The following is a 71,084-nucleotide window of genomic DNA, read 5'->3' as shown; positions in this document are numbered from 1 at the left end:
ACTATTATCAAGCCCGGCCACAACTGTGTACAAGACGCATCGCCGTATTCCCAGAAATAAATCAGAAACGTGCCGCATCATCCAGGGGCGTGCTGGTCGAGCATTTTCCCTCTCCCGCGATCGTTGTGCCACCGCTAAGATCTGAGCTGGGTTACTCGCGTGTGCAGGGAGCGCCACGGTAGCTAGGAGATGTTAACTCCCTCGCCTGGTATACATACGGTCGTGGGTTCGATTACGACCCTGATGCCTGTTATATATTTGGAGTTTGCGTGTCTCTCTCCCCGTGGCCGCGTGGATTTTTTTCTCCGGGTCCTCCGGTCCTTTCCCTCCACATTTAGAATCAACGTGCATTTAAAGTATTTTCTGCTACAAATTTCCACGTTATGATAAGCCGCTTCGTTGAGCTATCATTAGAGATTGCTAGTTCGCTTCTGCAAAAGAGGTCAGTGCGGCCTTACCTGGTAAAATACAAATAGTTTATAGTTCAGTTTATTAGTATTTCCCACCGTCACCGTGCATTGGCGACGCTGTGATTTTAACCGAAGGCTGCGGGAAATCCCAGCGGTGCTCACAAGTCAAATATCGTGCAGGATTCTCCTGAAAAATGCAAAAAAATACACACACTCCGGCTTAATCATTTACCACGGCCGAAGCATGGGTGGTTACATTTTAATGACTCAAACGTCCCCGCATACGCCACCTGCTCAGGATTTTCATTCTCGTGGCACGCGACCTCCTTTAACCCTTCACGTTCAAACCCTTGCCCCTTGCCCCCCCCCCCTGCTGCCACGGGCAGCGATGAATCTCTCCCGCCTTCGCGCTCCGAGGGAGCAGATAACGTGAAATGCATCGCGCGAAATAGAAATGCATACGTTCGGCAGACATCGCCACAATTCGTTTAATTTTTTTGCGTGCTTCTCATTTTCTTTGGTAAAGCCGCGATAAAAGTCTAGAGGCTGTAATTGGCAAAGGCTGCGATGGTAAAGAGAGCTGCCTGAAGCGATTTCAAGATAGGCCACTGCAGCGGTGGTAAATTCCAGTCCTCTGTGGTTGACACTGGAAATTTCATATGCATTGTTTGAGGTAAGTCATTCTATAAATCCAATTTTTGGCTCGCCACGTTTAATGTGCTAAATTAATATAAAAAAAATTACCACGGGATGTTGGAAGGGATATTACAAAATAAAAAAACAAATGCCAGAAAAAAGAAAAATTGACATATAAATCTCCACATTCTGGATTGGGTACGAGGGTTTGTTTTTATTCAATTTGCATTAAGCGGCGATTTAACACTCCTGAAATATAATTAGCACTAATATTAACAATGCCATCGTTAACACTGAACTAAATCAAACTTTTTATTTTACCAGGTAAGGCCCACTGAGCTATGTAAAGCGGGGTATCGCCGTACCACGAACCGTGGACATTTTTAGCAGCCAAATACTTTAAACGAGTGATGTTGATTCTAAACATGGAGGGAAAAAACCGAAGAAAAATCCACCCGGCCACAGGGAGAGAGACACGCAGACTCAGGTTTCGAACGCAAGACCTCCTGCATGCCAGGCGAGACGGTTAACATCTCGCCACCGCGGCTGAACCCACTGGGCTGCAAGGGGTTGTCAGGATTCCGGAAGACAGGAGGGGGGAGGGTCGCAAAATGTCAGCATCCATCTGTGGGGACCTCTTCCGAGTGGGGTCCCCTCACATGCACGGAATGTCTCCAGGAACCCACAGGTTGCCGAGCGCCCAGCCAAACATTCCAATTCTTCGAGATGCTTTTGTGGACAAACAACATTATTATTTCTGCGGAACAAGAGTTAAATAAATACACAGCTATTCCTTGTTGACCTGCAGATAAGTGGTTTTCATCTCTAATTATTATTACGACGTGAAATGATTGGCCCACTTTGTGGGAGGCAAAGGTAGCCAATGAATGCCACATGGCTTGTTACTTTGATTTCCTGACCTAATTAACCAGAACGTGATTACGTGATCTTATTCAACGGACTAACACTAATCAGCTTTGGCTGTCACCACTCTTGGGTCCAACACCAGGCTGGCTGCGTGCTGCCGTGGAATTCTAACGTGGCGTTTGTTCTCACGTCAACAATGCTATTTTTAAGATCCGGGGCTTAACTTACAGATGTTGTAGTTTTGTAACGCCCACGAGGCTGACGAAGTATGCTACAGAGAGTAGTAAAACTAAACATAATAATCAGAGTTTACAGCGCTTTGTCTTTTCACTGCTGGATTAAGGCCTCCCCATGCCGTATCAGTCATGGGAGTTGTTTGACCATACTTCACCGTGCTGGTCGGTGTGGATTAGTCGAGGGCTGAACAGGACCGGCTCAGATATAAACTATTACAACTATTTTTTTTAGTTTATTTTACCAGGTAAGGCCCACCATTGAGCTATGTAGCTCTTTTTCAGAAGCCCCCTGCCCACAAATGACAGCTTAACGAAGTGGCTGATCATCATCACGTGGAAATGTAGAGCAGCCACATACTCTAAACGCGTGATTCTGATTCTAAATGTATAAGGAAAAAAAAATGGAGGACCCGGAGAGAAATCCACACGACTACGTGGAGGACGAAACACGCAAACTCCAAATACACAGCAGCAGCAGGCGTCAGGGTTGGGATCAAACCCACGACCTCCTGAATACCTGGCGAGGGAGATAGGAACCTCACCCATGACGTAAGCCATGGCTGGGAATCAAACTCCGGTTGATAGTACCGTACAGTACACCATCCCCTGCGCCCCTACTCCAGCCCATTCCGGCCACGTACGGCTCGAAGGAAGTTCAACGTTCATACAGAGAGCGGGGGGGGGGGTTCTACAGTCACAGAGGTCTCAGCTGACCAAATGGGGCGTCGCGCTCCGATGGGCCAATTGTTCCACTCCACCAATCTGCCACCGTAGAACGACACAAACATTTTGCTTGAAGGGCTGGGAAAGTTAAGGCGATTCACAAGCGAGCGAACCGGCAGGTCGCGTGCGGTGGGGTAGCGTGTGGGCACTCCGACCTGCACGGGGTGAGAGGAGGGCGCTCTCTGCGCGTGTCGCGGGTAGGGGCTCGTCCGCCAGCGGCAAGGCGAGTTAAGAAATTGCGGCCTTTACCATTGGACACCTTCACCTGTGGTCACGAGCTTTGGGTAAGGAGCGGAAGGATGAGATCGCGGGTACGAGGGGCCGAAAGAGGTTTCTCCGCAGGGTTGCCGGGCTCACCACTCGCCGTGATCGGGCGAGGAGCTCGGTAACCCGGTAGAGCCTCAGAGTCGAGCCGCTGCTCCTCCGGATCGAGAGGAGAAGTTGAGGCGGTTTGGGCACCCCCCCCCCGTAGACTCCCCCTGGAACTCTGCCGGGCAGCAGCAGCAGCAGCACGTCCCACTGGGCCAAGACCCCGGGGCCGGCGCAGGACACGCTGCTGCTGGCAGGACGATGTCGCTCGGCTGGCCTGGGAACGCCTGGGAATTCCCCCCAGGCAGAGCTAGAGTCTGAGTATAGTAGTGGATAGTCGTGTAGTGTATAGTGTAGTAGTGCATAGTAGTGTAGTTTATAGTTGTGTATAGTAGTGTAGTGTATAGTAGTGTATAGTGTAGTGTATTGTGTAGTAGTGTACTGGTGAATTCTGTCGCCAGGGAAAGGGAGGTGTGGACCGCCACTACTCAACACGCTGCTGCTGCTGCTGCTGCTGCGACCCTCACCAGGACAAGGGGACTGAGAAACGAACGAACCTTTGGACACCTTCCCCTTTGGACGCCGGCGAGAATGCTGGACGTCTGTGGAAAAGAGGTTCGTAGCTGATCGGATTCCTCTGGGGATCAATAACGACGATTGAATCCGACTTTTAGGAGAGCAATTAAAAAAAAATGTCACGATCCTAAACCCCACCCTCGCATCCCCCCGCCCCCCACGGAATCTATCGCCCGTCACGTATATAGCGCACGAGCGCAGCAATTTATTTTAAAATATATATTCTTCTTTTATGGTGTCATTTAAAACGAAAAAACCTGATTTATTTTGGAGATGACTTGCAAATGCAAAAAAACTTTTTTTTAAGTCTGCAAAAGCAACTCTAATCGATGACAGACACATCGATAAAAATCCAGCAGAGGGTAAAGCGGACGTCGTGATACTTTCTCCCGCTCTCTCCCAGCGCGTGGGCTTCATTTCTTTACGCTCCGACTGGCAAGCGAGACGCTGCGCATCCCGGCGCAAAAACATCCTCCTTGATTCCGTGTAAACAGCGGCCCCTGCGACGCCTCCGTGCCCAACATTTATTTTCGGCACAGCTCCAAGGAGTCACTTATCTGGCCCTCCTACAGGCAGGGGGCGACCACGCGGAATGACACCAGCCCCGCGCCTCTCTCTCGTCTCCCGAGGCAGCTCGCTGGAGCTGACACGGTCACGTAAAGTACGTATGTGTGTCATGCACGTTGAACTTCTTTCGCACTGTGTGTAGCCAAGCGTGCTAATCGGAGGTGCTGGGGGGAGGACAACAAGCTAAACACGAAAAGCAGGTGTCAAGAAATTCATTCTCAATGTCGATTATTTAAAAGTGCACAGCTCCAGCGGCCTCCTAATATCGGAAGAGCGTTCCAGACGGCCGCAGAAGAGCATCCGAAAGTGCCGTGCGACGTGGTGACCGTCTTTGTTTCGACGGGCAGCCAAAAGCCGCTGCTGCTGCTGCTGCTGCAGGAATGAGCGGAGTTCGCGCGATGATGGTTTATGCTCCTTGACGAGATCTGCAGCAAGGGATTACGATGGCTCATTTGTGGCGAGCACTTTGTGTGTGACGAGCCTGAAATGGCCAATACGCAGACGCGTCGTCTGTACGTGCTCACTAGACCCCTCCTATTTTGCCGTCTCTCATTTGTCAGAGGTATCTAAATTTAACCCCCGTAAATGATCCCCGTACCACCGGTTGCACGCCTTGTCCAATTAGTGGGTAGGCGTCATGCATTCGCACGCCAAAATGTCAAGCGCGATGGGAAGGATTTTTTAAAATGTATATTTATACATGAATCTTTGGTGCCGGATTCGTGGTAGGGCGATACCCGGGTTTACGTAGGGAGGGGAAGCGTTCCTGAAAGGTGCGACGAGGAATACCGAGAAGACGCAAATCGAAGTGGTTTGCGGGGTAAGTGGTGGAGGCGAAGGAGGCTGAGGGGCAGCAGATAACGAGAAAGGACGGACGACGCTGTCAGCGACGTGTGTGGGGGTCGAGGCGACGCAAATCATCGCGTAGTGGTGTTAAAAATAAAGTGACGGACTTTCTATTCCTGAATTTGCAAAGCAAAATTGTGAGCACATACATACTTTTTTGTTTTATAAATATGTATATACTTCTGACCTATGGTTGAAAGCGTTCACGCGTCGGCTCCGTGCGTCCGCGTGTAATCGTCAGCGCGGCAAAGTCTCGTAACGATGAATCCAGGACGATGGCAACTTAAGCGGCGAAACGTTGTGCCGCTGTTACGGATGCACGAGATTGAACACCCGGCCAAATTGTCCCGTGGGTTCCGAAAACACTTTTCAGACCACAAAAAACGAGGTAAAAGGAAATCACAAATATGCAAAAACATTAATTCACCCAGACAACCGCTGCAATTAAATACTCCCGAAGACACGCAATGTAACGGTTGGAAGCTCCAAGTGACGCGCACGGTGAAGCTTTTGCGAGAGCAGTCGTATTTGTTGCATAAACAGCCTGAATAGAACGCGCGACTGTGGGGGTATTGAGGCTCAATTATAACGCAGGTGACTGCCAAACACAGAACAAATTGGCCAACTGTGATACTTACAAAGACATTGTTCAGCAGCAGCAGCTGGCAACGTTTCTGTGAGCTGACAATCAAGTTCTCGGCAAAGCGGAAATACCTCCGTTCTTGTATGACATTAAAGCAGAGCTTCAATAATATTAAAATCTTGCCCTCGACAATGCGGCATTCATATCGCGGGGAAACCCAGAGACTCAGCTTTCATTGTCTATTCTATCTCAGATTTATATCGCAACAGATCAATGCGGCTCTGCGTGCCGGCAGGCCCCCCGTCTCGTTAATGTAACAAGCGTAGAAGTCAAGGTGTTCTTGTGGGAAAATTGCGGCTTTCCTTTCATCAAGCCCCGTGTGAGACGAAGCCAATTTAAACCATGCTGTTGTACAAATCTGCGACCCCGCTTTTGAAATTAGCATTTTGTTTGAAAGCGCACGCGTCAAGGATGGTTTCGGAGTGTGAAGCCGCCGCCCCCAGGGTTGAACAGAATGGGTTCTCAGCTATAGTGCTCTTTTTCAGAAGCGACCTGACTTATCAAAAATGATAGCTCAACGAAGTGGCTCATCTTCATCACGTGGAAATTTATAGCGGCAGCCAAACACTCGAAACGCATGTTTCTAAATGAGAGAGACACTCAAGCTCCAAATATACAGCAGGCGTTCAGGTTCGGGATCAAACCCACGACCTCCTGTATACGAGGCGAGGTAGTTAACAACTCCTAGCCACCGTGGCACCGTAAACAAGTCATGCGCGCAGGATGCGATGTGCGAAGTCATTGTGGGAGGATGGATCCCACGGTTACAATTGCACCGTGAGTTGTCGAGGCATCACAACCGCTAATTTATTATTACCATGACGCAAGCTGCTACCAACGAATATGCATAATTAAAGACGTCGTATATGTGATATGTTGCATTATATAATATGTATTCATCCTTATAAAGGGCACACTTTCGTGCAAGCATGCTCAGTATGCTTAGGTATTAATAGTCCAAATAATACACAGAGGGCCTGGCTTTGGGAGAACAGTATTATACAATCATATACATACCTGTCAACCCACACGGTTTATCATCACAAAGTGTTTCCGCCAATCCTCGCCTCCAAAGTTGCTGGATTCATCTCCGGCTGTACATTATTAAACATTCTGTATGTAAAAAATAATTCTGTCTATAACTTATCACTCTGATGTTGTTGCTTTCTGACCAGCCGCCTACTGGACATTCGTGAAGAAGAGCTTCATATTCTTGGTTCTTTCGGTAAAGTCACGTAGAAGGGAAGTAATAAAATAATAAAAAAAAAACATAATAAAATAAAATAATTCTCACGACGTTTCGGCTACAACGCAAGCAGCCGTCTTCAGGTGAAGAATGAGACACTGCCAAGCTAGGAGCTTGGCGGCTCTGCTCCTAGCTTGGCAGTGTCGCATTCTTCACCTGAAGACGGCTGCTTGCGTTGTAGCCGAAACGTCGTTAGAATTATTTTATTTTACTATGTTTTATTTTTATTATTTTATTACTTCCCTTCAACGTGACTTTACCGAAAGAACCAAGAAGATGAATCTCTGCAGTCACGAAAGCTTTAAATCGAAATTTAAAGAGCTTCATAGTTCATCGGATTTCTCCAGGATAAATAAACATTCTGATTATAAACAGATTTGAAGTTTTCGTGACTGCAAGGATCCATACTCTTTGGTTCTTTCGGTAAAGTCACGTAGATGAAAAAAATAAATAAATACATTTTTATTTTATAATAACTACATTTTTATTTCTTATTTTCACCTACGTGACTTTACCGAAAGAACCAAAGAGTATGATTATAAACAAACAAGGAATTAAAAACCATGTAATCGGTATCCCTAGATTTATTGGTGGGACCTCTTTCAATTCACAAATCCTAGCTTTCATGAGACAGAAAATATATTGACCAGAAATAAAGAGTTTGTAGGGAGATAAGAGAAATGTGAAGATAGAGAGAAATAAATCGAGATAGAGAGTAAGATGAGAGAAGAGAGATGCAAACAATATGAAGATAAGAGGCACAGTCATATCAGTTTTCACGAGAATCATCTGTCAGAATTTGAAACGGAGATAATTTTTTGTATTCTCACGAATGATAGAGCCCCTTGAGCTCCACGGGAAATGCGGCTTTCGCTTGGTTTGTTTGCTAATGAATGCGTGTCCTCGCCACTGACACCAAAGATAAAGATTCCCCGTAAAGCCTTCACAGACTATTGGGGCAAGTGCTGTTAGCGAGTAGCACCTGTGAAGGCCGGCACGGCACACGAGGTGGTGGGTGGCCAGCACCACGCCCGGCCGCCTTTGTCTCTCCAGTGGCGATGTTTTAGCCAAATCGCACCGGGGTATTCATTTGAGATCGAATCGAGCTGGCTGACACCCACATAGCAGACAACCCACACGTCTCACCCCGTATTCTTGTGGGGGAAACCAAGTTTTCAGATCCATACGGCGTGCGGCCGTTTCAACACAGGCATGAAAATAATAATTTTAGTAACAATATCTCGTATATTTGTTTGCATTTCTCCATTGCGATGGGACTCTTTGCAGGATGAACGTTGAGATGTACAAGGGGTTCATACTCTTAGGTTTTTTTCGGTAAAGTCACGTAGGTAAAAAATAAATAGAAATAAAATAATAAATCACGACGTTTCGGAGGCAACACAAGTCTCCGTCTTCAGGTGGGACCGTCACAGCTAAATTTACTGTATCAAGTGAGTAAATTTAGCTGTGACGGTCCCACCTGAAGACGGAGACTTGTGTTGCCTCCGAAACGTCGTGATTTAATTGTTACTCTTAGTTCTTTCGGTAAAGTCACGTAGGTAAAAAATGAAATTAAATTAATAAAAATAAAATAAAAATCACGACGTTTCTGAGGCTTTATATTTTATTTTTTATAAATTTTAATTTCATTTTTTACCTACGTGACTTTACCGAAAGAACTAAGAGTATGAATCCTTGCAGTCACGAAAGCTTCAAATCCAGAATGAAGTGATTTAATTGATTTATTTTCATTTATTATAATTTTATTTCTATTATCATTTTTTATTTTTATTTTATCTTTTATTTTTTACCTACGTGACTTTACCGAAAAAAAAAAAGAGTATGAATCCTTGCAGTCACGAAAGCTTCAAATCTAGAATGACAAGGGGCACGCGTCTGTAATACGGCAGGGGGGGGGGGTGGTCCCGACTGACGCGGGGCTGAGAGGGCGATGCACCCACCTCACCTGGGGTGGTGCCCGTGTTGATCCAGTCGGGGTTGACGAGGCTCACGACGGCGAAGACGTCGGCGGCGACGAAGAGACAGCCCGCCACGGCCGTCAGTCGATCCATGGGCGGCGGCGGCGGAGAGCCGAGGCCGCCACGGCGCCCGTGCCCCCGCGACAACCCGCAGGCGGCCCCATGCGCGGCGGCACTCGCGGACGCGCCGATACTTCCTGCTGCTGCTGATGCTTCCTCCTCCTCCTGCTGCTGCTCTTCCTCTTGCGCGCTGCTGCTCCTACTGCTTCCTGCTGCTGCTTCCTCCTCCTCCTGCTGTTCCTCCGCCTGCTGCTGATTCCTCCTCCTGCTGCTGATTCCTCCTGCTGCTGCTGCTGCTTCCTCCTCCTCCCTCTACTTCCTCCTGCTGCTGCTATCTCCTGCTGCTATCTCCTCCTGCTTCTATCTTCTTGTTGCTATCTTCTTCCTCTCTTCCGCTTTCGACGTCTGTCGGTCGGTCAGCCCAGATTCTTCAGCGGCCCACGGCGGCAGCAGCAGCAGCAGGAGGAGGATGGAGGCATCTGGTAGAGGCAACCTCAACCCCCCAGCCACCCCCGGGGTAGCGGGCAGGCGATATTGTGGGTCTGTGTGTGTCAGTGTGTCTGTGTGTACCTGTGCGTGTGTGTCTGTCTGTCTGTGTGTGTCAGTGTGTCTGTGTGTACCTGTGCGTGTGTCTGTCTGTGTGTGTACCTGTGTGTGTGTACCTGTGTGTGTCTGCCTGTGTGTGTGTCTGTGTGTCTGCGTGTCTGTGTGTACCTGTGTGTGTACCTGTGTGTGTCTGCCTGTGTGTCTGTGTGTGTCTGCCTGTGTTGGCCGTGGGGAGCGGTAGTGTAACGGTTAGCGCGCTGAGCTATGAACCTGGCGACCCGGGTTCGATTATCTAAACCGGTCCTGGGCCTCCCCTAGGTCGACTCGGCCTGAAATGAGTACCTCGTGCGGTGTAAACATCGCTACTGGGGAGACAAAGACGGTCGGGCGTGGTGCTGGCCACCCACCACCTCGTGTACCATTCCGGCCTTTATAGGTGCTCGCTAACAGCACTTGCCCCTACAGTCTGTTATGGCTATACGGGGGATCTTTGTCTTTATCTGTGTGTGTCTGTGTGTGTGTCTGTCTGTGTGTGGAGGGTTTGTTGGCTGGTGGTGGTTGTGAAGAGGGTGGTGGTGGTGATGAACAAGGACAACAACTATCCTCCCGTGCTACGAAGGCCGGCACGGCACACGAGGGGGTGGTTGGCCAGCACCACGCCCGGCCGCCTTTGTCTCCCCTAGTGGTGGACACACACAGACAGACGTCTCAGGCTCGCGTCACCCACTGCTCTACAGCACAACGTCATCCAAATACCGGGAGCCTCCCCGGTCCACCGCCAGACCTGAGCCTCCGCAGCTCCACCCCGCAAGCACCACCGACACCCACCACCCCGGCCGGCTGGCGTCACATCACGGCGGGACGGTGTCCCGCGATGGCTGCTGTCTCGCCGCGTCTCCCTCTCTCACAGACGTCTGGGATGCCCCCCGGTGGCGGTGGTGGTGCGAGGCGGGGGAGGGAGGAGCACGCGGGTGGGGGGGGGTCACCAGACGCTGTCACCCTCCCAGCACCTACGGGAGGAAGCTGCGTGCACAACCACGAGTGGTGCACAACCACCACGAGTGGTGCACAACCAACAACCACCACGAGGGGCGCGCACGTGGCGCAAAGAGCGACGCCTCTGCCGGGAGCTGCGTGTGCGCGCTGACGTCACGACGAGGCCCCTCCCCCTCCCTCCCTCCCTCCTGGTCTACCACCCCCACCCCACCCCCCAACCGAGGCGACGGCCGAGGCGTGAGAATGTCGCCCTTGTAAACAACAACAACAACGACGCCGCAGACGAAACGCGTTGCGTCTCCCGCGGTGTCAACTTGACTGCTCGCTGCCCGGTGAAGCCCAATTAAACTCTACGACAAAGCACTTCTTGTCGTTGAGCTTTCAATCGAGACGATTTTAAAGTGCATCAGCTGCCAGTGGCTTCCTTAATACTGGTAGGAACCTCCTAGTTACACCAGCCCACAGGGGATTATTGTGTCCGTCCGTCGTGCAGGGAGGGGCTGGGTGGGGAGTGAGGGGCAGGGTGGGGAGGGGCTGGGTGGGGAGGGTGGGGAGGGGCTGGTCACCCCGTGGTGCCCTTATAAAACTCAACGTTTAACCTACTCACGCCGGCTTGTGCCCGCCCTCACAGTCGGGCATATTTTTTCGGAATACACCACGCCGCCGTTGACCCTGGCCATTGACCGAGCAACCCGACGTTCCTACCAGCTCCCTCCGCAGGAATGTGTTATCGGAAGGAAGAACGGTGCACACTTGAGGGCGGATATTGGCACGTAAACTAAAGATCGATCGATTCTTCTTCTCCGTTGGTGCGGCTGCTGCTGCTGATGTAGGCGCAGAGCGACGGCTGCAATGCCACGTGCAGCTGGTCAAGCCCAGGCAGCCGCGTCAGGAGCAGAGTCGTGAATCATCGCTGTGGTGTCCCCTTCGGATTTGCGGATCTGGGCGTTGCGTCGTTACACGTTGCACGGTCTCTGTTCTGGATGACCACGGTCGCACGCTTCTACTGCTGGAGGGTTTTTAATTTCCCATTTGTGCATCATCAGGCAACCCGCATCTACTGCCATGGTTTGTGCAGTGGATGCGGTTAAGGGTTGACCACGAGCTTCGGAGAAGATCAAACGCAGGAATATCCTGCGCTGGGTCTTTCACCAGCAGTGATTGTTCGTGACTTCTTGTGAACTCCATTCAGCTCTTACAAGCTTCATCGGGGGTTGAACTCGCATGGTTGAATCGATCGATTGATTAATCGATCGATCTTGATGACACGCATGGCTTCTTGGCTCGCCCATGTCCCGAGATCGTCAACCCAAGTGAAGAGAAGAGACGTTCTTTTAGTTTTGAATTCGGTCAAACGGAAACAGCTCGCGATATCAAGAGCCGCAATGCAAGCGATGAATACGAGACGGAGTCCTCAATCAATAATAATTCATAACAATGTATCTGTTAAATTATTAATAATCAATACGTCATTATTGATACTAATTCATAATTGACGTCGCGGAGCGGTTCCTTAAAGGAGCCGCAGTTTTCCCGAACCCTTCATCCAGTCCGACTCCAAAGGGAGTCAAAGTGAGTGGACCAAATTGTTTTAGACAGCAGGAGCAGCAGCAGAACAGTTGAGACGTCTTGTCGCACTGGTTTCATCCTCTTTAGGAATCATCGGTGGCATTGGCCAGTGGCCACTACTGTCTGCGTGCCGTCGGGGCTGAGGTTGCTATTGTCCCGGGTGAAACCCCCCCATGATGATGATCATAATCACCGTGGGGAGAACCCCAACAATACCCGCCACGAAGTGACTGCGAGGTCACCACGGCATCTGTGCCAGGCTAGGTGCACAGGGAGTCACGCCACAGACCCAGCAGGTGCCATGGTTTGGCCGACTGACCGATGCACCAGCTGCGCTCCCCACTGTGCCAGGCTAGGTGCACAGGGAGTCACGCCACAGACCCAGCAGGCGCCATGGGTTGGCCGACTGACCGATGCACCAGCTGAGCTCCCCACTGTGCCATCTAGGTGCACAGGGGGTCACGGCTCAGACCCAGCAGGTGCCATGGGTTGGCCGACTGACTGATGCACCAGCGAGCAGTGCCCCCTGTCGTCGCTGTCACGAAGACCTCGCACCGCCCCCCCGAGCGAGGCATGTCGAGTCGGCTACGCACCACAACCCCCACCACTCATCCCACCACTCACCCCCCCACCACCACTCACACCTCACCCCCACCACTCACCCACCACCACTCACCCCATCACTCACCCCCCACCACTAATCCCACCACTCACACCACCACCACTCACCGCCACCACCACTCACATCCCACCACCACCCCACTACTCACTCACCACCACCACCCACACCCCACCACCGCGTGTTGTAGGCGGCCGCGGCGTGAGCGGCCTTCGAGACCCCCCCCCCCCCCAGAGGGAGGGAGGCGCGGGGCCGCTCGGGGCCGCCGAGGAAGTTGGCGACGCAGGGCCGGGAGGGACCCTCACTGAGCGATGGCCTCCGCAAGCATCGCCGCCGTCTTCTCGTACGACAACCTCGTCCATGCGCTGGCGGGGGCGTCGGTGAGTAGTGGGGACAGCAGCTCCAACCTGCCGCTGCTTCCTCCTCCTCCTCGTGCTCGCAAACAATCCACTGCTGGATCGAAGACTCGGGCCCGCGCGCTGTCGTGATGATGGGGGGGGGGTGACCGCTCTGGTTCGACTGCGCGGTCTGGTTAGTGAGTGTGTGTATGTGTGTGCTGTATGTGTGTATGTGTGTTGTATGTGTCTTGTATGTGTGTTGTATGCGTGTGTATGTATGTATGTATATGTATGTGTCTATGTATGTATGGATGTTTATGTATGTGTGTTGTATGTGTGTGTATGTGTGTGTATGTATGTGTTATATGTGTGTCTGTGTATGTGTTGTATGTGTGCGTGTTGTATGTGTCTTTGTATGTGTGAATGAGTAAGTATGTATGTGTGTTGTATATATGTGTATGAGTGTGTATGTATGTACGTGTATGTGTGTGTATGTATGTGTCTATGTATGTATGGATGTTTATGTATGTGTGTTGTATGGGTGTGTGTATGTGTGTGTATGTATGTGTATGAGTGTGTATGTGTGTGTGTTGCTGTATATTTGGAGTCTGCGTGTCTCTCTCATCATCATCACGGTGGCTAGGAGATGTTAACTACCTCGCCTGGTATACAGGTCGTGGGCTCGATCCCGACCCTGACGCCTGCTGTATATTTGGAGTCTGTGTGTCTCTCTCATCATCATCACGGTGGCTAGGAGATGTTAACTACCTCGCCTGGTATACAGGAGGTCGTGGGCTCGACGCTGACACCTGCCGCTGTACATTTGGAGTTTGTGTATCTTTCTCTCTCATCACCATCACGGTGGCTAGGAGATGTTAACTACCTCGCCTGGTATGCAGGAGGTCGTGGGCTCGATCCCGACCCTGACGCCTGCTGCTGCTGTATATTGGGAGTTTGCGTGTCTCTCTCTCCCCGTGGTCGCGTGGACTTTTCTCCGGGTCCTCCGCTTTTTTTCAGAGTCAACGTCACGCGTTTAGAGTATTTGGCTGCTATAATTTTTTGTCCACGATAAGCCACTTCATGGGGCTCTCATTTGTGAGAGCCAGGTCGCTTCTAGAAAAGATCTACGTGCCTCAGTGGTTGGCCTTACCTGGTAAAATCAAAAAATAGTTTCACAATTTAACTTCTCAGTTTAACACGCAGGCTTTAGCGACCAATATCCATAACACAGGTTTTTTTTGGGGTTATATCGCGTAAATATAAATGTGTCATTAAACCCGCCACCACCCGTCAGAGCCAATTAGTAAGGTTTGTCACGTAAACAGAACATGCCAATTCGTTACTAGTGAAGAGGAGCCTTGAGATGGTTAGGCAGGATCTTTATTTACAAGGCAACTCACACCGTTACTTCCTCATCATCGAAAACCAACCTACAAATCCTCCAAATCATCTCCCTTTATACAGCCCGTCTCACCCCCTTCTTCGGGTTCTTTCCCCCTTGGCAATCCTTCGCGAATGTTCCCCACTCTGTTGGATTTTCTGTTTGCACATAGTCACTTTAAGATGTTTTCTTGTTCATGTTTTTGTTTGTTGCGGTTGCACCCGATTCAAGAGCCGAATGGCTCACAGGGCTGTACCTAATAAATGAACTTTGAACTCTGTTAATCCTCCTGGGGACAATCCAATCGGAGTGTCCTCCACCCAACAATCGGATAGCGCGTTGTACGCGGCAGCGCTCCCGTGACCCTTAACCCTGGGTTGTGTGGTGTTTGTGTGCGAGGATGTCCCGAACATCCCCTACATTGGTACAGCGCACCGGTGTGTTAGAGCAAATCCAGATTGTAAATGTTGTGGATTTGCTCGCCAACACACCAGTGTGCTGTACTATGGAGTTGAACTTGTGCTGTGCTAATCAGATTCAATGTGACCCCCCCCCCACCGCTTTCCGCTCGCAGGGCAGTGTCACAGCAATGACCGTGTTCTTTCCACTGGACACGGCCAGACTTCGCCTGCAGGGTCAGTTCTTTCGCACGGTGGCAACCTGAAAATAAAAACCCCGCCAGGTCTGCTCGCTCGCTCACGCTACGATCGGCGGCTTCGCTGGGCGCCGTCTCTCACAGCGGTGTCGGACTTTGTGCGTCGCGAACAAAAAAAAATGTCATCACGCCGCCCAAGCTCTTGTTTGCGTGCCCAACGCGTGGCTGTTCGGCCATTGTTTGTTTATTGTTTTCAGTTGACGAGAAGAGAAAATCAAGGTCCACCCCAACTATCCTGAAAGAGATAGTGCGGGAGGAGGGCTTGTGAGTACATGCGCTCACAGATGTATTCAGATCGTCCTTAAACATTGCCACTTTAGCTTGCTCGGTTGGCGCGTAGAATTACGTTAAGGTTTTGTTTTCATCGCTTCTCAAAATGTGAATTAATGTCCCTAATTACAGCCCACATTACAGAGTACATCGTCGTCATGTTCGGAGCTGACGTGGCAAGAATTTCTGTTGGTTTATCTTGCCCTTAACCTTCATGGAGATTATTAACAACAACCTTGTTTGCAGTAGACAATTCTGGTTTCTTAATTGGAATTATCACCCAATTAGCACCAATACCAGGGTGTTACAGATGCAGGCAAAAATATAATTTGCGTGATATATTGTGTGAAGTTAAAAATACAAACTGACTGCTGGTATTGTGATTATGTTGTCCCTGTGGTCTGAAATTGTTGTCGTTCTTGTTGTTGTTGTTGTTTTGTATCTGTATTAGACAAGCCGTGTACCGGGGGTGGTTTCCTGTCATCAGCAGTCTCTGCTGCTCAAACTTCGTTTACTTCTACACCTTCAACAGCCTCAAGACCTTGTGGCTTGACCAGAGAAACAATTCCAGCCCAGGAAAGGACATGCTCATGGGATTCCTCTCTGGTGGGTAGAGGTGCTTTGAACCTCTTTCTGTCTTCATCATCGTGGTTGTCAATCCGCGGCTGGTTGAATTCCCCCACACCTCACGGTTCTACGATGTAACGATCGCCACATTGTACCCGCACGAAAGCGGATTTCATCTCTTCGGCAGATGCCCTCTTGGAATTGTTCAATTCTTGCCGATAGGCCGTCACGCCTTCGAGCGATGTGTCCTGCCAAAGCCCAGTTATGTTTCTTAACCATTTACACCTCGCGGTGGCGAGATGTTAACTGCCTTGCCTGGTATACAGGAGGTCGTGGGTTCAATCCCAACCCTGATGCCTGCTGTATATTTAGAGTTGCACGTTCTCCCCATGGTCGCGTGGATTTTTCTCCAGGTCCTCCGGTTTTTCCCTCCACAGAAACGTGCGTTTTAGAGTATTTGGCTGCTATAAGCCACTTCGTTGAGCTATCATTTGTGGCCAAGTCACTTCTCAAAAATAGCTTTATAGCTCAGTGGGCCTCATCTGGAAAAAAAATAGTTAACGAGTTAAATGATGTCTTTAATCTGCATACGTTCTCTAATCCATGCATTAGGGGACATCCATTTAGTACGTACGCAAAAATCTGTCAACTTGACCCCTCCACCCCTCCCTGTACGCACGCATACTTTTTACACCCCCCCCCTGACCTGCGTACGCTTGACGCACCCCTCCCCCCCCGAATCCTATAGAACAGCCGATATTTAATCCACGCAGAAACGATCAAGGATGAATAATATTGACGTGTTTAAGCAAACAGACTATCTAACTCATTTGAAGGCCAATGCAGACAAATTATTATCGATGCTTCACCCCCCCCCCCCCGTTTCCTATGCGTACATTGTCAGTAGACCCCCCATACGCAAGCGTACGGATTTGGGTGAAAGACCACCTCCATGCGTACGTACTAAATGGATGGCCCCTCATTGTTTTTACGTGTCAATGTAATTCCCAGTACACAAATTTCTCCGTACGTCCATTGCACACTTTTCAAGATTCCGTGTCTTTCACCAATGACCAAATTCATTAACCATATGTCGAAACAAAGTTTCTGTAATAATCATTATTTGTGTTCGCTTACTGAACTTGAACTCGTGCTGTAGAAAATTTCTATGACATGTACCCCCAAGCGTGTACGCCGAATGCCCTGTACACATCAAGGAAACATCAACGGGGGTTCTTTATACAGCCGGTCTCTCTGGTTTATTATGGTCTGATTTACCACGATCCACATTCACCACGTTTATATAACTTGATTTACGACGCAACTTCGGGCACGACTCCCGAATGCATTTGTAACGGAGTCGGTCTGGTTTCCAGACGTGACTTGGCTTGGAGCTTTTGTAATTCTCGAGTGACTTTGTGGATCGTTGACCTACGAAACCCGGTTAAATACGGCCGATAAAAGGAAAAACACATCGGCAAGTGATGTTTCTACCATTTGCACATATGTATGTTGAACTTCTTTCTCGCCGTACGTAGCCCGCCGTGTTAATTACGACGATCCGATTTGCAACGACAGGGTTTCCAGCAATGCGTTGTGACGTCGTTAAAGCGATCGTGGATCACCGCCTGTATTTGGCGATGAAGAATCTCTGTGTGTGCGTGTGCCTTTTCTATCGTGCAGGCGCTGTGAACGTGTTGCTGACGACACCCATGTGGGTGGTGAACACCAGGTTAAAGCTGCAGGGAGCAAAATTCCGGAACGAGCGCATTGAGCAGACCAATTACAAGGGAATGTTTGGTAAGAAATCACGATTTGTCTACATTGAAAACTTACTTCTTTAGAACTGATATTTTGTGTTTAGTTTGGTGTCCTTCCCCCGCACCTCCGATTAGCACGGTTGGCTACGTAGGGTGTGAAAGAAGCTCAACATACATACATTAGAAAAATGTTCCTTGATGATAACTTCACAGAACTACTTCTGAGGTCGATTGAATGAGGCTACTTATTGAAAATACAATCGCACCTCAGAGCTGGTACTGTACTGAGGTTTAATTTTGGCTCGTGTCCTGCTTTTGCCTAAAAAGAAACCCAACGTTTGCCAGGGCACTTCCTGCATTCGTAAACGATTGAGTAAAAAATAAAAATAGATTCAACACAGGCTTAAGAATATATTTAACAAGTAATTCCCCCCCCCCTTAAACGTGGCTCTGTAGTGCAATGAAGTCCAGTGGCATGAACATTGCCGGTCCTTACAATGTGCCGGGGAATACTGCCGCGGCGTCATGGTTAGCACATCGGCCTTCAACTAAATTAAAAGTTTTTTTATTTTCCCAATTAAGGCCTCGCTGAGCTATATCGCTATTTTTCAGAAGCGACCTGGCTGTCACAAATGAGAGCCCAACCAAGTGGCTTATCACGTGGAAAGTTATAGCAGGCAAATACACGTGTTGATTATAAATGCGGAGGGAAAAACCGTAGAGAAATCCACGCGACCATGGGGAGAGAGAGAGAGACGCGCAAACTCCAAATACACAGCAGGCGTCATGGTCGGCATCGAAACCACGACCTCCTGCAAACCAGACGAGGGAGTTAACATCTCCTAGCCACCGCGGCGCCCCTATTGGTGGGATGATGGAGGGAGCTCAACCGGCCGGATTGGCAGCAGCGTCTGCTCCGGTGCATCGCTTTTAGTAAGCATCTCCTAGCCACCGCGGACCCTGCAATTCGGAGGGCCGCCGGTTCGTTGTCGTCATTGTGTGGCTGGCGTAAAAAAAGAGCAATTGCAGGGCTGCGCCTTTACTTGGACCGCGTGCTGTGGCGCTTCCTTTTCAGATGCCTTCAGGCAGATCATAGAGAAGGAGGGCGTGAGGGCCCTGTGGAACGGCACGCTGCCCTCCCTGGTCCTCGCCTTCAACCCTGCCATCCAGTTCATGGTTTACGAAGGCCTCAAGAGGCAAGCCGCCTCTGGCAAAATGAAGGTCACTGCATGCAATGATAATAACGACGTAGTAACTGCAAACCAAAAGTAACCTTTTTGTTGTTTAGCGCATACGTTTTTATTTAAAACCGCGGTTCTACAATGCGTTTTCAGGTCATACCGCGCGTTCGGCGCGGTGTCCGACGTTTCGCTGCACGTGCCGAAAGCTTCCTCAGGAACTGAACTGTTGGACATCGTGCCGAACAATCCGCGGTGCGACACAGAGAGCCGTGCGGCAAAACCGCGAAAAACTACGCAGCAGCAACATTACCCGTTTCACAATGCGCGGTGTCATGTATCGTCACGCTCACACTCGCTGTCCTGCGTGGGTTACGACTGCAGACATTTGCAATGTTGTCTCCGACCTTAAGCTGCCCCTTTGGTTGCAGCTGAATGCAATGGACATCTTCATCATCGGAGCCATCGCCAAGGCGATCGCCACCACCGCAACGTTCCCGCTTCAGACGGTGCAGTCCATACTCCGGGTACGGCAGCTCTGTGGCAAACCCTCTGCACCATGTGGTCATCACGTAGAGCAAGACTCGTGTAGACTTGCGTTCAGTTGAGATATAACGTGCGTACATACGCACAAGGAAAGTCCTCGCTTAACGCGTGGTGTTCACACGAGAACTCGTTTTTTCTATAACGTGGTTCTTCCATGAGGGAACACTTTTCACACAACGCGAAACGTGCACCGTTATAACGCAATTTCTGAGTGGTCAATGGCGAACTACTTTCTAGAGTTGCGTGGCTTAGCGGTGCGATACAGTAAGCGGAATCATACAGTAACGCGGCGGCGTGCCCTCGGTTATTTGTTCCGCTACCTCATTGCATGCGCGTAGCAGTACATCGTATCTCGCCAAAATTTACCATTACAATGTTAAATTTCGATTTAAAGCTTTCGTGACTGCAGGGATTCATCTTCTTGGTTCTTTCGGTAAAGTCACGTAGAAGGGAAGTAATAAAATAATAAAAATAAAACATAATAAAATAATTCTCACGACGTTTCGGCCACAACGCAAGCAGCCGTCCTCAGGTGAAACCAGGTCTGTCGAGGCGACAGACCTGTCGAGGCGACAGACCTGGTTTCACCTGAGGACGGCTGCTTGCGTTGTGGCCGAAACGTCGTGAGAATTATTTTATGTTTTATTTTTATTATTTTATTACTTCCCTTCTACGTGACTTTACCGAAAGAACCAAGAAGACATTACAATGTTTTTTGGGGAAATCGTTTTCGCTTTATGCGTTTTTCACTTCACGCGGCATTTTTCAGGAACGCACCTACTACCCCGTTAGACGAAGACTACTGTACGTTAATCCCACCTCCGATTAGCACGGCTGGCTACGTACGGTGCATAAGAAGTTCTACACACATAAATTAAACTACAATTATTTTACACGTTGGGAATACAAATATCAACGTTTCATCTCACAGCCAGCTGGACTTAAGGAAAACTTCCTGTGTGGAATTCATAACGTGCATTGTGCGGGCTCTTCAAATACCGAGTTGTTTTTTTTTACCGAATTACAAAAAATCTGGCCCTTTTTGTCACCTTGCTTGTCGACCCCCATGAGCTTGACAAACCGTGGGAAAGGAACGGAAGTGGAGTTGGGAAAAACCTGACTCTTGAGTAAGAGATGTCGGGCATGATTGAGACTTGACTGACTTGAACGTGCCTGACTTGATGTCTCAGTTTGGACAGTATGAAAGTGGGAGCAGTTCGGGGGTGTTGGGAAGCCTGAAGAACATCCTGCTTCTCATCAGCCAGAGGGTCAGGTGAGGTGTCCACCACACAAAGTGTTCAAAACATGAGTAATCGCAACCATGTAAATACTCGTATGAAGGTGCTTATTCCACAACTGCCTATTGTTTTGTATCTACTAGCTTGCAAAAGCTAGTTTGCAAACAACAACAAAAACTCATTGTATATCGCAATGTCTTTTGCTCCAGTGTCTTAGTCCAATGGTGCAATCCATTTATATGACCGTGTTTGCCTTCCCACAATCTAGAAAGCAAGGTGTGGCTGGCCTCTACAAAGGATTGGAAGCCAAGCTGCTGCAAACTGTGCTGACCGCAGCACTGATGTTTGTCCTTTACGAGAAGATTGCTGCCCTGACCTTCCGCATTATGGGCCTCAATTCACAAGCCACACGCTGACATTCCTTCGACCTGTGCCCTCCTCCTGTCGTCGTCGTCATCATCATCATCATCGTCACGCACATCGAGGGAAACAGCAGCAGCATGTTAACTACCTCGCCTGGTATACAGGGTTCGATCCCAACCATGGCGTCTGCTGTATAATTGGAGTTTGCACGTTCTCCATGTGGTCGTGTGGATTCTCCTCTCCACATTTATAATCAACATCACCCTTTTAGAGTATTTGGCTGCCATAAATTTTCACGTGATGATAAGCCACTTCGTTGAGCTGTCATTTGTGGCTAGGATGCGTCTAAAACAGAGCTACGTAGCTCAGTGGGCCTCTAGTTTCAGTAAAATAACGGCATACATTCCTATTGACTTGTGAATGTTCACAACTTCAGTAGTAGACTTGATTATCCACGTGCGGTTAATCTGATTTGCGGATTAATCGCGCGCCTGAGATTTTAACAAATTAATAACTCGTGGATTTTCCCTTCCGCCCGTATTAATAATAAAAAAATAGTTATTGTTATTCTTTGAAATGTTTATGACAAGTTAGGTGCTTAAACCAAACAAATATGCACTCTGGTTAATCAGAAATCCACGTGATCGCCTCAACAGTACAGTAGTTGCAATATCTTTACAATGGTGGGCGGAGTTTGATGTTGATTGGCGTGGCGCTGCTGCTGTCCACTTAGTGGGCCGAGTCTTCTGCGCCGGGAGCAGGAAAGTGTTGTCACTGCACACTCATCGATCGGTCGATTCTACATTGAAAGAGCAAGCATCAAAATCTGTCAATTGTGCTTCATCTTGAGTGATTTATCTGATCATTTATTTTGTGAGTTTTAATTTATACCTATATCAGTGGTTTTTTGGCATAGACATCCGCTGCAAATGGTTATATGTTTGGATTATCCGTGATTTTGAATTATCCGCGGCCGTCCTCCCCATCATTAGCGCGGATAATCGAGTCAACCGCACTTAAATATACTTCTAAATCGCTGTTACTGAGCACAGTTGCCCGAAGGCCCAACACACCAAGTGGCCATAAACAAAGAGCACTATTGAAGGTATAGATAAAGAGTGAATACATTTCTTGAATTTGCTTGGGTTATAAGAACTTGAGGGGCGGGGGGGGGGGGAAGACAATGGGTTAGAATTCCAAACTGGATCGGTGCAAAGAACGAATCAAGAACAGAAGTGGTTTCACCGGTGTGCTGGCTGGACAAGGTGTGTTCTCAGCGTGGGTGGAAACAAATCAAAGAGTGAATTTCACGGGAACGCCAACAATGGTACTAGCCATAGAAGACTGACCACCAGTCAAACTAATTGCTTGAAAATAAATCTTAACGGCTTCGATCAACCTGACCCAAACGGTTTTACCGTATAGGTGTACATGATATTGTCCTACATTGATATATAGCAGACTGTAACATTTATCAAGCTTAGTGAAGGGTTTTTTGGCGTTGCTGATCTGTAACCTAAAACTTGGAGACTAAAACAAAAATCTAGATGCTTACAAAGGAGGTAGCTGCACACCAGTCTACAGCATAATGCTATTTGAACACTGGACATACGTTAGTGTGGATGAAGTTGTTAGTAAAAGTTTGAATAGCCTAGCGGTTAGCACATTTGCCTTTGGGCCAGTGTGTACAAAGTCTGGAGTGAAGTTCCTTTGCCCTCCTAATCCCTGTGGGGAGTCGTGAAAGCACGCTCGTGCATAAACCATTCCTGCGGAGGGAGCTGGTAGGAACGTTGGGTTGCTCGGTCAATGGCCAGGGTCAACGGCGGCGTAGTGTATTCTGCAAATATGGCCGACTGTGAGGGCGGGCACAAGGCGGCGTGAGTAGGTTAAACGTTGAGTTTTATAAGGGCTCTACGGGGTGACCAGCCCCTCCCCAGCCAGCCCCTCCCCACCCAGCCCCACCCCTCCAATTTTTGGATGCACGACGGACGGACAGAATAATCCCCTGTGGGCTGGTGTAACCTGGAGGTTCCTACCAGTATCAAGGGAATTGTCTGCAGGTGAAAGTACACTGTGTTCCAGTGTCACAGTCCCAAGTTGATTCGGCAACACCTATTAGGGACCTTTGTCAACATGCTGCTGGCCAATGCGGGTTCGTGAAGTTGATCTCGCTCGCTGCTAGAGAGAGAGCTGTGGACATCAATTAAACTCGGGTCGACAGGTTGAGGTCGCAGTTTCGCTAACCGCTGCGCCACCACTCCCACGACAGCCCGAGTTTGCAACTTGAAAAGTATCACGTAATGCAAAATGTATTGGCCCACCAAAGCTCTTTCGACAGAGATAATAAATTAAGAATATCAATAAATACATTAAAATTTAATTGGCTCAATTATTTGAAGTGCTACGGCAGGAAAGTAAACTTGGCAAACAGGCCGAGGTGCATTTATAGGGTCATGAATTTTACATTCCATTTCATATTTATAACATTTTGATTTTGTTGAAATATTAATTGGGCTGCCGTGCCATTTAACCAAGCGTTTTCCGAATAAACAAATTAACAGGTTGCGACTTGATTCTCGTTCATGTCATCCACGCACATGTCGCGTTACATATCTGCAGTACTCTCTACACCAGCAGGCCAGTTCGCACGCCTCATTCATGAAGGGGACATTCAAGACAAAGCCACAGGATGTGTGTGACCTTGCAACACCAACTCTGCACCGTGCAGTCAACAACTGCAGTCAGCGCACCTTCAACAGGAGGAAGTATACTCTTAGGTTTTTCGGTAAAGTCACGTAGGTAAAAAATAATAGAAATAAAATAATAAATCACGACGTTTCGGAGGCAACACAAGTCTCCGTCATCAGGTGGGACCGTCACAGCTAGATTTACGGTCTCAAGTGAGGCAAAATTCCAAGAGACAAGCTCTTAAATACAAGTTTAAAGGGGGAGAGGCTTATCTGAATGTGGAAGCCAATGAGTTGAACGTGTTGGGGGGGTGGACGGGGCTAAAAGAGAACAGTTGGTGCATCTTGTTGATGTTTTACCCGATGTTGGTCTAGACAGGAGGATTATCTAAATGTGACCATCAATCTCGTGAAGCCCTCTCGCCGTGGCTAGCAGAGACATCGGCACGGAGCTCCTCCTGAACGTCGCATTGATGTTTGCCATTCTGCGAAAGAACAAGACGACAGTGCCTTGTGGCTGTACGAGGTCGACTACCTCGCCTGGTGCACAGGAGGTCGTGGGTTCGAGCTCGACCCTGACGTTAGCTGCTGCTGCTGCTGCTATTTGGAGTTTTCGTGTCTCTCTCTCTCCCCGTTGTGCTCGCGTGGATGTTGTTGTTTTCGGGTTTCCCCGCCACATCCACCAATCCACGCGTTCACACGATGTGGCTGCCGCTATCCATGTCCAGGCGACAAGCCGCGGGTCCCTTCCTCCTGCAGCGGAGCTCAGTGGGGTCTGAGGGGGCAACACGGGCACGAGTTGACGGGGTGAGGGTCGGGCGCGTGACGTCACAGGCTCCGTGCGGGTACATGACGTCACCAGCACCGTGAGGGGAGAGTAGCGTCATCTTCTCAGGTTTTTTTTTCGGTAAAGTCACGTAGGTAAAAACATTAAAATTAATGAAAGTAAAATAAAACAAAACAAAATAAAATTCACGACGTTTCGGAGGCAACACAAGTCTCCGTCATCAGGTGGGACCGTCACAGCCGAATTAGCTGCATCAAGTGATGTTTTTACCTACGTGACTTTACCGAAAAAAAAACCTGAGAATATGAATCATTGCAGTCACGAAAGCTTCAAATCTAGAGTAGCGTCATCTTCTCCGCCAGGCTGCGTGACGTCACTAGCTCTGTGAGGGTGCGTGACGTCACCGGCTCCTTGTGAGGGGGAAGTGTCGTTCTAGATTTGAAGCTTTCGTGACTGCAAGGATTCATACTCTTATGTTTTTTAGGTAAAGTCCCGTGACTTTACCGAAAAAACCTAAGAGTATGGGAAGTGTCGTCACATTTTCTTTGAGGGTACGTGACGTCATCTGCTCCGTTAGGGTGGGGTGAAGTGACGTCGTCGGCTTCGTATTTAACGGAAGTGACGTCGCGTAACCCTTCAGGTCGCGGCCTGGCGGGAGAGCTGAGGGTGACGCCGCTGCCATTGGATGTTTGTTTGCTGAGGTGGGAGCCTCTGCGCCTGATTACTCGTCTCCTGTTGCGCCTGTTTACTCGTCTCCTGTTGCGTGTGTTTACTCGTCTCCTGTTGCGTGTGTGTGTCTTTTTTTGGGAGGTAATCGCCATGCTTAGCGTACAGTAGCGGCTGTCGAGAACCCCGCAGAGGATTTGTGGCTGCGTGTTTTGGAGGTGGTTCAACAATCACCTTCATCACGGCCTAAACATCAACGTCGTCAGCATCGTTGTCAGCAGCATCGTCAGCATCGTCAGTGCCAGCAAGCTGCAGCATTACTCGCTTCAGCAGGCACAATCAGCGGCAGCACCGTGAGAAATCGCCATCAGCAACACTATCAGCAGTGCTACACACAGCAGCGGCAGCGTGACCATCACCAGTGGCAGATCATCTTCAACACCAGCAGTCGTAGCACCGTACTTAATAAAAACACAATTGTCATCGCTGTTCTTCTGTACAAAAGTGTAAACTATAATCAGCAGCATCGGTAGTGTATCATCATTATCGTCGTCGTCTTCACAGCAGCGTGTCGCCGTCATCACCATCAGCACCACCACCCCGGCAGGGAACAGTCGCCGCCGCCATGAACGTGTCGAAGGCCGACTGCATGCTCTTCTCGGCCAACTCCAACCCCGCCTGCGTGGAGCTGGCCCGCAAGATAGCCGAGTGAGTAGGCACCCTACCCGAGTGGCACTCACCACCAGCCCTCACTCACCACCAGCCCTCGCTCACCTCCAGCCCTCACTCACCACCAACCCTCACTCACCACCAGCCCTCACTCACCACCAGCCCTCATTCACCACCAGCCCTCACCACCAACCCTCACTCACCACCAGCCCTCACTCACCACCAGCCCTCGCTCACCTCCAGCCCTCACTCACCACCAGCCCTCACTCACCTCCAACCCTCACTCACCACCAGCCCTCATTCACCACCAGCCCTCACCACCAACCCTCACTCACCACCAGCCCTCGCTCACCACCAGCCCTCACTCACCACCAGCCCTCACTCACCACCAACCCTCACTCACCACCAGCCCTCACTCACCACCAACCCTCACTCACCACCAGCCCTCACTCACCACCAGCCCTCACTCACCTCCAGCCCTCACTCACCACCAGCCCTCGCTCACCACCAACCCTCACTCACCACCAACCCTCACTCACCACCAGCCCTCACTCACCACCAGCCCTCACTCACCACCAGCCCTCGCTCACCACCAGCCCTCGCTCACCTCCAGCCCTCACTCACCTCCAGCCCTCACTCACCTCCAGCCCTCGCTCACCTCCAACCCTCGCTCACCACCAGCCCTCACTCACCACCAGCCCTCGCTCACCTCCAACCCTCACTCACCACCAGCCCTCGCTCGCCACCAGCCCTCACTCACCACCAGCCCTCACTCACCACCAACCCTCGCTCACCTCCAACCCTCACTCACCACCAGCCCTCACTCACCACCAGCCCTCACTCACCACCAACCCTCACTCACCACCAACCCTCACTCACCACCAGCCCTCACTCACCACCAGCCCTCACTCACCTCCAACCCTCACTCACCACCAGCCCTCATTCACCACCAGCCCTCACTCACCACCAACCCTCACTCACCACCAGCCCTCGCTCACCACCAGCCCTCACTCACCACCAGCCCTCACTCACCACCAACCCTCACTCACCACCAGCCCTCACTCACCACCAACCCTCACTCACCACCAGCCCTCACTCACCACCAGCCCTCACTCACCACCAACCCTCACTCACCACCAGCCCTCGCTCACCACCAGCCCTCACTCACCACCAACCCTCACTCACCACCAGCCCTCACTCACCACCAGCCCTCACTCACCACCAGCCCTCGCTCACCACCAGCCCTCACTCACCTCCAGCCCTCACTCACCTCCAGCCCTCGCTCACCTCCAACCCTCGCTCACCACCAGCCCTCACTCACCACCAGCCCTCACTCACCACCAGCCCTCACTCACCACCAGCCCTCGCTCGCCACCAGCCCTCACTCACCACCAGCCCTCACTCACCACCAGCCCTCACTCACCTCCAGCCCTCACTCACCACCAGCCCTCGCTCACCACCAGCCCTCACTCACCACCAACCCTCACTCACCACCAGCCCTCACTCACCACCAGCCCTCACTCACCACCAACCCTCGCCACCAGCTCTCACTCGCCACCAACCCTCACTCACCACCAGCCCTCACTCACCACCAACCCTCACTCACCACCAGCCCTCACTCACCACCAACCCTCACTCACCACCAGCCCTCACTCACCACCAACCCTCACTCACCACCAGCCCTCGCTCACCACCAGCCCTCACTCACCACCAACCCTCACTCACCACCAGCCCTCACTCACCACCAGCCCTCGCTCACCACCAGCCCTCGCTCACCACCAGCCCTCACTCACCTCCAGCCCTCACTCACCTCCAGCCCTCGCTCACCTCCAACCCTCGCTCACCACCAGCCCTCGCTCACCACCAGCCCTCACTCACCACCAGCCCTCACTCACCACCAGCCCTCACTCACCACCAGCCCTCGCTCGCCACCAGCCCTCACTCACCACCAGCCCTCGCTCACCACCAGCCCTCACTCACCACCAACCCTCACTCACCACCAGCCCTCACTCACCACCAGCCCTCACTCACCACCAACCCTCGCCACCAGCTCTCACTCGCCACCAACCCTCACTCACCACCAGCCCTCACTCACCACCAGCCCTCACTCACCACCAACCCTCACTCACCACCAACCCTCACTCACCACCAGCCCTCACTCACCACCAACCTTCACTCACCACCAACCTTCACTCACCACCAGCCCTCACTCACCACCAGCCCTCACTCACCACCAGCCCTCACTCACCACCAGCCCTCACTCACCACCAGCCCTCACCCACCACCAGCCCTCACCCACCACCAACCCTCACTCACCACCAACCCTCACTCACCACCAGCTCTCACTCACCACCAGCTCTCACTCACCACCAGCCCTCACTCACCACCAGCCCTCACTCACCACCAGCCCTCACTCACCACCAGCCCTCACTCACCACCAGCCCTCACTCATCACCAGCCCTCACTCATCACCAGCCCTCACTCATCACCAGCCCTCACTCACCACCAGCCCTCACTCACCACCAACCCTCACTCACCTCCAGCCCTCACTCACCTCCAGCCCTCACTCACCTCCAACCCTCACTCACCACCAGCCCTCACTCACCACCAGCCCTCACTCAGCACCAGCCCTCACTCACCACCAGCCCTCACTCACCACCAGCCCTCACTCACCACCAGCCCTCACTCACCACCAGCCCTCACTCACCACCAGCCCTCACTCACCACCAGCCCTCACTCACCACCAGCCCTCACTCACCTCCAGCCCTCACTCACCTCCAACCCTCACTCACCACCAGCCTGGGGGATTGATGGAGGAGATATATTGCGGTGAAACTGGTGTTGAGGGGGGGTGTTGATAAAGTAGTGGTGAGACTGGGTGATTGGTGGAGCAAGGGAGAGTGGTGGTGAGACATTGGGAGTTGGAGGAGCATGGGAGGAGTGGTGAGATTGGGCTTGGAGGAGAATGGAAGTGTGGCACTTTCACGTTTCCCCCCCCCCCACCATCAGCAAATCGTACTGGCCACGACCCGCAAGGTGTATGTATGCATGTTCGTTGAACTTCTTTTGCACCACACGTAGCCAACCGTGCTAATCGGAGGTGCCGGGGGGAAGCTTTCCATCGAGCAGTTGGATTTCCATCTACACGATAAATAAAAAGCCCGAGGAATCTACAAGGGTGGGTAATTCGGAATTGTGCCTTTGTGAATGAAGAGCTGTGGCTCACAGCGTCACTGGGCTAAAATGTATTCGTGTGGAAAAACAGGACCCTGCGGGGTGGGCTGGTAGGAATAATACTTAGTACCGGTACAGGGATATCGACTGGGTATAGAGGAGTTAAAGAAAAAATTACTGTATTCTAGTGTTTAAAGTTTCGCCGTGAGGCGCCGGAAGCGACGGCCATCTTGTTTATTTCACAGATCGCAGGTGGAGCGGGCGGCCATCTTGTCGGACAGGGTCATGCCAAGTGTTTGCAGTAGGGGGCGATGTTGATACACGGACGGACGGACGGACGATATAATCTATTGGTGGTCTGGTCCACTTCTTTCCTACCAGTAACAGGACCCTGCGGGGTGGGCTGGTAGGAATAATACTAATACCGGTACAGGGATATCGACCGCGCACACACGCGCATAAACGTACACACACACACGCACACACACCGCACGCACACACACATACATGCACGCACGCACACGTAATGAAGTTGTGTTGCTACGCTTCCAGTTCGCCGTGAATAACGATCCGAAGCCCAATAGTGCCCATTCATCACGCCGCTCGAGTGGGCCGGACACGCACACACGCACGCACACACACGCACACAGTCACACATATACACACACGCACGCACACACAGACACGCACACACACGCACACACACGCGCATACACACGCACACACACGCACGCACGCAAACACACACGCACACACACACGCGCAGGGGGAGCGGGCGGCCATCTTGTCGGACGGACGGACAAACGGACGCGGACGGAGGGACGGACGGACAAACGGTCGGACGATATAATCTATTGGTGGTCTGGTCCACTTCGTTCCTACCAGTATAACGCCTGCTTCACTGGGGAGGCAGCCTTTGCCTGGGGTCGTTAACTCTTGTTTATTTATGGAAGGAGTGTCCGATTCTTTGGAAACACGTGATTGGAGTTTTATGGCAGACGAACTCGTGACCGAGACAGGCCTGCCTCGATGCATCCAGTTGTGAAGTTTTTTTATGTAATCGATGGAACGGGTTCCCAGAGCTGTCCTAGGTTGAAGTGCTTAGCTCCTGCCAGAGTGGTAAAGCCACCGACTGTGATTTGTAGAAACACAAAGTTCAGCTAGGTCGACATCGCCTGCTTTTTGAGAAAAGCATCTGTGACTAAATAAAAGCAACAACGAGTGACTTTGCTGAAATAAAAAATGCACTAGTCTAGAACAAATATTTTGGAGTTTGAGATTCATGGGGAGTGTGTGTACATAAGCAGCACGAGATAGGGGTTATCACACGAATTCTCCATCCAAACTCTGCATTGAAATTCCGAGTTATGAATGTAATGATTAAAAATAAATGGCCACTGCTATTGACTCTCCTTGTCTTATATATGTCGGTTGTTACAAAGTTTGTGCAAAATGTTGAAGAGAATAAACGTGTTTTTGTGTACTTTAATTTCAGACGTCTGAGCACTGATCTGGGAAAAGCTCAGGTCTACCAGGAGCCAAACAGAGGTGGTGATACCATGCCATTCATTATACCGCCCGCATTCATATAATGTTCAGGTTTTTTTATGTAAAGGTGTTTTTCGTATAATCATCTTTTGTAATGCATTGGCATCCTTAATGCTGTTGTGTTACAGAGACGAGAGTGCACATCCAGCAGTCCGTGCGAGGAAAGGATGTGTTCATTATTCAAACGTGCCCAAGGTAACAAGTATATTTAGATATTGATTATATAACCTAGCCCGCAAGGCAATCAGAACCTTTGTGCATTGCGAGATTTTTTTATTTGACCTTATACATTTTTTCCATGACAAATAGTATGTTTTTGGTTGTGTGTTCTGTTAATGGAACTCACTGCTGCTTCGTAAATGTTCATGACGATGGTATTTTTTTACCATTTAACTGAAATATAATGATAGGTTTGTGAGTGGTATATTTTCAAAAACGCTTTAACGCTCTTTCATTGTTTATGTAGATGTTTTGGCACCTCTTTTCTGTTTTGTTATCCCAAGGGATGTGAACACAGCGGTGATGGAGTTGCTGATCATGACGTATGCGTGCAAGACGTCGGCAGCGCGCAACATTATTGGCGTAGTGCCCTACTTCCCTTACAGCAAGCATTCCAAAATGCGCAAACGCGGCTCCATAGTCTGCAAGCTGCTCGCATCCATGCTGTGCAAAGCAGGTTAGAGCTGGAGAATAATTGACTGATCAAAGCAACACTTGGCAACACTTGGCACAACCACCAATTATCGTGCAATTATTGTTCTACATAGCACAATTATTATTGTGCTTTTACTTGATGACTTATTTTGCAATTAAAGCCACATTTCGTTCCAGGCATGACACATCTGATCACAATGGACTTGCACCAGAAGGAGATACAAGGCTTCTTTAACATCCCAGTGGATAACCTGAGGGCATCACCTTTTCTGATTCAGTACATACAGGATGAGGTACGACCAACGACTCTTTAATTGCAACTATACTGCAGCATTAATTATAACCTTTGCAACCAGGTAGCAGCTCCTTGAAATGAGAAATCTAGCTTTCAAGTTTTAAATAAAACAAAATGCGTAGAAAGTCATTTGAAAACATATACACAGTTAAGAATAATATATAACTAATCTTCAGATATACAGAACATGATGAAGCAATATTTTTGAATGTATTATTTGTACTAATTTTTTTTGTATCAATTACTCATGCCGGTTGTAGATTCCAGACTACAGAAATGCAGTCATTGTGGCAAAGTCGCCTTCTTCTGCCAAAAGGTCAGCTGCCTTTTTGCGATGCTTTCAGACTCTGCTCCTAGTGATTGTGCTCGTACAGATAACTCGTGTTATTCGTGGTCAGATTTGTCAGGGTTGAAGATTAGCAATACATAACATATCTCGATGTCTGCTAGTTTAATTATGAGCTCATTGAGATTCATTGACCGATGCACACATGACTCCAAATGTGTTGGAAAATTAACCAATTACCTTGAGACGCAAGAAAAACAGACAAGTCATTGCGGGGAAATATGGTCAAACAACTGGCAACTTTTAAGGTGTGGAGAGGCCTTCATCCAGCAGTGGATTTATAGAGGGCTGTCCATGATAATTATCAAACAAATAATATTCTAGTATCCTAACTTACATACCTGTAAGTTTACTAAATCCCCCACCTCTGCATGTGTTGTGATCGAAACGTCGTAGTTTTTATTTTTTTACTTACTTTTATTTTTTTCTATCTACGTGACTTTACAGAAAGATCCAAAGAATATGCATCTTTGCATTTTTCAGAATCAGCTATAAAGCTCTTTCACAGATGTCCAGTAGGGGTGGATAAGAACGTTACAACAACAATACAAAAACATGAAGGGAGTGAAAAGTACAATAATGGTAAACAATCACCCAAGCACTTACAAATTAAACTAAACCGTTCCCATCCTACCAGGCCAAAGTCCAATGGGGTATTAACTTATTTTTCAGAAGCGACCTGGCCACAAACGATTGCTCAACAAAAGCAGAATCATTTGGGCATTTACAGCAGCAAAATAATCTAAACAATCTCAGAAGCATGTTTTATAAATCTGGAGGGGAGAAAACCAGAGGACCCGGATAATCAAGAGCTGCCTGTCCCACGCACATCAACTTGGGGTAGGCAGTGCGTGTTGGGGCGGATGTTTAAACGTCCGTGTGTGTACCTGGCGAGACAGGGCTCAGTCGTTTGCAGAGCGGCTGCGTCTCGCCATGGCCGTGATCCACGGGGAGGCGCAGGATGCCGAGTCAGACATGGACGACGGGCGGCACTCGCCACCGCCCATTGTCATGAAGAACTCGAGCTCTGCCATCCACCCCGTCCTGGAGCTTCCGCGTAAGGCACTTGCAACGCAGTGGCGGCGGTGGCGGCGGCGAACGAACGCCGGCTGCTAACGAACACTGCTAATGGAGAAGGAGGAGGCGCGCGTGCGTGTGTGTTCATTTGCATTTTTTTAATTTCTAACATGCAACCGTTTTAAAAAATGATGTGCCATTAACGATAACAGTTTTGTTGCTGACTTTCCTTTCGCGTAAGGTGGGATTGTTGCAAGTATAACTCCGGAGTGTTCGACAGTTTTAAAACAAATGTAAAAGCCTACAACTTCGTGCGTCCATCTCGAAGGAAGGACATCTACTCACATTTTTGCTGTGTCCGTATGTCAGGAAAACCGTCAAGTTCATACCCAGGACTAGAGCTGCCAAGTACGCCCATTTGTTTGCCTGCCCCGCATTCATTGAAGCCTTTTTGTTGCACCGAGATCAACACATGGAGAAAACGCTGATACTGTTACAATGGGCTCTTTTATTTTTTCCTATCTTCCAGAGATTTGAATTGATTTATTGGTGGAAAGGTGTGGGGGAAAAAACTGTGTGTGGCATGTAGAGTTTGCTATACTTGCATTGTGGTGGTGGTTTACGACTGGTTACCATTTACATCATTCAAATAATTGCCATTCCTTTAAATCATTTGAACCCTTAATTTTCTTCCTGCATGGCTTGCAATTGGACGTTTTGCAAACAAATCTGAGCTTGAATTGCATATATTGTAAGAGAGTTTTGCCTCATTCAGAAATTATGAATGTCTTTCTGCAAATCAAAATTAAATATACAATATAAAAGCAAAGGGCAGTTGTCAAAACCCACACATTTCATTGTTGCAGACAACATTTTAGAATGCGCTCATTGTCAGACCTGTTCCATGCTGGCTAAACTAGACATGAACTCAATTCAGTACACTTGAAGTAAAGTATTTGATTTTTGGTAATGTTAAACTTTACAGTTTTTTTTTTTAAACTGGAAGAATTAAATATAACTTTTTTATGTGGTTCAACACAAGGCATATGTTACATTATTGTTGCATCCTTTTTATTTTTGGAAATCTGGTTTAATCCTGAAAGCATGCTCATTTGCATTTACCGTCCCCACAAAATTCCATTCAGGATTTCGGTACCGAGTGCATGTACAGCTCGCAGCAAATGCGCGATGAATTGAGCTAGTTTCCCTGCACTTGAACGTTCGCATTCTGTAGAACCTGAGTATTCCATTATCCCATGATGACATAGTGCAGGTTTTGCCAACGCCTTGCCTGTGTGTTCCATGATTATTGGTCGACTGGGTAAGCATGGCGCAAACTTTCTCCAAAGTGTGAGTGCTCCGTTCCAATGCCACATATAGGGGTGGGGCCATGTGCAAAGACACCTGACTGTCCGTAAGAGAAAAACACTTTAATTGGCATAATCCTAACTCAATTCAAGTATCTTACGGTTATTATTAACCAAATTTACAAAAAAATGTAGCGTTCTTTGCTCTTGTGCTCTTTGTATAAAATTAGAGGCAGATTAATAGTTAAATTAAAAAAAGTAGGTTTATTTGTACACATCCCAGTTAATTTAATGTCAGCACAATGGACCCACTCCTGTACTGGATGTGATCTCTCACAATGCAGAAACTGCACTGCTTACCTGGTGTAATGATTTAATATAAGTTAAAATGGTTGCCAGTGCCTTTTTCCATGTCTCTTGGATGCCACAGTTATTGTGATAGTTGCATGGAGCTTGTAGACACCCACTGAGGCTGCTGTCCAAAGTCCTGCGTTAATGCCATCTGCCCAATACATTTACCGCAGTAATGATGCCCAAGGAGAAGCCACCCATTACGGTTGTGGGAGATGTTGGTGGAAGAATTGCAATTATTGTGGTAAGTGCCATGCAGTGAACGTTTAACAAACCTGCATATGTCATTGTTCGTACGTGCATTGAATGCTTACAGGCATACATTAATGCAGTTTCGGCTCGATGCTTTCATGTGTTTTCTAAACACTTAGTCATTAAGCAAGTTTCAGTTTTTGTAGTTGCCTTCAACACTACCTGCTCGAATGTTATTCAGCTTTTGGTCAACTTTGTAGTTGAAGCAATGAAGGCAATATTTTGTATTGTTTTGCGCCACCTGAGCAAAACTTGCTGTACTGCAGATTCCATATAATTTGTTTTACTTTTACTCCCAGCAAAGTAATGCAGCTGCATTCCATCTCACTATTTTGGCAGGACGACATCATTGATGATGTGCACAGCTTCGTGATGGCTGCCGAGACCCTGAAGGAACGGGGTGCCTACAAGATCTACGTAATGGCCACTCACGGCCTGCTCTCGTCGGACGCTCCTCGGCTCATTGAAGAATCTCCCATTCACGAGGTCCTCACTGCATGCAGGCTGCACTTGGCGGGGCGGCAGGGTAGTTAACAGCGGCCCAAGTTGAACCAAAGTGCTGTTACTTAACCGGCAACTTTAAATACGTTCATGGTCTTACCCCACCATATCTTTCCACTGTTGTATCCTATGTTCCTTCTCGCCCTTTACGCCCTCCTCACTCTTTGCTGTCTCTCTCTGTTCCTGCTCCTCCTCCTTGTGCTCAATTTACGCTCTCTCTCTCTCCTCGCCCCCCTTCACTGGAACAAATTTCACCCCCCCTCACTCGTTTCCGCTCCTCACTCAAAACTCACTTATTTTCCCAAGCTCACCCCACGACCCCCCCTTAATCTCCCTCTCATAACCACCATCGGTACTGTGCCCTCTTCATATTCTCATTCAATCATTAACCCCATTCATTCAATCCCTTCGTCATCATTTACTGTCGTGAATTTTGCTTTCACGGAATTCACGCATCGCAGAGTTGCCCCGATTGCTTCCTCTCATGTATTTCATTCGCCTAATCCCCATTACATTCGTACGTACCGTTGTTAATTTTTCGTAAAGTGCCTTAGTGAAGGAGCTGTATAAATTATGTTCAGATAAGATAAGAGCCACTGCTGCGTGCAATTCGGTCACAGAGCGCTTCAAGCCTGAAGCAGCTGCTGCCAGTGTGCAGGAAGTGACAGAGGAATGAGGCCATGCTGATGATCTCAAATTAATTTACTTAGCATGATAATTATTTGGGAAATGTGGAATTGTAACTCTTGTTGTCTGTGGTAATAGCTATTGTATGTCTGTTTTTTCATTTTCCCCATGTGAGGAAAAAGGTACTCGAAATGCTCGTGTGCAGTGCCACCGAACTTTGTAATTCAAAGCCAACACTTTATGTAATTGATGATAAAATACACTGCAAAATATCAACAGAATGCGTATAGTCGAGAAACAGATTTAACAATACACCTTCGATCATCACGGTTGGCTACGTATGGTACGAACAAAGTTCAACATCCACAAATATGTGCTCACAAACAGCAGGAAGGCACAACTCCCATCATGTCTTGCATGCATGTCATGTGACCACAACACCCTCGGCTTTGTCTAGACCACCAGCTATACAGCTGAATGTGTGGCCGTATTATTGATTAGGTAACAAACTCAAAGAGTTGAAACATATGGCCATCTCAGCAGACTGAGCACACGTTTGTGTGTTGGTAACTCCACGTAGTAACTTTGTAGCGTATGTGTGTGCATTGCTTTATACTCAAGAGGTTGATGCTAATGGGATCTGTTAATGCACAGGTGGTGGTGACCAACACTATCCCACACGAGGTGCAAAAGCTGCAGTGCCACAAGATCAAAACGGTGGATATCAGCATGATCGTGTCCGAGGCCATCCGTCGCATCCACAACGGCGAGTCCATGTCCTACCTCTTCCGCAACATTGGCGTCGATGACTAGGCGCACCGCGGTGGAGCGACCTGCTGGGCCTCTATCCACCTGCCTTGAATGCTTGCAATGTCATTGAAGTTGCATCATGCCCTCTGGGAGATGGCTGCATGGGTGATCATTTCTGTGGTTTGTGCCTGGTGGTCCCCAACTGAAGTGTGCGCTATTTTCCAAGGTTATTCCTTTTATTTTCTAGTTTCCAGCATTCTTTTGCTGCCTTGATTTGTAAACCCATGCTGTAGGTTCCATGTGTGTACAGCATTTAATGCTGCTTTTCACGTTTTGGCAGATCAATCACCACAGTTCTCTCCTTCTTCCGGATTGGGACAGCAGGGCATACACTAAACCCTGGGAGCATCTTGTTCACCACAGCTTAGCAGTCTTGAGAACACTTCATGTCCAATACACCTGCTACAACTTAAAAGTTGCTTGTCTTGTATTTAGAAGTGGAGTTTTTATCTGTGATTATCTGGTGGACCATAAAGGCTGGCAGGGTGCACTTAATGTATGCCATTAAATTTTTGCCATGGGAATATTAAATAAAATAAAAATTTACTCAACAGAAATGGCCTACTAGTTTGTCACAGACGTTTTTAGTTTTAAAGTGGAGATTCTGAATGCTGTGTAGTTTTGACATGAAGATAAATGAACAAAACCGTGTTTTACAACTCAGCACTTGTGGGCATTATAAGGGAAAGTTTGATACAAAATTACGAATTCCTTACCTTATTGCAATTGTGTTCACATGGTAACATTGACGCTGGATAACATTCTTGTAATGTGTGAAGGATATCCACATTCCTGCCCCTTCTCTTTTACAGTTGAAATAATGTTTCCACTTATCATATATGAACTGTAGGTGTCATCGCTTTTTCTTGATTAAAAATGTACAAAGCTCAGCGTCACGTAGTATTGTTTCTTTTGTTAATTGAAATGTATGCAACAAGCATGTGAAATGTATGCAACAAGCATGCGAAAGTGTCTGATGTGATGTCAATAAAACATTTCCCCAAACACTCCTGTGTATTTCCTCTTGAGATTTGTTCATTGAACAATATTGGAACTGCGTAATCTGCAAATGTTGGCTTAAACGTTGGGAGCCAGTTTATCCGAGTTGCCTGTCTTGGACAGCTTTCTCGATCCAATCCCCATCATCCTCTCTGATCGTGCATTTTTCAGTTTGGCATAAGCCCATTTAAGTTGTCGATCATCGGCACCTTCCTATCGACACTGCGGGGTCTTTTTAGTCCTATGGGCCAGGTCAAATTTTGGTAGCACATCTTAAGGAAGCAATCCACCTCTTCATGGAGCTATCATTTGTGGTCAGGTCGCTTCTGAAAAAGAGCTACATAGCTCAGTGGGCCTTACCTGGTAAAATAGATAAATTACCTTAAAGTGAAAATCTTGAACTGCCCCGTGTCATGGTTTTTTCTGCATTAATTTCCAAACGTTCAATGGACTTAATCAAATTCACGTTTTCTCTGACCACCGTGACCTGGCACGCCACGATGCTGGGTTTCGTTGAGCCAGAGAGCTCAGAATCTCATCACTCGCGAAACCCAACCCTGACCTCTCGACCCCTGGCCACGTGGGTTGGGTGGCAGTAAGGCCGTCTCGTTTTGTGCGGGGCGCTGCTGTAGGGAGGGGAAAATAAACGAGTCAAAGGGCGTCGGCTGTCAAGTATATTTAATTAATGCAAGTAGTAATACGGAAATAATGATAACGTGTTTTAAATTAAATCCGCGTCAAACTGGGCACTGCTGAGAAATGCGCTTCCCAACACGTTCCACTGCGGCGTAATAATACAGAAGCACCCGTCAAACCCAACCTCGACTAGATGAACGACACCAACAACAACGCAACGAGCACTTAATAAACGTCCAACATTTACATGAGATATATATAATGCGCACAAATCATCAAGCTGAGTAAAAATAAAATCCGATGCAAATGCGCGGCACTACTTTCACCCCCCCCCCCGACTCGGCGGAGCGCGACGTGGTGAGGGAGGGAGTGAGACGGCCGTTGCTAAGCGACGGAGGAAGCGCGTCCCGGGCCATGGAGGCTCCGTCTGGAGCAGCCGCAGCAGCAGCCGCCGCCGGCTCCACTCTCCTCTCATTCTCTCGCCTCTCTCTCCACTCGTCTCTCTCGCCTCTCTCTCCTCATCCTCTCGCCTCTCTCTCCTCCTCCTCTCTCGCCTCATCCTCTCTCCACCGCCTAGACAATAGCGAACTACTCAAGCAATTGGCCGCCGCTCCGTTGGCGTTTTAAGTGCCCGACCAAAGGGACTGACTAATTGAGTTGAGCAAGGCAGTGATTCATTAAAGAGAGAGAGAGAGTGCGAGATCGGCTGACAGAGCGACTCTCTGACTGAAGAAAGCCAGACTCACAGACTGACACAGACAGGACAGACAGCTCGACAGCCAGAGGACAGGCAGCTGGGACCCATGGCTTCCACTGTGAGCCTGGCTGAGCTCGCCGATCTGGCTGTGGGCTCCCCCCAGGCGGGATGCGTCGACTTCACTGCCCTCCACCGCCTGCTGCGGGCCCTGCTGGCCCAGCTGCAGCTGCAGGAGGTGCGGGTGGTGGGCGGCCCAACGCAGCAGCAGCAGCGGGAGGGGAACCCCGCAGGACCGAGTCCACTCCCTGCACATCTCAGCAGGCCGCCCACGGCGGACAAGAGCCCCGGAGGGCTGGAGGAGAGAGTCCACGGGCTGGAGAGGCGACTCGGCGTGTTGGACGCGCTGCCTGACCTCCCCGAGCTGCTGGATGGGTCCAAGCGAGGAGGAGATGGTGGTGGCATTGGCAGTGGTGGCATTGGTGGCATTGGCGGTGGAGGCGGGCGTCCAGGGCCCGTGAGGGACATGTGGCAGCTGCTGCAGATCAACAAGCGTCTGGAGGCGAACGAGACGGCTGTGAGCAAGGTGAGAGGTGAATTCTGACCGTGCAGGTTGCAGAGATTGTGCTGCTGTGTTAGAGCCCCGGTGCGTTTTCGTGTTGTCACTGCAGTGTTGTACTTCGCGGGCACGGTGTCCGATGTTTCGCTCCACGTGCCGTGCGCTTCTGAACGCGAGGGCTGACAGGGTATGGGATCCCTGCGTGGGGCCGAACTGATGGAGGGTGATGTGCTGGACCTTGCTGTAGTTGGGTAGTGTAATGACACCACTCGTGTTGGGCAAGATGTACACCATCACAGCCAGTGCTGCAGATGCCTTGCCCCGCCTCTCCCGTTGGCGAGACTGCCTTAGGCAGGGTTGGTGGAGACGAGATGTGATATGCAAGGTGCTTTGAGATGATGAGGCATGTGCCACTGCAAATCCTTGTCCTTACCTTGATGACCAACCTGTCCAGGTGTGCTGGGTCTCGCCGTGGGACGTTGATGACTATTTGTCTTTTAACACTGGTCGTGTCGAACAAGATGATTCCTTGCAAAATGTTTCTATTTGGTGTATGACATCTTGACACCTGCTTTATTGCCAGAAAGGGTAAAATCTATTCTTACATTTGTGTTGTTTATTGGGTTGGACTATAATCAACTCTGGGCACAGTAACGTTATGTGAAACCCAGTTCAGTCGGCTTTTTGGATGATGCTGATAGCTTCTTCTCGTTCGTTATGGAATTATAATTCAATAAAGAAGACAATCTGCTTTAATGCTCCAATGTGAGGAGACATAGTTTGATGACCGACGTCTTCTGGTGAATGTCTCCTAACTTGAAATGTGACCATATGCTTTAGAGATTAAAGTTGTATTGTATACAGCTACCAGTCACAGCCCTGCCCGTAACATCAATCCGGTTCAGCTGCTGAGACAGTTTTAAATTACAGCATCTCCTTTGACCCATTCAGGTTCAACTGGATTACTGTCGCTACACATTAAGGCAAGACCAGATCTCTAATAGTCTGCCAATAAGTGGCCGAGCTGGAATAGGGTTAAGATGTTGTCCATGCAGGCGCTAACCTAAAGGTGTGGAGAGAAATCGACAGCCGCAAGTGGCACCAGTTACTTGATATCAGAGAGGACCTAAGTAAAGCATTCGCCTGTCTACTTTTTCTTGTAATTTTAAACCACTGCTAATATTAGATATAAGGCAATTGATGATATGGTTCTACGGTGGCTGGGACCTTTGGTAATTCCAAGATTGAATCGGTCCAGAGAATTCAGATTGAGAGGTGGCTGAAATCAAAGCAACCTGGATTGAATATCAGTGGTAAAGTTGTTATCCAAGGGCTAAGATCTTTTCCAGGGAAAGAGAATGCCACCACATTAGTCGCAGTGCTGAGCTTCATTGATGCAATTGAGTTGGGGGTGGTTGTGGACCGGCTGTAGCTGCCTGAGACACGGCACCAGGTATGGTCACCATGACAAATGTAAATCCTACCACTCATTGTATATGTATTGATACTAAAGTAACTGCTTTGTAGCTACCACGAACCACTTCCCTTACTGTATCCCCAAATCAGTATTGTTAAACTAACAAAATAATTAAATGTGTCACTTGTTGTTTGGTGATAACGACTGTGATTCAACAAACAACTTTAAAATGTGTGTGTTTCTGGCTTATACTGCCAGTAGGTAACAGAATAATTATTCTTACCTATATATTTTTGTATGATTGACAGCAGTAAGATGCTTTTATTCAGCTGCTGTTGGTCAATGATTGGAACCATAAACAATTCTTGGTAAGAGCCATAGAATGTAGTCCTCTGCGTACTTCACCAGGAGTGTACTCTTCACGCTAAAGAGCTTGTCATTCACAAGGGGGTCACGGGGTTCACGTGCCACCCGATGTATAAAGGGTGCCTGTCACAGCACAATTGAGGGCTAGTGTTATTTCAATGTGAAAATAATTGATCCTGAAAGTGTATTTTAATCAAAGTGAATATTTTTTTTAATATATATATAAAAATAGTGTATGTACGTTTTCTACAGTGCGATCTATATATGTGTGTATGTTCGCAGTGTACGTAGCCAACCGTGCTGGAGACCACCCCACTGATTCTAAATGACGCACGAGAAGTTAGTGACCTCGACGGTGCTTGTCACTGGACGCTTTGTTGGACAAAGCGCATCAGGAGAGGGCTAAACTAGTTAATAAGTGGAGTGAGACTGGTTGGGAGACGTGTAGAGGCTTTCATTTAAAATGCTGTTTTCTCTGTCAATCCTCCCCATTACGCATCTCATGCATGTTGAACTTCTTTCGCACCGTACGTAACCAACCGCGCTTATCGGAGGTGCAGGGGAAGGATAGCAAACTAAATGGAAAAATCAGTTCTGAAGAAACGAGTTTTCACTGTAGATGTTTAAAAACTAATTTCTTCCCAACTGCTTTTTGTGTTTGGTTTACCCTCGTGGTGAATCTACAAATGGATTGTCATGTGCGACTTCACGTTCAAATTCGTGAGCAGTCTCATTTATTTGTCTTTGTCCTTTGGGTACTTTTCTTGTCAGAAATATTTGCTCGCGGACTTACAAGTCAGAACTTGCGGCCCTGCTTTGTGATGCGTTAATGGTTCAACTTAACCTGTCCAGCCTTGTTTTGTAAACAGCTTTTGATGTGGAAACACGGTCATGAAATTGCATTAGTGAGCAACAGTTGAGCTTAGAAATGTGTTACTTTAAGCGCGTCACCAGCAGGGACATCAATGTAATTTATCCACGCGACAGTATTTCATAAAGTTTCAAATGTTTAAAACTTTTAATAATTATCTGTCAATAACAGTGACTTTGTAGATCATTGTGAAATAAAAACTTGGACGTTTTTTTGCCTGCAAACACAATGTGTGCCCAACACAAAACTGCCAAATAAGACATGCCAAAATAAATACTCTATGTAGATATGATAAGCTGCAAATGAAGTCTGACCCGACTCGTTTGATGTGCATGCTGAGTCTATACAACATAAAGTTATATGAACAAAATGTCACGCGTGTTTGTGCAACCAGGCAACAACAATTGCACTACACTATACACTACTGTACTCGTGACTCAACCCTAGGAGACCCGGCCTATTCAAACCATCGCTTTGTTTGTCATTGTTGACTTTTTTTCAAGGTAGACAATTTAAAATACCGCAAACCGATGAAGTGCCGTATTACACTTTATAATCGTTATTATTTAAAGGAATTGAAACCTGAAAGAATATGACCCAATTAAAATGTATTAATTTGAATTCCATGGTTACACGAAACAATGTACTATATAAATATTCACTTTTTTTGCTATATTTTGTTGCTGTAAACATGTTTGCATTACTTTATTGTGAAATGAAAACTCACGTGAACACAGATCTATGATCACAGCATCAATGCCACCCGAAAAAGCACGAAACGACACCAGATTGCTTCGATTGTTCCGTTTCTCGTCACAGGCGATGTCCCTCTTGCAAGAGCTGCTGGATGACATCAACAGCCTCAAGTCAGCCAAAGAAGTTATGTTGGAGAACATCCGAAACCTGCGCGATCAGCAAGAATCAGTAAGTAATGTCATGGTAATAGGGTACTCCAGTAGGGCCCTTAATACTGATCAATACTTCATCGCAGTTTAACATATATCGGTTGTTGATTCAATGTAATACGTATGCCATCCTTGAATATAGGCCTAACTATTCGGATGTTATCACTCAACAATTGTATGGATTCGTGCGTTTGTTTGGAAATTGTTGATAAATATTTACGTGAAACCGTTATTTGTAAGGATGTGAACCTTCCAACAAACGACCTGAAAACAAAGAGAACATGATCCATATTCTCAGGTTTTTTCGGTAAAGTCACGTAGGTAAAAACATTAAAATTAATGAAAGTAAAATAAAACAAAACAAAAATAAAATTCACGACGTTTCGGAGGCAACACAAATCTCCGTCATCAGGTGGGACCGTCACAGCCGAATTAGCTGCATCAAGTGAAGCAATGATTCAAGATGTAATCCCTTATAAGCAAGTTGAAGGGAGGTGGAGAGGGGGGGAGCTTATCAGGCTGTGGTAGCCAATGAATGGAAACGTATCGGGATCCCTCTTTCATCTCGAACCGATATCTTACCCATCGTCATTTATATGCATTCATTAACCACCCCCCCCCCCCCTGGCATTTGCACCCCAGGAGCTCACAAGTGACATCACATGTATTCCTCAATTTAAGAACAAAACAGGAGAATTTCTCCACAAATCTGGCTGTCGCCTGATGAAGCGAGTTGTAATTACTGGTGAAACGTCGTACTCAGATTGTAAATGTTGTGGATTTGCTCTGCAACACACCGGTGTTGCTGTACTAGTGACGAATTGGCACGTTCTGTTTACGTGACAAACATTACTAGTTGGCTGTGTCGGGTGGTGGCGGGTTTAACGACGCATATTTACGCGATTTAACCCAAAAAACCTCTTATGAACAATATCTTACCATAATGCTCTAATCCACACAGAGGGTATAGGCGTTCATGGTTCTTGCCTTGTCACGTGTTGTAATGTGATATGGCGTTACATTCCACTTTGTTTGTGCCTCACCCCTGATTAAAGCAGGTACTATTACGTCACACTTTGAGCATTTTAATGAAAGCCTAATAATATGGTACGATTACCACTTACTCAGCACTGCCCTATCTTTACTCGATGGCACTGTTGGGCCAGCATGTTGACACAGTGTTGGTGCAGAAGTTCATAACCCTCCCGTTGCTGCCGATAAACGGTGTATAAAAAAAATGTCCAGCACAATGTTTGCCTGGCTTCTGACAATTGCTATGCCACAAGCCTTGCTTGGTTAGCAACGAATGTTTTAGTCACGGGGTTGGCAGGGTGGCTTGCCCAACTCCGTTTCACAGTTCACTAGACTCCCTCCTGCAGAGAACATTATGAATGACTATTCATCAAGCTGTCCACATCACATGTGCTCAGGCCACACGTTATAGTACGTTACGTATATGTTTAACAAAAAAAGACTCTAATGCAAACACCTACAAAATCCTCCCCAACCACTGCACTGTGTGTATCTTACAAACGCTGTGCGTATTTCCACAGATAAATGCAAACGAATTAAAGGAGCGGATGGTTGCTGTGGAGGCTTACAAGACGAGGATTGATGAGCTGGATAGAAATTTGGTAATTGATTTTAGGAATCGAATATATACTTGTAATAAATGTCACATTGAATATTCACATGTATATAATAGCAACGTTATTCACATCATAAACTGTTCATAGCTGCCTTTTAAAAACCTTTTATTACTGTGTATAAAATATGTGTCATCTTAGAAGGTACTACGATAAAGATATAGTTTTATGGCATGCTCATTTTTGTGTAAATTAAAAATCACATTGCCATTCGAAATTCATTGCACATAACCATATATAATAATAATACTGTACAATTTAAACAGTTTTCCACAAACACTGATTTGTACAATTATAGCGTGCTCGTTTTTGAAAAATGGCCGGTGGTAAAATGACGTTTCTACTTTTTTAAGCACGCTCACATGGGCAACATAGACTGCCTTCTTTGTTGAAATCCGAGTTTGAGGCTACATTGTCACGCGTCTGTTTGTCTGCCCGTAGAGAGAGCAACAAAACAAACTTGGCCTTCTGCCAAGCCCAGAGGAGTTCAGGAATTGTATCACGTACAAATTCCTCCAGGAGACCTTGATCCCAAAGGGTGGCACGTTACAGGAGGTGAGTGTAATTCTGCAACAGAAATCAAAGACACGGCAGGTATTGATAATAATGATGATATTCAAACCAACAGATACTTTGTTTTGTAATAAATAACGCGATGTAAATTATTACGTGTAAAAAAGGTGCTTAATTGTTATACAATTTAATTAATCATCATCAGCTGTGATCATCCACAGCTATCCATAGTATAGGTGTATTGGGTTAGATTGCGTAAATATTAATGTGTCATTCAACCCGACATCACCCGACATAGCCAATTAGTAAGGTTTGTCACGTACACAACATGCAAATTCGTTACTAGTACAGCACACTGGTGTGTTGGAGAGTAAACCCACAAACATTTACAATTCGAGTATGAGGTTTCGCCAGTAATTACAACTAGCATCCTCAGGCGACGGCCAGATTTGTGGAGAAATCCTCCTCTTTCGTTCTCAAATAGAGGGACAGATGTGATGTCGTCGCTTGTGATCCAATCAGGTGCGAGGGCCAGGGTGGGGGGTTAATGCATGATGACTGGATAGTTGTGTTCAGGATAAATGAACATAAACAAACGGCATATACAACAGCTTAATTACGTAGAACTTATACAATGAAATTAGTCATTTGTACAACTTCACTATGTCAGATATGAGCAAAATAATGATCATGTACTGCTACTTTATTATTATACAACCTTATTTGGTAAATGACACAACTTTACAATGTCACCTCCACCATATTGCTGTGTGGGCATCGTCTCATTGATGTTCTGTCTAGACATCGAAACACTCCCAGAGTAATCACCAGCAACTAGTGGTAAATGTGCACCATCTAAGGTAATATAAAAAACAATCGTACAACATCTGTCCGTTATTACAAAATATAATATCATAGTGACACGTTGTATTGAATGCCCATCTAAATTAAGGGCAAATAAAAGCAATGCAAATACAGCGTGTTATGTGTGTTATCAGCATTTTCAAGTAATCAATGCCTGCATTATGGGACCTCCTATGCCAGTATCAAAATATAAGAATAGGTTTTCCCCTTTCTGGCAATGAAACGTGTTAAGATGTTAAAACACCAAACAAACCTTTTGCAAGGAATCGTGTCTGCATTAACCACATCTACTGGTACTTGTGGTGAAAATACAAATAAAAAACATGCTCTGACAGTATATGCATTGTCTTTGAAACTGATTAGTCCACACCAGAGACAGTTTTCTTGAGAGCCTCGTCTCAAACGGTGTTAGACCAGAGGACGCCAAAAGGCGAACAGCACAAAGACAATGCGCTATCATTGAAATCTGTCTCTAGTGTGGAGCAATCAGTTTAAAATACAATGCATATACTGTCCGAGCATGTTTTTTTGTTTGTATTTTCACCACAAGTATTTGTGGTTAATGCAGACATGATTCCTTGCAAAAGGTTTGGTTGGTGTTTTAACATCTTAACACCTGTTTTATAGCTAGAAAGGGGAAAACCTATTCTTATAATCAATGCCCAGTTTATATTTATAAATACCAATGATCTTCAAAATGTCGAGTGAATGTTTGCACCCATTACATTGCTCTGATGATAGCAGCTTGGAGAGGCCTTCATCCAGCAGTGGATGATGATGATGATGAATATTGCATTATAATCAAGGCCACGACAATCATAAAAAAACAATTCGCGTAAAATGCATGGCTAGTCACGTTATATTTGCACAGCTTTGATGATTCCCCCTTTGCGCGTGGCTGGAGAGATGCCGTCAAGACTTGTGAGCGTGTCTGTGCCTCTGCTGATTTAATGAACCCCTGCAGGCGCATGCCACTGAGATTCAAGCGCAGCACAAAGAGGCGGCGCAGGCTCTCAGGGTGATTGGGCAGCTTCCCAGGCTCCACGGGGCTCTGGAGATCCGCGTGGAGGCACTGGAGGCCGATTTGCAATCAGTCCCCAACAAGAGTGAGATGGAGGCATTAAAGCGGCAATTGGAAGACCTCGGTAATCTTAATTTCACGTGGACTTTGAAGAGGGATTATTAGAGATGCAATTGTAAGTGATTTGAGTAATTCAGTGGCTCTGCGAGTCGTTTGAATTTGGGGCAGTGCGAAGTTACATGGTCGATGGTCTGGAGCTCGTAGATGCATTCGCACACACGAGTCTTTGATTTTCCACTTTGCACTTCGATATCCGCATCTCCCACGTTTTTTTTGCAGATCCGTTTTAAGCGCTGCCCGTTGGCAGCAGGTAATGGTCTGGCTTCAATGAGATGTCGGTGCCGAAAACCATTTCGATTTCTGACGTTCTCGTATTTGATGGCGAGAGCATGACGTTTTTTTGTATTGCGAAAAAAGTATTTATTTACTGAAAATACTGCAAAGCATATCGATGCAAACTTTTTGTCAGTATCCAAAAATGATGAAAAATAAGCATAGGTTTTTACCCTCTCTGGAAATAAAGCAGGTGTTAAGATGATCAAACACCACATAGATACTTTTTGCAAGACATCAAGTCTGCATTAACCACACATAGTTGTGGTAAAACATGCAAACAAACATGCTAGGATAATATATACCGTAACACATTGACACAATTCAACTTCTGTTGATTGCATCTACGCAGAAGCCTGCTAAATCGTTCTCAAAAATACTAAATTATTATGTGCAACGAATCTTCCTATTGCCTGAGCCTTTATGCGGAGAAGGGGAGTGACGCAGAAGCGGTATTACATTAATCCGTTATCCACGTGTATCTGCTCATTTGCAATTGTTAAATGGGTAAGTTGCCCAGGTAAGTGGGCATAATAGGATCAGCCACGAGCGGCTTCTCACATCAGGGCAGACTAAGAGGATTTCCACTGTATTCTCATTTTTAAAATATATTTTTGCAGTTTCCCTCACCTCTCAGTTTGATGTTAGGTTAACAAAATAATAAGTAATATTTAAAAATACTTTTTTTTAAACACGCTTTAATTAAATGTACCGTACGAGTAATGGCAGAACTCCATGACTCCAGGAAGTGGCCCCGAAGCTTGCCATAACGTCAGGGGCCGTGGTGATTTACAGCCAACGTGAGTTGAGCGTGGACAATTAGACCCAAGCCGAAACATAACATATAAAAAAGATCGTTTAAAAATATTTGTATTTTATTTTTAACGATATAATATAATATTGTCATCAGTATCACATACGTATACCAAGTTTGCAGTCGATAGCACATTGGGAAGTGGGTTAAAATTGAGTTACAAGATTTGAGGATACAACAACAGAGTGAGTTAAATAAAGCGTGTAAAAACGGAACAATTGACCAGGCCCCACAACTGGCATATCCACAAATGTAATGGTCAAAACTGCTGTGTGATACCGCCTGGCTTGTAATATCCTTGTGCAGCTTCAAAAAACATCCCAGACAACCTCCTGCAGCAGCTGAAGGCTCTGGCAGAGGACCTCGGCAAACTGAACGGAGAAAAGGCAAAGGTAATACATACCACCGTTACTATCATCCACAATGTTCTTGTTACGCTGTTTACATAAATGCTGCCGTGTATAACGATTATTAATCGATTATATATTCAACTGTCAAAGGACAAGGTATACTGCATTAAATGTGTGCATAGAAGGCAGAGTCATTGCTTTCAACAATCATTTAACTCTCATCTTTAACTGTCACCTTCCGAGGACCTGTATTCTAGTGAGATGCGTTATACCATGGGATACATGTTCAACATAAATATAACTTGCTTCTCTAAAACACGTGGGATGATGCAAGCGGGTGACTGTATTAGCCGCGTGAAAGATATCTGTCTGGAATTAAAATCAAAGCAGTGCTCCCCCACACAGATGTATGGAGTATAATGACTGCATTGAAGACAAAATCTGAACAATACTTGTTTTTACTGGCACAGCATGTCAATGATCCAGTCTTGTACATTGTATCACAGCGCTGTGATTGTCTGTTCGGAAAGCCTTTGTTTGGCTGATTATCTCCCTGAACCCACTGTCTTGGGTGTGGACCAATCAACTTCAAGGACAGTGCATATCATTATCATTATCAGAGTTGTTTCTAAACTAATATGGTTTTTCCCATTTTTTCTGGCAACAAAACTGACACCTTTTGCAAGGAATCATGCTTACATTAACCACAATACTTGCAGTCAAATGCAAACAAAAAACAATACTCTGATAATTTATGCATTGTCTTTGAAACTGATTGGTCCACACCAGAGACAGCTTTCTTTAGAGCCTGGTCTCATATGGTGTTCGACCAGATGACGCCAAAATGCGCACAGTTCACAACACAAGCAGTTTGCATTTTGACTGCTTGTGTTGTGATTATTGCAAACATGATGCCTTGTATAAAGGTGTCAGTTTTTGTACCAGTTGAAAGGGTAAAAGCCTATCACCACAGTATCATTATTGTCAAGTAAATGTGCGTCATTTACATAACTAGTGTTTAATGTGCATACATTCAAATAGTGTGTAATGAGCACATTGTTTTATTATAGCGTATGGCAAGTATGTATAAATGACATGTCCACGTTTGGAGCCACGTGATAGTTTCGTGAGTGAGCGCGGCAGCACAGGACCGTGGTTATTTCTTCTACCTGCGTAAATTATTCGTTTATCCTGGAATATGTGAATTGTTTGCCATGGAGATCTGTCCCTTTAATACACGATGGTTCTGTCTTGATATTTAAGAACGAGCATTTTCGAAAGCAGCAGCATCAGCAGCACCCATTTTACCGTTTCTCTGTTGCTGCCGTTGTCACGATGTTTGTCAATCGTGTTCATGTTGTACTCCCCGAATCGGATTCTCAATCTCTTCAATTATTTACAGGGTTTTATGTATTTAGCTCGCGTCTGTCATTTTCTTATCCCGCTGTATAGCTCTCCTTTTCTTCATTCAGCTTTCTGTGGTTTCAAACAGATCGTGTTGTTTATGTTGCCTATCACTTCCAGTGCACTGTTCATTCCGATGGCAGGCATCTCATGATGTAGTCAATTGCGATAATTGTTCTCATCCAGGAACTGAAATATTTCGATAGAATCTAAATTCACTCATCTCTTGAACGAGATTCCAATGCCTATTTTCAGCTTCATCTCCTTATTTTAAATGTTGAAATGTAACTTGAAACAGAAAACTCAGTGCAGACCAGATAGCTATACATTGCATACAACACCAGATACCTATACAAAGAGCACCTGGTTATAGTGAAGTCAATGTGTGTGTGTGTGCATACGGGAATGATTGTGCATTGGTAGTGGAGAGCAGTAGTGTGTGTAGTGGTTAGCCAGTGTGCTACGAACCCGGCGACCCGAGTTCGATTCCCGCCCATGGCTACCGACACCAGTGACGATTATCTGAACCGGTCCTGGACCTCCCTTAGATCGACTCAGCCTCAAATGAGTACCTGGTGCGATGTGTAAACATCACTACTAGGGAGACAAAGGCGGTCGGGCGTGGTGCTGGCCACCCACCCACTCGTGTACCGTGCCGGCCTTCGTAAGTGCTCCCTAACAGCACCTGCCCCAACAGTCTGTTAAGGCTATACGGGGGACCTTCGTCCCTGTGCCTTTTGTGTGCGTACGGGGATGATCGTGCATTGGCAGGACGCAGAGGCCCTTCGACTGCTGCAGGCGGCCTTACGGCAGCTGCAGGCCGACTGCAAGCGGCTCGACAGCACCACGGCCCTACTGGAGGAAGACAAGGCCCAAAAACAGCGGCACGTCAATGTGAGTGGCCCCACGCTCTAGTCCCACAGATGCCCGCCACGCGCACAGAGGCCCATGGGTGCCGTGGTGAGACAAGCGTAATCGTTGCAAGCTCTGAGCTTGGAGAGCCAGGTTTTAAATTGACTGTGCTGGAGATGAAAGGCCTTAGAAGTGCAGCCCCTGCTCATCATTGATTGCTCGTGCCACTGCTGAGGCAGGGCTTTCACGAGAGCGAGCTCCAGGTGGCCCCACACTGTAACCTCCGTTCACACGCCACCTGCAGATTGACTAACTGGGGGTCTGCTCATGATGGGTGGACAGAGGCAGGGGAAAGGAAGACACTTGCACCATGTGTTCAACTGTTACACCGTGCGAACGATCAAGTGACTTCTGAATTGAAAGTCCAGCATCTCGCTAAAGATGTATATTTTTGTTCAAGCATTATTTACTTCGTTGCACTTTCCATTTGTAATTAATGTTGTGCCTGAAGGGCTTCCGTGTTTCTTTATGTTATCGTGATTTATAAATACTGAATCGGAACGTTACAATATGTCGTTGTTGACTGTCTTTTTTTCCCAGAGATTGTTTGAGCTTGTGGAACAGCTGGAAGAGAAGAAGGCAGATAAACAGCGAGTGGAAATGGAAATTGATGTGGTAACTATTTGAAGTTGTGTTGCCCTGTATTATAATGTATTTGCTACTCAATTCACATCCATACTATAGAACGATACTGACGCGCGTTTGAATTTCAACAAAGAGTCTTGAAAAAATGTCATGCTGCTCTACAGGAACACAAAATGCAGATACATTGAGCCTCTCTGTTCAGCTTCTAAACATGAATATGTTGTGATTACTTAATCCCAAGTATGTATGTTGAACTTCTTTCACACTGTACGTAGATTTAAAAGTGCATAGCTCCAGTGGCATCCTAATATCAGAAGGAAGAGCGTTTCAGACAGCTGCAGAAGCGCATCTTTAAAGCGGCGCGCGATGCGGTGACCGTCTCTGTGCGATGGTAATCAAAACGCCGCTGCTGCTGCGAGAATGACCACAGTTCGCGTGATGGTTTTTGCTCCTTGACGAGATCAGCAAGGTAGCGTCGTTCATTTTTGGCAAGCACTTGTTGTGTCATGAGTGCGAACTTCTAACAACGCGTTCGTTCGGCAACCGGAAGCCAACGCAGCTCGGCGAGCACTGGCCGGACACGGTTGGATCTTGCGGTGCCTCATCCCAAGCGAGCGATGGATCTGCAGCGGGCGGACGACTACGATCGCGACCACACCGCAGCGAATGGCGTTTAACTCTTGGCTCTCCTCCGTTCGAGCGTAGAAAGCGGACAAGCTGGTGCTGGACGGGAAGGTGAGCCGCGCGCAGTTCGACGAGACGGCCGAGCGGCTGGACGCCATGGTGCAGGAGCTGCTGAGCAAGCTGGCGCTGCACGAGCACGACTGGGTGAAGACGCTGGAGCGCCTCACGCAGGAGATGGACTCCAAGGTGGGGAAGCGAAGGCCTGGGGCACCGTCGCGCCGCTCGGTGGGCGGAACGTGGGCAGAGGGTAGCGATATCAAGAGAAGCGCACCACGCCCAATGTTTATGGTTACCAGATCTAACCTCAACATTGTTCGTTGTGTAATGAACCACTGTGCACTGTTGCCCATGGCATACGCAACACGAACGTTGTGTCCCCTAGCAGCGCGCGAGCGCCTGTTTGATGGTTGTTGCGATACCGGCGTTACGTACTCTAGAAGAGCAAAGCTAAAGTGTGAAGGCAACCTTGATTTGAAGCTTTCGTGACTGCAGGAATCCATACTATTTGGTTCTTTCGGTAAAGTCACGTAGGTATAAAATAAAATAAATCACGACTTTTCGGGCGCAACACAAGCCTCCGTCATCAGGTGGGAAAGCATGGTCTGCTGCTGAGGCAGTGTGTTGCCCCCGAAACGTCGTGATTTATTTTATTTTATACCTACGTGACTTTACTGAAAGAACCAGAGAGTGTGAAGGCAACGTTTTAGACGAGGGCCAGTGGTGACTATGGGGGCATGTTGCTGAAAGGCTGACCGTCTGTTTTTATTCAATTCAGTAATGATTATTTCTTTTTTTGCCAACTATTTGACGCGCTGACAGCAACCAAAGTCGCAGTCGAAGTTTGGAGGTCACACCGATTTTAAACGCGTCGGCAAATACCTATTGTGGCTCAAATCGGTTCACATCAATCACACGTACAAATTGACGATGCTAAAGACAATCTACGACCTTCAGTTTAGTTTGAATGTCTTTGAAGCGATGCGGGTTCAAAGAGAATAGATATTGTACAAAGTCACCGCAGCGTGAGTTTGTACGGCAGTGTAGTGGGAAGGCCGATCGTTCGAGAAGCAAATTAACGCTTCCATACGACAGGCCCATGAATAATCACGGCAGGGTGACTAGCACGCGAACAGCATTAACGCAGACTGCGAAAAGAGGCAGGCGTGAGGGGGATACGTGGCGAACATTGGCCAGATCGGGTTGCGTATGCATCCGACAGTGAGCAGCATTCAGCAAGCCATGCAATGGTTCGTCAACACCCGTTCATGATGCAGTGAAGAGCCATCGTTCCTCAGGCTCCTCGTTCACGTCCGTGTTGTCTTGTCTGTTCCGTCCCACGTGGCTTGTCCGTCTTGACTCTGCTCTCTGTGTTCGTTTTTCTCCTGTGTACTGTGCCATCTGCACTGTCCATCCCATTTGTAAGTACTGTTTCATTTATAAGCACGCGACTCTTAAAGCCTTGGTTATCACGAGTGAGCAATATTCACACATTGTGAGCTCTATTCAAGACTTCTCTCTTGCATTCTATACTGAACGTGTTAAGTGTCTGCAAAGAGTATTGCACTGTCTATGATTATCAAATTAACAATATATACAAACATACAATGTCTTCTTCCTTGTCTAATTAGTTTGCCTCATGCGTTCCAACCATAAATAGAAAATAAATGGAGCTACGCACACGTGACTTGATGCATATTTCATGCCTTTCATAAAAAAATTTGATAAATGGAGCAGAAAGAGATGCTGCTGAATGCTTGTACCGTACGCCGTAGGTGTAAGCAGGATTGATCGAGCACCTGTGTGTTGTGTGTGTGGCTGTGTGTGTGTTGTGTGTGTTGTGTGTCTGTGTGTGTGTGGCTGTGTGTGTTGTGTGGCTTTGTGTGTGTGTTGTGTGTGTCTGTGTGTGTGTGGCTGTGTGTGTTGTGGCTGTGTGTGTGTGTGTTGTGTGTGTTGTGTGTCTGTGTGTTGTGTGGCTGTGTGGCTGTGTGTGTGTTGTGTGTCTGTGTTTGTGTTGTGTGGCTGTGTGTGTGTATTGTGTGACTGTGTGTGTGTGGCTGTGTGTGTTGTATTGTGTGACTGTGTGTGTTGTATTGTGTGTGGTTGTGTGTGTTGTGTGGCTGTGTGTGAGCAGCTGGACCGGATGGATCTGGATCCGCTCAAGAAGCAGCTGGAGGACCGCTGGAGGGCCTTCAAGAAGCACCTCCAGGAAGGGCCCAGGATCGAGGCTGATGATGCCGCTGCCTTCCGCAAGTAATGGGCACCGAGAGCCGCCACCAGGAAGCGGCAGGGTCGATAGTCGCATCCAGGCTGGTGCATGCCCCCGAACGCGCGTGATCAAAGTCACCGGCGGTTCTTCACGGCAACAGTCACGATGGGTTGTTATTGTTGGTACATATTTTATTGGCATGAGAATGAGAGGCTTGGGATATATTTTATATTGGTTATGTTAAGTTTGACTCTTTCTGGATCTTGTTCCTGATGTAATGTGTGACGTGGTTCCAATTGAAACTTTGCGTATCTGAGTGCTAAATTTGGTTGCGAGAATTGTACTTCAACTCACCCGTGAGCTGATACAATATTAAAACAATATTAATCGGTGCATTCATTGCTTGTACACCACGTGACAATTCATTAGTTTGTCTTTGGTTGAGGGTTCCTCTAGACAGATTAATCAGATAATTATGAGGCCTAGCCTGGAAAGTAAATTATGATTTATTAAATACTGTCTTTGTAAGTGGGTGCAGCAAAATGCATTTTCCGTTTTATGGATGTTGTATGTTGCTAAATGCATTTGATGTTTGCCTATGAACGTAAACCACACACAACGTGCCTGACCTCATCGCTTCTTTAAAGCTAAGCAGGCTTTGATCCTGCACAGCGCTGGGATGGTTGAGCACCGTGCACACCCAGGCGCTGTCAGAGGCTTTGCGAGGCTTCATGATTGGCAGTAGAGGACAGTGGAGCAAAAACAAACGCTGTACTGTACTTCTATGATTCCCCTGCTATGCCCCCCACCTTCACCAACCCAGCATGGTGGCAGGCTATGCTCATGTAATCCTCACGGTCTTCACAGGCATTGGGGGGGGGGGGCCTTATCCAGGGGGATTGACAATTGTAGGTGTACAATTGTTATTGTTAGGCTGCTGCAATACACTAACCGAGCCAAAAACTGACGTTGACATTCAATTTCTTTCAGGCAGCTGGTGGCAAGGTTCAACTGTCTCTCCTGTGACCGGCCAGTGGATTTGATGCCAGGACCGTACGTAATACAATCAGGGTTAATTAAGACACTAATTGTACATTTTTAACTGCCGTCATGAATTAGTCTTGGGGGTGAAAAATAAAGTTTCGAGTCATGAGAAGGCGGCCAATGACAGGAGTTGCAATGTTCTGCCAGCAGAGAGCGTTGAGGAGTTGTAATGCAAATATATTTTTAGCCAGGAGTAAAAAAAAATGTGTAACAATAAAACCACCAAGCGATTTAATATTGTAGATATGCAATACATTGTAGCATTGAACATAACTTGGCCTTACATTTTATTGTCTTCAAATATTTTTTATATTAACTGGTAAATTGTGTATAATTGTTTAGCGGTCTGTTTACTTTTTTATTTTTGCCTTTTGCAGCATAGGTTTTTTTTGTTGGATGTGCTGGGTAGCGCTTTGTTTTTCACGTTGTACCACCATAAGTCTTCCAATGTTTTGCTTCGTGTGCCGTGAGATTCTTCAGGAACCGGCTGAAGTAGCTCACATTCACCCTCGACGTCATGCCAAACGACGTGGCGGTACAACTCAAAAACCCATCGGAAGGCTGCTGCCACGTTAATTTTCAACCCTCAGCGGTCACCGCTTAATCGGTGTACATTGCTGGATAGCATAACGTCGCAGAAGGCCGGGGCAAAATCGTTGAGAGGTCTAAATGTTATTCCATCTCAGAGGCAGCAGCGCATCATGGAAACCACTTGAGAGTCGCCGCGTGTCGAGATTGAATGTGACAGCGCTAAGCACGGGGCTGATGTTCCGTTGTGGAAAATCAATGTTGGACACAATTGACCACAGATGCTCAATGCCGGTACTGACCTGTCACCTGTTCAGATGTATTGTCTGCGATGCGCAATTCCCAGCCATGCTTTGTGTCTCCATAGACTGTAGCACTAACTCGTTGAGGAGCATGGCAAAGGCTGCTATTGCAAATTAAGTTTCCGACTCTCCCTGCTCTGCCACTTTAGGCATATGATCACCTTACCAGCTACGCAAGGGTTTCCGCCGAGCCGATCCGTCCGGCCTTACACGGTCTACGACGTCGGACACATCCGTCACAATGCCAAGAGGTGAGCTGCAACACGATCGCAAACCGCATAGCCCTCATGTCACGGACACAACAACTTTCACACAACAGGAGCCAACCAAGGCGATGTGAAGCCATGTTTACAGCCCAGACTACACAGGCTTGCATGCGTATTGTGACCATTCTAGCAACATTTTATAGCTACTGCATTAAAAACTATATCACCAATGACAGTGGAAATGCATGGATAGATGACATTCTGGTAATTCAGCATGATCAGTGACACCTTTACAGATATACAAAGGAAAGCACATGTATGCACTACAAACACACATTTAGCTGGTGTTCTATTTTCACATGCAAATTGGTTCGGTGGGAAAAAGCCCTTCAGCAGCTCAACTTGTATCTACAAAATAAAATAAATACACCCTTTTTTTATTAGCACAAAGCTGAGACCATTTGCGCACAGCGCTGGCACATGCTCCCACGGCCTCACGCGGCTCGCTGGTTTTCCAGTGAGAAGGAGCTCGCCGAGTATGCCTACTGGGCGTCAGCGCGACCTTGCGGGGGCAGCCACACGATGACGTACACGGCCCGCCGATTCAACAAAGCTCAGAACCTCAACCAGATGTACCTGTCCCAGTCGGTGGAAAAACAGCAGCCCTACACGAAGGTCAGTGGGCCAACACACGCACGCGCTCAAGCCGGCACTTCCGTGGGCTACGTACGCCAAACCGCTCGAGGTTTATTTTTTGGAGGGCCGCGATATTAACTGGTGCGATATCAAGTGACTTCGATACAATTTTTAAAGAAGCAAAACAATATAGGCTTCAAGGTTAATGTACATAGAATGTAAGAAATTGATATGTTTTTGATAGCAAAAGCATCCGTGAAGTTTGTGAAGTCCCGTTTTGTTAATTTTTTTGTCATCTTCATGAATCTCTCTACGTACTGACTTACGGCTCTCAGGAAGGGGTCGACATCATGGGCTTGAATGGGCAGATTTACAAGGGAAGGGCTTCCGGTCGCCTCCCTGATCTCCAGCCTGCTCAGCCCACCGAGGACTTTCCCACTGGTAAGCCCACGTGCTCTGGCAGTACGCATGTCGACCCACGGGAATAGGCTTTGCCTACCAACTAAAGTATTTTGATTTGCCTAGCCATACTACAATTAACACTTTGACCCCCTGTGTGATTTACCCCAACACGAAACATGTAGTGCACAGAAAAATAGCTTATGAACGGACATGCATCAAACAGTGCTGGTATTATTTTCAGATGCAAGTTGTTTACACAAACTCATTTATCTGCATGAAATTAACAAATAATTCTTAGAAAATTGTTATATAACGTTTTGATGTCACAACATTTCTTTTCAAGAAAGTTTTGGGTTTTCAAAACTCTTTACTGACCATTCACATGACTGCAGACATTAATTTTAAGTTAATTATAAATTAACGGTGCTGCAAAGTGGGGGTGATGGCAGGTGCCAGGTCCAAAATGGAAATCTACCGCAAATGTATTACATGTGTAATGACAGGGTGACACCTGCTGGCCTGGAAGGGGAATCACGGGTACGGGCATGGTTAAGTACCAACCAATCAGAGAGGGAGGTGTATCTTGAGCAAAGGTGACAGGCGGGGCTAGCCGAGGTACTCCGGAAACCTGCTCAAAGGTTCCACGAGAGGGCGTGGCCGGAGGCGGGGCCTAGCCACGCCTGGGGGGATATAAGAGGGAGCAGACCCGGGGCTCATGTGTGGGGTCCTGGCTGCATTGCTGCTTGCCGACATCTCTCTCTGTCGTCCGGCCACGTGGAAGATCTCCTGCGTGGTTTCCATCGCCGTCATCGTCACGCCGCCAGCCAGCGGCGTGGCCGCATGAGGGCGATGGGACCAGTAGCCAGTAGAGACGTTAATATCTAAGTGTTGTACTATGAGTGAGAGGAATAAGTGTTGGCCTGTGTTGTGCCCAGTGTGAGTAGTAAGGAAGAAGTACCCTCTACACGACGTGTCGCGGAAGTCGCTTATTACACATGCATTCATGTATACATTTTATATTTAGCACAATACATATTAATTTACAATGTCAGAAAAAAATGCATATCGGGTTATCACTATAGCCATCGGTGGCAAATGGTTTTGTATGGGTCTTTTGCTCAAAAACTGCAAAATCAATCAGCCTGCCAACCCGACCTCCTGCTGCCTCCCACCAGCATCAATGGTGCATTGGCGCTCGGCAAGTTTGTGGCCCACATTATTCCCGCCGCCGACAGGAGTAGCGCGTGCTTTGTGTGCAGTGCCCCCATCGCAATATAAACATGGCAGCCCGATGCATCCTGCGAAAACAGAGCGATCGATCCATCCGTTTGTCTCCCGATTGAAGAGGACGCGAGCGTTCAGATGGCGTACAGAGGAAGCCGGAGCACAGTACAGCGGAGGAACAGCGGCGGAGCGGAAGTGCGGGCCGTACCCACGCGGCCCCAGAGCGCTCGCCTGCCGACGAGGGCACGGACAGGTGCCTCGCACACGACGCACGCACGACACCCACCACGCTGGGGCAGCCAGAGTCAGGTTGACACGTCGCAGCGTGGCCGTTACATTTCGTGTTCTTTAGGCCGTTGTCTTAGTGGGCGGTCTTCGGCTCACACTGCCTCCACCCTGTCTGACATTGAGCGCTCTTCTTCATTCTACCGCATAGACCCCTTTCCGTCAAGTTGTCCAGCAGCATTTAATTTGTTTTGCCTCTTGCCCTCTTCACAATATTCGTCCCTCCAGATCTTTCTTCATCAATGTTTCGCCTCTTAAGAATATGCTTTTCTCTGCTGTATTATTCTAAGTCGACTTTCCTCCTCCCGAGTCTGCTCAAGAGACTTCCATGACATTTACCGTTTTAGAATAAATGCCGTAGCCATTTGCTTTTGTTGTACATTCTGAAACGATGGTACAGGGATGGACGGATACATTATGCAGACGAATTAATATTCGCGCACATGATCGTCATACCTTTCACAAGCTATTATGATCTCGAGTGGTATGATGTATTTTAATATTTTGGCACTTTGTGTACAAGAGGCAATACGAAATGTAAAAATTAATATATAAACAGATTCTTGCTTTTCCCCGAACTGCTTCTTACCGAGACATGAAACGGTGCGGTTTTACGGACGTGCAAAAATACGTCGCATCACAAAATTCAAAGCGTCAATCGAGCGATGGAGCCACATGAAGCGGAGGTTCCACATTCCTATTGGCCGTGGCAATTCTTTCCTGACGCCAACCGTTAGGTGACTTCTCACGAGGCGCATCCCCAACGCGTTCTCACTTGCCGTGCGTCGTCGTCGTTGTCGTTTTGTCGTCGTTTTGTCGTCAAGTTTCGGCGCGGCCCTCGGTCCGCGAGCGGCCGACCACCTCCCTGGGTCGCTTGAGCGGCGAGCGGCAGGCAAGCGCGGCCACGCTCCTAATGCAGCCGTCCGCCACCGCCGCCGCCACCTCCTCACTCGCGCAGCACCGGCAGCAGCAGCAGTGGCAGCACCAAGTTGACGGAGCCTCCATCGCGGTCAGCATCCCCGCCGCACCAGCCGAACCGCCAGGCTCGCCCGACACCTTGCAGCAGCAGCAGCAGCAGCTTGTGTAAGCGACGAGCGGACGGGAGCCATGACATCGTCCCTTCACCGCTGCGGTTTTAAAACAGCACGGGGGCCGGAGCTACGCTCACGCTGGTTGCAATGTTGTGAGCGGTGAAATCCACTCGATGTCATTGTACTCCCGGGCAGGTATTGGAGATTCACAATGGTTGGCAACGTCTATGATCGGAGGCTCTAAATGCACGTCCTGTCAAAGCGGGTCATTTGAGTTGGCAAGGAATAACGTGAAGTGGCTTCCAGTGTGATACAAACTAGAAAATAATTATTGTTAAAAATTAAGGCATTTCCACATCAGTAACTTTTCTCTCCCAAAGTGGAACATAGCCATAGAAAAGAAAGCTCTTCCTGATGAAATACAAATTAATGCAGCTGCTGTTTTGGAGCTGTAGAATAACTTGTGAAAGAGTCAAAATCACGTGGTTTGATTCTTGCAGGCAGATGCCTCAACAAGAAGGGTCACAGCACAAAAGGCCGTAGATGATTATAGTTCATAGTTTCTATAGTTTATATTCTAGAGAAGGGTGAAAGCACGAAGGGCTGGTAATGAGTATGGTTTGAGAGCCTTAATCAAAGTAGAGCAGCATAATTTATTTCAAATAAGAAGTGTAATGCCTGTCTACCAAAGTAAGAACCACTAAATACAGTTTTATTGCATTCACAGTCTGAATGGTATTGCGAGCTAAGGACGCCAAGTGGCACGTTACACGATGATGGTGTTGGGTTAAACCGTTGAGAAAAGCTGGCATCTCCGTGTCGGGTCACTAAATGTCACAGTCGGCGCAGCCTTTTGCCGTGTTTGTGTTGATGAGCGTCTCCGTTCGTCCAGCAAGTTCCTCAACGCAAAGGGCTCGGCGTGTCTGTGCGCACGCAAGCCACAATCAGTCATTGCAAGGCAACGGCCCAACGAGAAGGGATGAACCAAACTCACGTGCGGCAATATTCCCACGTGGAGCGGTGTCTGATCCTACCAAAGGGGACAATGCCCGTGCGAGGTGTAATCTGGTGTATATACGTGTGTGTACGTTGAACTTCTTTCGCACCGTACGAAGCCAACCGAGGTGCGGGGGAAGGACAACAAACTAGACACGGAAGAGCGTTCCAGAACGATCGCAGAAGCGCACCTGGAAGCGCCGCGCGATGCGGTGGCCCTGTTTGTTCGATGGCAGCAGCCAGAAGCTGCTGCAAGGATGATCGGAGTTCGCGTGACATGCTAGTTACTCCAACTCCATTCGTGAAGTATTTATATAATGGGATACATCAACTTGAATTTTATTAAATAAACACGTTAAGATGTTTATGTGGTGAATGAAAACTACGAAGTGCCTAAAGGTGTCTTGAAAAAGCCAATATGCTGTCGCGTGTATACTGTCATTGTAAACGAGTATTTGACATTGTAAAAATTTATGGTGGCAAAAAGTTAATTCCCATATTCACGTGTAAGGAATATATATAATATAAATTTTTACATATGCTAAAAGTAGTTTTCTATTAATTGTTTCCCACCTCCCACCCCCATATAGTGATGTTTTGAAGCTTTTTTTACATCCAATTGTATGTCGATACACATTCGAGAGCATAATGCACTTTATGGTGATGTATCAAAATAGAGTTTTCACGCTTTACCCACATCGGTTTTCGATTTACTTTAGTGTGTATAGGATGCAGTACTTCATGGATATGTTACTGATAAGCACACGTCTTTAAAGAAGTGTTTTTTGTTCGCCATGGAGTCTCCTACCAAAGCAACGTCCAGCGGTCTGTCCGCTGTGGTTGGTGATGTACACAATGATTGCACGGTTTCACGAGGGAAGGAGGGGGGGGATTGCAGTAAATTATATCATTGTGGGTGGTATTGCACAGATGTACAACAGCTCTCACAGTGCTGCCTGCAGTGTGGTACTGAAGGCGGCAGTCGTAGTCTTGAGTCTTCGTCGAGTAGGGAACAACCTATGGAATTGAAGTATCGTCTTAGTCGTTCAAATAATACATTCTGACTAATAAAATAATTCTCACGGCGTCAGACGCTGTCTTCCCGACAGACCTGTTCTTCACCTGAGGACGGCTGCTTGCGTTGTGGCCGAAACGTCGTGATAATTATTTTATTACGTTTTATTTTTATTATTTTATTATTTCCCTTCTACGTGACTTTACTGAAAGAACCAAGAAGATGAATCCCTGCAGTCACGAAAGCTTTAAATCTAAACATTCTGACTAATTGAAAACGGGACACTTCAGAATCATAATATTTATTTAGACTGCAGGAGGAATCCGATGAGCTATAAAACATTTTTTTTACAGATGTCCAGTAAGGGGGGGGGGTAAGAACGTTAGAACGACAAACAATAAAAAAGAACACAATCGTAGTGCAAAGTGCAAAATAGGTAAACATCACCCAAACACAAGAACAACACTAAACCATCGCTATCCTATGAGGCAAAGCCCACTCAGGTGTTACATTATTTTTCAGATGCGACCTGGCCACAAATGATAGCTCAACAAAGTGGCTTATCATTTGGACAGTTATAGCAGCAAATCAATCTAAATAATCTCAATGAATTCTTAGTCCCATAAAAAAGAATGCTACGACACGTGGGCACGTGTTGGTTAGTCAGCATTTTTGGTTTCATAAAATCCTAAGATTTGACTTGAGATTTTACTAAGATTTCCACAGGTTCTCAGAGACTCGACAAAAACTCAAGACAGTACAACTTTTGACGTCCCTTGCATCTGCACGATTCAACTCGATTTTGTTTGACATTTTAGATTGAGGATATACTGTACACGTTTACAAATTGGAATGTTTTACCTTTATTTGTTGAAGTTGATTAAAGCTGAATCAATTTTATGTGGCTTTCTTGATATGCCTTTACATTCTGTGTGTAGCAGATAAGAATTTACATTTTTGTTATCGCAAGATATCATACGAAGCAATGTAAACGATGGCCATTCCTCGATATACAAAATTCCATAAATCGAACTCTATTTTACCATTGGCTTCCATGATATAACTGCAGATGCGTTCGTACGGGGAATCAAAAAAATTGGCCCAAAAATGTAATAAACTCACACCTAATAATGCCGCAAAACCTTTTAAAGCACATTTAATGGAAATTCTATAATTTCATAACATGAATAAGTCGTCAAAAAACTGCAAGGTAACATCAACGTTGCAGTGATTGTCCGTATATTAAGTTGCTGTGCAAGGCAGCACTTCAATACAGTCTATACAAAGTCCACTGTTGCCTAAGGCCACAATGAAAGACAATATATTTTAACTGCTATGAGCTCATATTATGTTGTACAAGTGGAAGTAGAGTTGGTTTATTGTCTGTTATCTGTTGTTTACGCTACTCAGGGGAGAGCAGTGCTGAATCATGCCCTGCACATGGTGGTCCAGGTGTCTTAGGACCCCTCCCCCCATTTAATTATCTGAAACTTAATAGTTTTTATATATAAGGAAGGTTTATTTCACACGAAAATGAATCCACACGCTTTAAGCAGCACTGCGCGTGGCAGTTGTGGAGCGGTGGTGCAGCGGTTAGCGCGCTGCGCTATGAATCCGGCGAACCGAGTTCCTATTCCCCGCTCACGGCCAACACCGGTGACGATTATCTGAACCGGTCCTGGGCCTCCCCTAGGTCGACTCCTGTTTAGGTCGAGGCGCACCGATTGTTCGCTTGTAGCCCCGCCCACCCCCCACGTTCCATTCCCTGGCTACCACATTCAGATAAGCCCCCCCCCTTAGCTTGTATTTAAGAGCTTGACTCTTGAAATTTTGTCTCACTTGACACAGTAAATCTGGCTGTGACGGTCCCACCTGATGACGGAGACTTGTGTTGCCTCCGAAACGTCGTGATTTATAATTTTTTCACAAAAAACATTATTTATTTCCACCTACGTGACTTTACCGAAAAACCTAAGAGAATGACAGTCTAGATTTGAAGTTTTCGTGACTGCAGGGATCCATACTCTTTGGTTCTTTCGGTTGCTATAGGCAATTGTTTCTTGCTGCGGTTGTCCCACCTGATGACGGACGCTTGTGTTGCGCCCGAAACGTCGTGATTTCATGTATTTTATATTATACCTCCGTGACTTTACCGAAAGAACCAATGAGTAACAATGACTCATACTCTCAGCGTGGAAAGCGTCGCTCGTACAAAACTACATCTCACACAAGAAAACATGTGTACTGTACACGAACAAAAACACATGCTGGCGTGCGTGCACGTGTGCTGAAGGAGCACACTGCCCACACAACGGAGCTTTCATTTAAACAAAATAAAAACCTCTCAACACTTTCGTGAAGAAGAAAAACACCGTGGCCTCGAAGGAAACAAAAATCTAATCGGCGATGTAGCTACAGTATCTTCATAGCAGATAGATAAACATAACAACGTGAAAGGAAACCCCATGGATTTGTGTGAAGTCTTTATGCCACCAGAGCGTGTGTGTGATGCTGGTTAAACCGGTGTTGGATACTTAATTTGTCAATCAAGCGAACGACGGAGTGATTAAGACAATGACTGCTGCTACGTGTGGACCAGCACGCAGTGTTTCGTTCAAGAGCTGTAAAAAAACAACCATTAAGGCATGGAAAGCTTCCCCATAGTTCGGTTTAGCTTAGTCACACACACGCACACACACGTTTCTTTGTAAAGAGATTCCGAAAAAAAAGTGTGAGAAAAACCACTCCTCCACGTGGGTCGAAGGGTTGGGGGGGGGAGTCTATTACACGGATAAACAGTTCATGATGTATCCTGGCAGGCTTCCCTTGCAGCAGGGGAGGACTTTGGAATATGAGCATCAACAGCTGTCCCCAGATTTCTGACCCTCATGGCCCAGCAACAGTTGTGTCCCATTCATTAGCAGTGATCCCAACACAAGGCGCACGCATCGTTTCTCTTGTTCTCCTTCTTAAGGAAACACAGTTTCCCTTTGAGAGAAGGCATCCTACGACAGCTGAACCCTGATCAATGCACAATATGGACACGGACATAGTTCATTGTTCCTTATGCAACTGTGTGTACTCAATTTAGCAAGAACATTTAATCCATGAAAGGGACAAGGCTTTTAGGCGAGAATGTAGCGAGTAAGAGCTCTCATCCACGACCCTATTACCTACAACTTATATTATCAATAGACGATGTCGGGTCTGCGAAGCTCCAGTTATCCACAACCCCATTCTTCCTGTTATCCGCAATTTTTCTTCATTTGAGTGGGGCAAAGTCATGGATAACATTGCGGATAGCACGATCCACAATGTTCGACCCCTACGGCACCGTGGGTAAGAGTCCTGGTGTACACTTTCTCTAGCCCTTACATGCAGGCTACGCATCGATGATGGAATTACCACCTTTAAACATCCGTCGGAAAGTGGTATCCGTAATTTGTAAGTGACAGATTGGGAGGTAGTGGTTGTGTTGCTATGAAAATCAATACGCTCTATTTATATGCAGCAAATTTAATTAAATTACTTACAAGACAGTAATGCTAAAACGAATTAGCTTATGGACATCTCAAACACATAAACCATAGGGACAATTGCACTCAAGTTATTAGGTAGTTTTCGGGGAATTTTCATTGACATATGTGACGTTATTCTCAAAAGTTCCTAAAAATGTAAGTCCATTGGTTTTTCCAGACCAATATCATCCAGCAGCATGTTTTTAACAACTGTCTGTTGAGACCCAGAGAGTTGAAACCAGTCCCGAGTTTGCTTGCTTAATAGCATTCTGCTGGAATAATATTGGTCTGAAAAGCCAAGAGGCCAATGGCATACACAAACATGTTTTAATTATGTGAAGACAGAACGTAGTTTCGCGAAACATGCTTTCACTGCACTCCGAGTAATGTTGTTTCCGAAAGAGGAACACAAATAAGATAAGTGAACTGAAAACACGACAGGTCAGAAAAATATAAAAAGTAAAAAAACGTGGGTCTCAGTCACAATCTGAATCTTTATACAGAAGGAATCCGATGAGCTATGAAGCTTTTTTTCACAGATGTCCAGTAGTGGCGGGTGAGAACGTTACAACAACAAACAACACAAAAACACGATTTTGCCCAGTAAAGCCCACTGAGCTATTAGCTTCTTTTTCAAAAGCGACCAGGCCACAAATGATAGTTCAACAAAGTGGCTTATCGTGTGTACATTCATAGCAGCCAAATAATCTCAACGCAGGTTTCTAAATGTAGAAAACCGGAGAGAAAAATCCACGCGACCACGGGGAGAACATGCAAACTCCAAATAAACATGCGTCAGGATCGATCCCCTGACCTCCTGGATACCAGGCGAGGGAGATAACATCCCTGTTCAACCAGCTCCACCTCACCTCACTCACAGTCTGGCCCACGAGGGGGTGGGTGGCCAGCACCACGCCCGGCCGCCTTTGTCTCCCCAGTGGCGATGTTTACTACACACCGCACCAGGTACTCATTTGAGGCCGAGTCTACCTAGGGGAGGCCCAGGACCGGTACAGATAATCGTCACTGGTGTTGGGCATGAGCACGAATCGAGCTTGGGTTACTGGATTCGAAGTGAAGCGCGCTAACCACTGCACCACCGCTCCCCACAACAACCGCCATTCGCCACTAAGTGGCGGTGACGTCACCACGACGCTTGTGCCAGGCTAGGTGCACGTTGAGGCCACGTGAAGTGTCGAACGCCCGCTGGCAGGTCACGGGGCAGACCCAGGTGCCACAGGTTGACTGACTGAGACGACTGGATGATGCACCACCTGTGCCCCCTACTGTGCCAACTTGCTGTGCTTTAGCCACCCGGCGCTCCGCTCGTTGTTGTGAGCATCGCTCCTCCGCCCTCCGTTGTTGTTGGAGGGCGACTGCCTCCAACTGCCCAGTAGCAGCGTCCTTCACGAGCCTCCTCCACAGAGGCCGATCTTGACACCGCTGGTACCAGTCATCGGCTCCCCACACACACACACGCGTGTACACACACACACGTGTACACACACACACGTGTAGACACACACGTGTACACACACACGTGCACACACACGTGCACACACACGTGGCTGTCTCCATGCGCTGGTGAACACGCGTGCCCACTGCAAGTCCGGGCCCTCTCTCGACCACTTCGCCAGCCAACGAAATGCGACTTTCTTGGCGTTTGGCGTCCATCAGGGGGAACAAGCGGTGGGCTCGCTGGAGACAGACAGACAGCCATCAGCCACCCCAGGGGGAGGTTTCTGTCCCACAGCTGCTGCACCGCTCACTCTCACGCTGCTCAACGTCAACACGGAGCCCCCGTCAATGCCGCACCACCCAAGTTGTCAGGTGCGGGACAGCGGCTCTCAAGATGCGTGGCAGATCTACGGAGGGCACCCCAAACGTTCCCATTGATGATGAGGTTAAACAACTCTTCCCCCCCCTCTCATAGAACTTCTTTCGCACCGTACGTAGCCAACCGTGCGAAGCGGCAATAATGCATGTGCAGTGAGCGACATCCCGAGACACGTCGGGTAGAAGGCTTCTCATTTATTAAGAGCACACGGGGCGATACACTTGGTAACGCGGCTACACATGGGCGATCCTAACATGCAGCCCATCTCCGTCATCCACCACGCGAGATGTTCGACTCGCGTAGCGGCGGCGACGGAGCTGGTCTCGCAGAAGAACAGCCACGGGGTCGAAGACGAGATGACGATGAACAGCGACGCAGCCAAGACCCAGGACCCGCATAACAGCCCCGAACCTCTGGTTCGGTCCCCCTTTTATCTGCCTGGAATGGCCACGCCCCACCTCTGGCCACGCCCCCTTTCCAGAACCTTTGGGCTGGTTCCCGGAGCTTCTCGACTGACTCCGCCCTTCACCTTCACCCCAGATACGCCCCCCTCCCCCCTTATAACGAGGCATTACGTTCAAGTTAATTTATTAGGTAGAGCCCTGTGAGACATTCGGCTCTTGAATCGGGTGCAACCGCAACAAACAAAAAACAAAAACATGAACAAGAAATCATCTTAAAGTGACTAAGTGCAAACAGAAAATCCAAGAAAAGACAGCAAAATATTGTAGAAAAAACACCGTACACCAACGCTGTGTGCAAAAATCCCAGTGGGATACAAATCAAACAACAACAACAACAACCACAAGACAACTTAGATTAAGGCCATCAGTCTTACTCCGTACTGCAACAAACAAACATGGCCAAACCAGTAAACTTGATGCAGCCGTGACCGTAATTACCCCTTGAGGCCAGCAGGTGTCGCCCTGTCACTATACCACGTGGTGCGCAGGTCCCGCCGATCCAGCGCTGGACGAGGGCCTCTATCCACGCCATGTGGTTGGTTTATTGGCCACGCTGGACAGAGCAGGTTGGTGAACGGTGGGGAACATAGACGCTGGAGCACAGTACAGTACAATGAATTTAACTGCGCTGCCCTCTGCTGATGATACCCCCCCACAGCACCCGCTGAATGGAAGTTGCCCATCATGCACGATCGTCTAGTGCTCCACACACCCGGCCACGTTGAGCTTCCGAGATGTGGTGACTAACAACAGTAAGAATCATGCCACAGAAATAACACAAAGGGCTTCATGGTGCGTCTCTCATCACGTCCGTTGCCTTGTCATAGATATGTGTAAATGTTTACTCAAAATAATGACTAAAATTGCACCGTTTAATTTATCCAATGGAAGCTACGTGATAGTTTCATAGCATGTGTTAATACATTGTATTCTAATAAGTAGCGTATATAAGTACTTTAATCTAAATTAAATAAGCCGGAATTTCTGTTGTAGTATTAATCTGTGTAGTATATACCGTGTTTCATGATGCACAACAACGTACGGTTAAATGTTGAGAGCTATTTTTTTTTCGGACAGACAGAGATCCACGCATCCTTTCCACCCCCACAGTCGACAATGAAAGCCTCTCCTTATTTTGCCACGCACCATTTGATCTTCAATAAAATGCAGAATGTTTGAAGCTTTATATATATACACACACTCAAAGGTCGCGCCGGTAAACATATCAGCTTGTGGGCACCTCCAGCAGCAAGTCGCCTCTCTCAGGGCGCAGTTGACCCGCGTCAACACGAGGCAAGGCCATTCTTCAGCTGAACAAGTCGTCGTAGTAGTGGTGGTGGTAGTAGTGGCCTTTTGCGACCATTGTTATCCATAATAGAGGTTTTTTTGGGGGGGGCAGGGTGAGGTTATATCGCGTAAATATAAATGCGTCGTTCAACTCGCCACCTACGCAGACAATTAGTAATGTTTGTCGCGTAAACAACACGTGCCAATTCGAACGCTCGTTCAGCACGCCACCGGTGTGTGTGTGTGTGTTTGAGAGTACCTGGTGCGGTGTGTCGTAAACATCGTTATTGGGAAGACAAAGGCGGTCGGGCGTGGTGCTGGCCACCTACCCCCTCGTGTATCGTTCCGGCCTTCATAGGTGCTCGCTAACAGCACTTGCCCCGACAGTCTGTTAAGGCTACACGGGGGTTGTGTTTGTTTGTTTGTTGGAGAGTAAACCCACAACAACAACAACAAGGCATTTCACGCGAGATATTCGCGTGACACAAGCCCACGTCTCCGTGTTCATTGACTCCACACATCTGATTCTAGATTTGAAGCTTTCGTGACTGCAAGGATTCATACTCTTAGTTCTTTCGGTAAAGTCACGTAAGTAAAAAATGAAATTAAAATTAATAAAAAATGAAATAAAAAGCCTCCGAAACGTCGTGATTTTTATTACATTTTTATTAATTTTAATTTCATTTTTTACTTACGTGATTCCACACATCTGCCCAAAGTGTGGCACGTGGGGGCTGCACCGCGGATGGAGGAACACGTGGAGACGAGCCCACGCCGAGGTGGCACGAGTCGCGAACCACGAGTCCCAGCACCCCGCGTGATGTCCTCGCGAGGAGCAGCAAAATATGACGTTCGCTTGCGTTGCGATCGAAACGTCGTGATCTATTATGTTTCTACCTACGTGACTTTACCGAAAGAACCAAAGAGTATGGATTCCTGCGGTCACGAAAGCTTCAAATCAAGATGAAAATAAACGAATTTGGGGTCTCACAAGCGCAGTCTTCACTTGGATCGCCTTGTCAGTAATTTGGATGCCCCCTACGTGAAATAATGTAGCTGCCACATGCCCCGTATCCCAAAGTTGACAGACAAAACAAACGATTCTCTGTGGATAACACGAGACCAATGGTACAACATGTTGAGTCAAGCCAGCGTGGTCCTGTATATGGATAAGACTATTTCTATATTTTTAAAATCGCTTTTATGACAGCACTATCATGGTTTACATTCAGAGTATGCTTTCCAAACGTTATGTTGACTAAATATAGCACGATTAATTTTAGTTGTTGTGAAATATCTAATGGCTCGTTGAGAGATGTTTGTGGCCACCCCAATTGGCAAAGCTGCGAGGCCAAGTTCGCGACATCCTTGTGGACATTGCGGGCACACTGTGATCCTGGGCTCCACTGCGTCCGACCAACATGCCGATAAGAAGCAAACAGATGATGAGCGAGAACGTAGCTACAACAGAGTTGTTTTCACGCAAGCCTCGTCCAATTGTTGTCTGAAACTCGAAGCTTTTCGCGCAGCAAGTGAATCGAGACCGAGGCAACACAACATCAGGCACAGAGACCCGCAAGCAAAGAGACCCGCAGCGGTTTGTAATTAGCGCGTGCTCGCTACATGCTCGACATATCGTTTACGAGCGCGGCGAT

The 71,084-nt window shown here is 47.4% G+C and overlaps 4 protein-coding genes across 12 annotated transcripts in view; 3 read left to right on the top strand and 1 right to left on the bottom strand.

The window, feature by feature from the left end:
• LOC144936109 (uncharacterized protein C16orf52 homolog B-like) overlaps positions 1-10,189 on the bottom strand; it is a 12,420-nt gene extending 2,231 nt beyond the window's left edge. Inside the window, exons 1-2 of the mRNA XM_078862975.1 lie at positions 9,719-10,189; positions 9,026-9,668 (exon numbers count right to left, since the gene is read on the bottom strand). Of these exons, the coding sequence (XP_078719101.1) occupies positions 9,026-9,131 (106 nt within the window). The 5' untranslated portion in view covers positions 9,132-9,668; positions 9,719-10,189. The remainder of the gene's footprint in view (positions 1-9,025; positions 9,669-9,718) is intronic.
• Positions 10,190-12,960: 2,771 nt separating this feature from the next.
• On the top strand, positions 12,961-23,686 carry SLC25A17 (solute carrier family 25 member 17). The gene is made up of 9 exons (XM_078862960.1): positions 12,961-13,208; positions 15,122-15,182; positions 15,400-15,466; positions 15,924-16,078; positions 17,723-17,839; positions 18,875-19,020; positions 19,409-19,504; positions 20,714-20,796; positions 21,030-23,686. Exons 1-9 carry the CDS (start codon positions 13,140-13,142, stop codon positions 21,175-21,177), a joined length of 942 nt encoding a protein of 313 aa, XP_078719086.1. The 5' UTR covers positions 12,961-13,139; the 3' UTR covers positions 21,178-23,686.
• A 1,479-nt stretch (positions 23,687-25,165) lies between these two features.
• On the top strand, positions 25,166-37,705 carry PRPSAP2 (phosphoribosyl pyrophosphate synthetase associated protein 2). 9 transcript variants are annotated; one of them, XM_078862886.1, is made up of 13 exons: positions 25,166-25,299; positions 25,832-25,972; positions 30,603-30,655; positions 30,784-30,850; positions 31,159-31,331; positions 31,487-31,602; positions 31,865-31,920; positions 32,850-33,007; positions 33,337-33,375; positions 34,799-34,869; positions 35,217-35,363; positions 36,660-36,771; positions 37,096-37,705. In XM_078862886.1, exons 2-13 carry the CDS (start codon positions 25,890-25,892, stop codon positions 37,149-37,151), a joined length of 1,131 nt encoding a protein of 376 aa, XP_078719012.1. In that variant the 5' UTR covers positions 25,166-25,299; positions 25,832-25,889; the 3' UTR covers positions 37,152-37,705. The 9 variants fall into 9 exon arrangements, with proteins under 9 accessions (XP_078719012.1, XP_078719005.1, XP_078719057.1 ...); XM_078862879.1 differs by having other exon boundaries at positions 25,202-25,299; positions 25,829-25,972; XM_078862912.1 differs by having other exon boundaries at positions 25,241-25,617.
• A 1,112-nt stretch (positions 37,706-38,817) lies between these two features.
• On the top strand, positions 38,818-63,149 carry C1H16orf96 (chromosome 1 C16orf96 homolog). The gene is made up of 16 exons (XM_078862868.1): positions 38,818-39,730; positions 43,177-43,281; positions 44,816-44,896; positions 45,350-45,463; positions 47,250-47,430; positions 48,820-48,905; positions 51,039-51,161; positions 51,720-51,794; positions 52,470-52,634; positions 54,580-54,698; positions 55,645-55,707; positions 56,678-56,779; positions 57,253-57,409; positions 57,706-57,811; positions 59,118-59,249; positions 60,106-63,149. The coding sequence occupies exons 1-16, from the start codon at positions 39,254-39,256 to the stop codon at positions 60,366-60,368; spliced, it is 2,349 nt and encodes a 782-aa protein (XP_078718994.1). The 5' UTR covers positions 38,818-39,253; the 3' UTR covers positions 60,369-63,149.
• The last annotated feature ends 7,935 nt before the right edge of the window (positions 63,150-71,084 follow it).

Source organism: Lampetra fluviatilis, chromosome 1, assembly GCF_964198595.1.
Source record: "Lampetra fluviatilis chromosome 1, kcLamFluv1.1, whole genome shotgun sequence".
NCBI classification, from domain to species: domain Eukaryota; kingdom Metazoa; phylum Chordata; class Hyperoartia; order Petromyzontiformes; family Petromyzontidae; genus Lampetra; species Lampetra fluviatilis.
The sequence above is the reverse complement of the archived record's forward strand: the minus strand, read 5'-3'. Positions and strand labels throughout refer to the sequence as shown.

Excerpts from the sequence above, each read along its gene's own strand:
- SLC25A17 (XM_078862960.1), top strand. The coding sequence starts at position 13,140 with ATGGCCTCCGCAAGCATCGCCGCCGTCTTCTCGTACGACAACCTCGTC. Across the intron at positions 16,079-17,722 it reads GCTCATGGGATTCCTCTCTG|GCGCTGTGAACGTGTTGCTG; the intron begins GTGGGTAGAGGT and ends TCTATCGTGCAG. Across the intron at positions 17,840-18,874 it reads CAATTACAAGGGAATGTTTG|ATGCCTTCAGGCAGATCATA; the intron begins GTAAGAAATCAC and ends CTTCCTTTTCAG.
- PRPSAP2 (XM_078862886.1), top strand. The coding sequence starts at position 25,890 with ATGAACGTGTCGAAGGCCGACTGCATGCTCTTCTCGGCCAACTCCAAC. Across the intron at positions 31,921-32,849 it reads TCGCCTTCTTCTGCCAAAAG|GGCTCAGTCGTTTGCAGAGC; the intron begins GTCAGCTGCCTT and ends CTGGCGAGACAG. Across the intron at positions 33,008-33,336 it reads CCCCGTCCTGGAGCTTCCGC|GAAAACCGTCAAGTTCATAC; the intron begins GTAAGGCACTTG and ends TCCGTATGTCAG.
- C1H16orf96 (XM_078862868.1), top strand. The coding sequence starts at position 39,254 with ATGGCTTCCACTGTGAGCCTGGCTGAGCTCGCCGATCTGGCTGTGGGC. Across the intron at positions 43,282-44,815 it reads TGCGCGATCAGCAAGAATCA|ATAAATGCAAACGAATTAAA; the intron begins GTAAGTAATGTC and ends GTATTTCCACAG. Across the intron at positions 51,795-52,469 it reads TGGAAATGGAAATTGATGTG|AAAGCGGACAAGCTGGTGCT; the intron begins GTAACTATTTGA and ends GTTCGAGCGTAG.